At 40.3% G+C, this 72,089-nt stretch overlaps 1 protein-coding gene across 2 annotated transcripts; it reads left to right on the top strand.

Annotated features, from left to right (window-relative positions):
• The first annotated feature begins 14,157 nt into the window (after window positions 1–14,157).
• BTC (betacellulin) lies at window positions 14,158–62,199 on the top strand. 2 transcript variants are annotated; one of them, XM_069593138.1, is made up of 6 exons: window positions 14,158–14,601; window positions 37,837–37,935; window positions 48,299–48,416; window positions 55,572–55,718; window positions 57,744–57,854; window positions 60,150–62,199. In XM_069593138.1, exons 1-5 carry the CDS (start codon window positions 14,538–14,540, stop codon window positions 57,850–57,852), a joined length of 537 nt encoding a protein of 178 aa, XP_069449239.1. In that variant the 5' UTR covers window positions 14,158–14,537; the 3' UTR covers window positions 57,853–57,854; window positions 60,150–62,199. The 2 variants fall into 2 exon arrangements, with proteins under 2 accessions (XP_069449239.1, XP_069449240.1); XM_069593139.1 differs by lacking the exons at window positions 14,158–14,601; window positions 37,837–37,935 and adding an exon at window positions 44,584–44,710.
• The last annotated feature ends 9,890 nt before the right edge of the window (window positions 62,200–72,089 follow it).

The following is a 72,089-nucleotide window of genomic DNA, read 5'->3' as shown; positions in this document are numbered from 1 at the left end:
CTTGGGAGGAGGAGGAAGAGATACAATTTGAAAGAGGGTGCTCAGAGCTATTTCTGCTTTATTGACTATGCCAAAGCCTTTGACTGTGTGGATCACAATAAACTGTGGAAAATTCTGAGAGAGATGGGAATACCAGACCACCTGACCTGCCTCTTGAGAAATCTGTATGCAGGTCAGGAAGCAACAGTTAGAACTGGACATGGAATGACAGACTGGTTCCAAATAGGAAAAGGAGTACGTCAAGGCTGTAAATTGTCACCCTGATTATTTAACTTCTATGCAGAGTACATCATGAGAAACGCTGGACTGGAAGAAACACAAGCTGGAATCAAGATTGCCAGGAGAAATATCAATCACCTCAGATATGCAGATGACACCACCCTTATGGCAGAAAGTGAAGAGGAACTAAAAAGCCTCTTGATGAAAGTGAAAGAGGAGAGTGAAAAAGTTGGCTTAAAGGTCAACATTCAGAAAACTAAGATCATGGCATCCAGTCCCATCACTTCATGGGAAATAGATGGGGAAACAGTAGAAACAGTGTCAGACTTTAGTTTTGGGGGCTCCAAAATCACTGCAGATGGTGACTGCAGCCATGAAATTAAAAGATGCTTACTCCTTGGAAGAAAAGTTATGATCAACCTAGATAGCACATTCAAAAGCAGAGACATTACTTTGCCGACTAAGGTCCGTCTAGTCAAGGCTATGGTTTTTCCTGTGGTCATGTATAGATGTGAGAGTTAGACTGTGAAGAAGGCTGAGTGCCGAAGAATTGATGCTTTTGAACTGTGGTGTTGAAGACTCTTGAGAGTCCCTTGGACTGCAAGGAGATCCAACCAGTCCATTCTGAAAGAGATCAGCCCTGGGATTTCTTTGGAAGGAATGATGGTAAAGCTGAAACTCCAGTACTTTGGCCACCTCATGCGAAGAATTGACTCATTGGAAAAGACTCTGCTGCTGGGAGGGATTGGGGGCAGGAGGAGAAGGGGACGACAGAGGATGAGATGGCTGGATGGCATCACTGACTCGATGGACGTGAGCCTGAGTGAATTCTGGGAGTTGGTGATGGACAGGGAGGTCTGGCGTGCTGCGATTCATGGCGTCACAAAGAGTCAGACACAACTGAGCGACTGAACTGAACTGTACTGATCAGAGATCTGAAGGAGCCAAGGAGTGAATAACGCATTGTGTGGGGAGAAGGAAGATGCCTCAGGCAGAAGGAAGCTCTGGTCTGAAGACCAGAAGGTGGGAGCAGACAAGGTCAGTATGCAGAATCTGGAAGAGGCCTGAGGGCTGGAGTTAAATCAAGTAGGAGGACTGGATGAGGTCAAGAAAGTAATGGAAAGGGGACTTGGGGCTGAGCAGGACTCTACAGACCTTTTAAGGACTTTGGTTTATATTGTAGAGAGATGAACGGCCATTAGGGAGAGAGAGATAAAGAGAGAGAAACAGAGGAGTAATAAATCTGACACATCACTTTAAAAACAGTCATTCAGCTACTGGGCTCAGCACAGCCTCTCCAGAGCAGAAGCAGAAAAGCCAGTGAGGAGGCTCTTGCAATAATCTAAGCAAGAAATGATGGTGGTTTGAACCAGAGTGGTAGCAATCGAATAAATGAGAAACATAGATTCTGGATATATTCAGATTTTCATTGTGGAATTACCAGTCTTGCCGCATAGAGGGTAAATTTTTACTTAACATTTACTGAGTGCTTAACTGTGTGCCAGGTAGTAGTCCAAACACTTTCTATGTATCTGCTCATTTATTCGGAGAAGGCAATGGCACCCCACTCCAGTACTCTTGCCTGGAAATTCCCATGGATGGAGGAGCCTGGCTGCAGTCCATGGGGTCACGAAGAGTCGGACATGACTGAGCGACTTCACTTTCACTTTCATGCATTGGAGAAGGAAATGGCAACCCACTCCAGTGTTCTTGCCTGAAGAATCCCATGGACAGGGGAGCCTGGTGGGCTGCCATCTATGGGGTCACACAGAGTCAGACATGACTGAAGTGACGCAGCAGCAGCAGCAGCAGTACTCATTTATTTCCCACAACAATCCAATTGAAAGAGGAATCATTATTATTCTCCACTTTACACATGAGGGAACTGAAGCAGAGAAATAATATTGGAGTTGGGAAAATCAGAAGCTTATTCCAGGCATGAGACGATAAGGGTCCGAGTTAATGCAATAGTATTGGAAATGAAGCAGAAAATCAGGCGGTGAAGTGGCGGGGCAGAGAAGATAATATTTTCCATCTTTAGTTATTTTATTTCCTTCCTTCTGAGCTGGGCACTGCATAAGTGGCCATTAAGATGGTGCAGGGAGCTTGAGTCTCTTCTCTAGGCAGAAGTGTTTTTGATAACGTTTTCTTTATAAAGCTCCAAGAGACACTGTTTTTTTTTTTTTTTTTCAGAGCTATCATTTTGATTCATGGAGGAAAGTCTTTCAGACGATAATAAAGGATATAGTTGAAAATAACTGCCATGAAAATATATCCTTAAACCAAGAGAGATGGTGAAAACATAAAACTTGAGAGGGTTGAGGGAGGGTTTGTATAATAAATGTTTTAGCTTCTTTGCCTCACCATCTTCTGCTAGGTAAATTTCTAAAGTAGGGGCATAATTTCGATCTTACCTGTGGGATGACAGGCAATGACATTTGCAAGTTTGAAATTACTTGAAATAGGTTTTATTAATGAAGTTGTCAGCATTAGGGTGGCAGAAGGATCCAGTGTACTAAGTTATCTATTGGATTCAGTTGTAAAAGACCTTGATTCTAGTTCTAATGCTGAAGCTTGCTTTATAAAACTTCTTTATATCTTATTTATAAACAAAGGCTATAAGAGACAGCTTAGAATGGATGCTTCCAAGGCGTTTTGAGGATGAAGGAGGTACATGATGAAAGACACTTCATAAAAATCTAAAATCTTAAATTAGGAACATTTGAAGGGAGAAAGTTAAGGTTATTTACTCACTCTAGGGAATTTTTCTTTTGAATTTGCCATTTTGACACTTTGCCCAAAGAAAGGGATACAGCAGTTATAAGTTATTATGATTTACAAATGTCATTTGTCATCACAGCTGGAAGTCTCCATAACAGCTTTTCAGTCTAGACTATATTGCAAGTCTTAGATTTCATCTTCTTGGGCATCAACTGTAGTTAAAAAGAATCTTTCCTTTAGATTTCTTTGTTCATGGGAATATTTACTCTATTTAAATGCAATTTTATGTTATACCCCTAAATTAAATCTCCATTTTGTGCCTCTGGGAGTACAATAAAAAAATATAATCTAGATAGCTTAAAGATGGTGATCTGAACTGTGTCAAAATGTAACCTTCTGCAACTTACATTTAAATTATTTGATAATTGACATCGTCCTGTACTTGTTGATAGGCTAAGAAAGCAGAAATTGTTAAACTGTATCATCTGTGAGACCAATCAACCATGATTTGTAATAAGTACATTTTACTACTTATTTTTTATTTTTTTGGCAGCTGGTGATCACATAAATATTATGGGCCATAAACTAAAAGTACTAGTTTTACATTAAACTTTAAATTAAGTTGCAATTTAAATTTAGAAGATAGTCTAGCATAAGTAGAATTCATAGCCATTTGTATGTTAATTAGTTTTCAAAATTAGTTTTTAAGTGTCTAGTTTCATGGCAGATTTGAGCAGAAATGGTTTCTTAGTGTCCATCTGGTCACTTTTAAAAGAGTATTGATGGAAGAAAACTTACAATGTTGTATTAGCACTTTATGGTTGAAAAGGCCCATTTAAAATCATCTAGCCTTAGCATCTGAGCATCTCCAGGTTAGGAATCAGATGAAATTATTTGAATTGCCTCTACGGTTCATAGTATGTGTATTTCCAGTGCCAAGGAACTTATTACTTCCTGAGGAAATCTATTCTCTCTTTAGGATTTTAGACAGATATTCTTTATATTGAATCCAAATTCATCTCCCTCTAACCCTTAGGTCCTTGTTGCAACCCCTGGGACTAAGCCGTATGAATAGAATTCATTTTCCATGTGACAACTCTTCAAATATTTGAAAAAATCTATCATGCAAGCCACCTTCCCACCCTCCCTTCTTGCCTCTGTCCTCTCTGCTTAAAGCTAAACAACCCAGAAAGAACTGTTATTTGTGAAAGAGAGGCAAGAACCCTCACCAGTATCATTGAGGAGATACACATTCTTCCCTTTGAGGAACACTAAAAATATATTTCCTTATCTTCATTCTTTTCGAATTGATTTCACTTGGAATTCTAATAGCTCCTCTTCCTCTCCAGTGTCTTGGAATATAACTCATATGAATCAAAACACTTGAATTCATCAAAGGATTTGCAAACTCTCTCAAAATGTCTACATTCATCTTGGGCTTCTTATTTTTATATTATTATGTCCATTGTCTGGTTTTCCAAGACTGAGAGAATAAGATGCTCACAGCAATGCATAAGCACAAAGGGGTTTTATTTCTAGCACGACCTAGGGCTCAAGTCTCATCCAGCGCAGTGGAGTCTTGAAGAGAGCCCAGAGCTCTGAATCACATCTACTTTTATACAGACGGTTCTTTGTAACAGCATAGCGGATTGGTTAAACCGTACGTGCACGTGGGACTTTTAAACCTCACATCCCTATCCTGATTGGCTCAGGTCTGGCACGGGCTGGGGGTGGGGCTACGGGGATTTTTTCTGATTGGTCAAGCTACACTGCCTGCGGGAGTTCCCAGTGCCTCAGCTTTCCTGGAGACTAAACCTCAGGCCTAGCCTGCCCCTTAGAGCCTGTCCTGGCTTCAGTTTGGTCCTAACAATATTTTGTTTTATTGTAGTAAGAACGCAACTTAAAATCCAGCCTCATCTTAACACAATTGTTAGTGTCCATGATGTTATTGTTGATTATGGGTTCAATGGACAGCAGGTCTGTAGCATTTATTCATCTCGTTTAACTGACACTTCATGCCAGTTGATTAGTAACTCTTCTTTTCTCTGTCTGCCCAGCTCCTGGAAACCACTGCTCCACACTTTGACTCTATGAATCTGACTACTTTAGGCACCTTATGTAAATGAAATCATGCAATATTTTTCCTCCTGGGACTGGCTTATTTCACTTAGTATAATGTCTTCCAGATTCATCCCTGGTGAGGCATGTTGCAGGATTCACCTGCTAAATGGCTGTTATAACAAAAAAGATAACAGTTTTTGTGGGGATGAGGAGAGATTAGAACTTCTTGCTCATTGCTAATGGGAATGTAAAATAGGGCAGTTACTATGGAAGGCAATGCAAAGTTTCTTCAAAAAGTTAAGAATAGAACTACCATATGAATTAGCAATCCTGCTTTAGGTATTTATCTCCCAAAACTGAAATCAGGATCTTGAAGAGACATTGGCACTCCTATCATGTTCATTGCTTAACTATTCACAGTAGCCGAGATGTGGAAGCAACCTAAATGTCCATACACAAATGGATGGATAAAGAAAATGTGGTGTGTACATACAACAAAATACTGCTGCTGCTGCTGCTAAGTTGCTTCAGTCATGCCCGACTCTGTGCGACCCCATAGACAGCAGTCCACCAGTCTCCCCCATCCCTGGGATTCTCCAGGCAAGAATACTGGAGTGGGTTGCCATTTCCTTCTCCAATGCATGAAAGTAAAAAGCGAAAGTGAAGTCACTCAGTCATGCCCGACTCTTAGTGATCCCATGGACTGCCACTCACCAGGCTCCTCTGTCCATGGGATTTTCCAGGCAAGAGTACTGGAGTAAGGTGCCATTGCCTTCTCCAACAACAAAATACTAGTCAGCCTCAAAAAAGAAAAAGAAAATTGTGAATGCTGATATCTCTTCAGATGCTCTTTAAAAAAAAATCTGCTTGGCAGAAGAAAATTAAATCCCAAAAGAAGTGGAAAAAAAAAAACACAAAACCCATGTGTATGTGTATGCATACACACATGTGTGAGAGATTCATGTATGTTGCACCATATTGTACAATTGGCCATGCCCTTCTTTGAAATTTTCATTATGAACATAATGAGAGCTCTGTGGTCCCAAGTCACTTTCACACATCTCAGCCTCTTCAGAGGCTATTTTCATAGCTCTATGACAATCACTTTTGTCTGCACATGAATATGTGCTTTCCCCTCCAGGTTTTAGATTAATTTTAACTGAAATTGTTAATAATTACATAAGGAATCGCTTTTTTGAGAGCTTTTAACTCTGTTGAAACATTCGTCCTTTTTAGCTTCTCAAGCCCTCTTCCCATGACTGTTTTCCTCTGGGTTACATTTGGAAGTCTGCCTTCTTTCAATGGATGTCATGTAGCTGACACTAGTCTTCCCTTAAGTGGCCATAACTAATTCTAGGGTTGCATAGTCATTTTTCTCCTATGTTTTATTTTGCTCTTAATTTTACAGCCAATCTTACCTTGTGAGTTAGAATTATATCCAATTCAGCAAATTCCCCATCTTTTTGTCTATATTTTGAAAAGATGCAGTTTTTCAGGAAGTCAAGTGAAGAACTCATCAGACACACTGGTTTTCCCAAATGAGGCTTCCAGCAGGTAGCTAGAGGATTGACCTCACTCTCCACGAGTATTTGAGCTACTCAAAGTCAGAGGCAATGATTTACTACTACTAGGTCACTGGGTGTGAAGAGTGTATTCAGGATTCAGATTGTGAGCTTATACAGCATAGCTCTGCCTTATATCAGCTTCGTGACTTTGGGCAACTTATTTAACTTTGGTGTTTTAATGTTCTTACTGTGAAATTAGAATAATAAAAGTACATAATTCACAGTATATTTGATGAGCATTTGAAAAGCTGTTGTTCAGTCACTCAGTCATGTCGAGCTCTTTGCAACCCCCTGGACTGCAACACTCCAGGCTTCCCTGTCCTCTATCTCTTGGAGTTTGATCAAACTCTTGTCCATTGAGTCGATAATGCCATCTAACTCCCTCATCCTCTGTAGCCCTCTTTTCCTCCTGCCTTCAATCTTTCCCAGCATCAGGGTCTTTTTCAATGAGTTGACTCTTCCCATCAGGTGGCCAAAGTATTGGAGCTTCAGCATCAGCCCTTCCAAGGTATATTCAGGGTTGATTTCCTTTAGAATTGATTGGTTTGATCTCCTTGCTGTCCAAGAGACTCTCAGGAATCTTTTCTAGTACCGCAATTTAAAAGCGTCAGCTCTTCGGCACCCTTCCTTCTTTATCATTCAACTCTCACATCGGTACATGACTACTGGAAAAACCATAGCTTTGACTATATGGACATTTGTCGACAAAGTGATGTTTCTGCTTTTTAATACCCTGTCTAACTTTGTCGTAACTTTTCTTCCAAGGAGCAAGTGTCTTTGGATTTCATGGCTGCAGTCACTATCCACAATCACTTTGGAGCCCAAGAAAAGAAAATACTGCTTCTACTTTTCCCCCTTCTATTTGCCATGAAGTGATGGGATAGGATGTAATGATTTTAGTTTTTTGAATGTTGAATTTTAAGCCAGCTTTTTCACTTCCCTCTTTCAACCTCATCAAAGAAGTTCTTTAGTTCCTCTCTGCTTTCTTCTATTAGAGTTGTGTGTTAGTCTCTCAGTCATGTCTGACTCATGACCCATGGACTGTAGCCAGGCTCCTCTGTCCATGGAATTCTCCAGGCAAGAATATTGGGGTTGCCATTCCCTTCTCCAAATTAGAGTGGCATCATCTGCATACCAGAGAAGGCAATGGCACCACACTCCAGTACACTTGCCTGGAAAATCCCATGGATGGAGGAGCCTGGAAGGCTGTATTCCATGGGGTTGCTGAGGGTTGGACATGACTGAGTGACTTCACTTTCACTTTTCACTTTCATGCATTGGAGAAGGAAATGGCAACCCACTCCAGTGTTCTTGCCTGGAAAATCCCAGGGAAGGGGGAGCCTGCTGGGCTGCTGTCTATGGGGTCGCACAGAGTCGGACATGACTGAAGTGACTTAGCAGCAGCAGCAGCAGCATCTGCATAGCTGACGTTTTTGATATTTCTCCCGGCAATCTTGATTCCAGTTTGTGATTCATCTAGTCTAGCATTTTGCATGATGTACTCTGAATATAAGTTAAATAAACAGGGTGACAATATACAGTCTTGACACACTCCTTCACCTATTTTGGTACCCTATGGATTGTAGCCCACCAGGCTCCTCTGTCCATGGGATTATCTAGGCAAGAATACTGGAATGGGTTGCCATGCCCTCCTCTAAGACATATTCCTGACCCAGGGATCAAACCCATGTTTATTATGCCTCTTGCATTGGCAGGTACTTTCTTTACCACTAGACAACCTCACCTGTCATTTAAAAAGTTGGTGCATGTAAAGTGCTGAAAATAGTACCTGCCACACAATAAGCATCAATAAGTGTTTTTTGTTATTATTAATTACTCTGGCAGTGGGTTGATAAACTCATGCAAACTTAGCTGAAAAAATTCCTCCCCTCCCTGTGAGGGGGACTTATAGCAGGGAGGATTTAGGAATATTCACTTTGTCCACAATGAGTGTGTCCACAATAGGGTGAAATGTGCTACAAGAAAAATGTCCTCACATTAGTTGTGTTCATTTGGGTAATATCAGCACCTTCTAATACAATGCATGGTGCAAGGTAAGGTATTCAATGTTTGATGAACTAGAAGATAGGAACAAGAGTGGAAAAAAATTGTGTGTGTGTAGGGGGACAGTTCTGCCACTGTATGGGTCAGGAGAATGTTCTCTATCTGGCCAGGTGTTTGCAAGCTTTCCCACAATAATGTAACTTCTATTTCTTTATCCCACTTCTTTTTTACCCCTAATACTTTCCACTATGCCCCGTGATGTCTGCCTTTAGGACTTGAGATTCCCACAGATGTGTTTCCACATTCTCTCCTAATAACTCTGCTTCTAACATTCTGTTCCAATGATTGCTACGATGGCACCAAATCCTGGGGTAAGTTTGAAGCTACCAAATGAAAGAAGGTCAGAGGGGACTAAGGGAGTTCCAGAGGCACAAATAATCTCCCAATTCATGGAATTTTAGGCTCACTGTTACTTTCCTAGTGAGTAATTTTAGGCTCAGTGCTCTTTCCTCCCCTCTGCTAGGACTATGTAAGAGAGGGTTAGTGAAGGAAGCCAGTTCTTACTTTTCTCCCCTTTGTAACCAATACATAGATTGCAAAATAACATAACTCTAATAACTGAATAATTTCTAATATGCCAGATTTTTGCCTTAGGGATATATATCATTGTGACCTCATAAAAAATATGTCAATCATTACCATCACATTTTATATAGATTGCAAAACTTCAAATGAGTAATCTGTGATCCAGGCATTCAATGACAGACTCCCATATGAACAGACTAAACAAACTCCAAAACCAATTGTACAGAGTATTCCACTCTTTTGTCCCACATAGAGGAGTGTCGACCCTAACGGGAAAATGTAACTGTGTAGGAAGGGATGAAGCCACTGTGCCAGGTGTACTAGGGAGGGTTGTTTAAGACCTGGCCATATTACAGCATTAAAATTATGCCTCTTAGGTGCTTGCCTACTTAGTCTACAACTAGGGCCTGTACAAAAGCATAGATTTTTTTTTTAAGCAGAAGTATATTTTTCAAGTGTTTATGAATATGGTCAGAGGAAAAGGTCGTAACAGAGAGCTGAAACTGATATCACAGAGACGATTATATTTGAGATTTATGTGATGTTGGAGAAGGCTCTTGAGAGTCCCTTGGACTGCAAGGAGTTCCAACCAGTCCATCCTAAAGGAGATCAGTCCTGGGTGTTCATTGGAAGGACTGATGTTGAAGCTGAAACTCCAGTACTTTGGCCACCTGATGAGAAGAACTGACTCTTTGGAAAAGACCCTGATGTTGGGAAAGATTAAAGGCAGGAGGAGAAGGGGAAGATAGAAGATGAGATGGCTGGATGGCATGCTGCAGTCTATGGGGTCGCAAAGAGTCGGACTGAACTGAACTGAAACTTCCATTAAGTTGCCATTTTAAAAAGAGAGCAAGTCAGACTGAGACATACATGTAAAAACTGAATGCCTGAAGGACTGAAGAAGAAGGTATGAGAAAATAGAAAAAAAAAAAAGAATCATAGAAAATCGAAAATAATAGAAAAAAAGTAATAATCTCCTTTCCCCAGAAAAAAACTAGATTGTAAAACAAGATCACCTGAAGAGAGCTTTTAGGCATGATTTTTCACTGGTTTTCCTTAGAGACTTATTCAATAGTTTCAAGAATATTTGAAAACAAGTTAATGGTAAAGAACCTGCCTGCCATTGCAGGAGTCTAAGAGACACAGATTTGTTCCCTGGGTCAGGAAGATCCCCTGGAGAAATGGTAACCCACTCCAGTATTCTTACCTGGAGAATCCCATGGACAGAGGAGCCTGGCAGGCTATGGCCCATAGGATCACAAACTGTCAGACACGACTGAAGCGACTTAGCACTAGCGCACTGATAGTGGTAGTGGTAAAGAATCCACCTGCTAATGCAGGAGATGTAGCTTCTATTTCTGGGTCAGGAAGATCCCCTGAAAGAGGAAATGGTAACCCACTCCAGTATTTCTTGCCAGGGAAGCCGTGGACAGAGGAGCCTGGTGGAATACAGTCCATAGGTTTACAAAGAGTTGAACACAACTGAGCACATAGATTATACTACTAATTTTTAATAATCTACAATGCATAATATTTATCATTACTATAAAAACATTATATTCACCATTAATATATTTTTTATTTACCTACTCTTATTGAGTTAAACAATGTTAATGACCACTAGGAAATCTTCCTATACCTTGGATACCTTAAAGTTATAATTTGGAGGATATATGCTGATCTTGAATGGATATGTTCCAGAATTTTCCTGTCAACCACCACTGCTGTGTCTGTTTAGGTGTTGTGTCCCATAATAACCACAATAACCACAAATGCCCAAAATAACTACAAGCTTAGTTTGTACTGTCCAGAGGAGAGAGAGGAGTGTCCCCGCTGGAGGCCACTCTGTGTGGGAAGAGAAAAATTGATGCTTAAAGAAATTCAAACGCACCCAGCTAAGATTCCAGAGGGCTGGTTAGACCAGCTTAAAGCTGGCAGAGGAAAGACACCTTTCAAGAAATCCCTGGCTTGAGGATTCTGAGGACACAAGTTCTACCTTATAACTCTGTTGTTCTTCTGAAAGGTTGTTGGTGAACTACAAAAAGACACTGAGATTCTTGGCCTCCGAAGAAGAAGAATTCAATCCGGGGCCAGACGAGAGGCTTGATCACTGAGCTTTTGTGTAATAAAGTTTTATTAAAGTATAAAGGAGCTAGAGAAAGCTTCTGACATAGGCATCAGAAGGGGGCAGAAAGAATACTCCCCTACTAATTTTTAGCTGGATGTTATATAGTCACTATATGGGATTCCCTTGTAGCTCAATTGGTAAAGAATCTGCCTGCAGTGCAGGAAACCCGGGATCGATCCCTGGGTTGGGAAGACCCCCTGGAGAAGGAAATGGCAACCCATTCCAGTATCATTGCCTGGAAAATCTCATGGACAGAGGAGCCTGGTGGGCTGCAGTCCATGGAGCTGCAAAGAGTCGGGTACGACTGAGCAACTAACAGACTTACTTACACTATATAGTCACTAGCAGTTTGTTAATGAAAGAAAGGAATGTCTTAAAACTCAGAATGGCACCAGACCCCCATCCAAAAGATGCATTTTGGGGTAATCTTGGCACCAGAGGATTTATCTTGGGCCATAAAACGATTGGCTTGAATCTTGTAGAAAGGCAGATTACCATACAAATAGTTTCGTTTACACAGATTAGGGGAACAATGTCTGAATATAACATACTGGTTTGCCAAGTCGGTTCTGAGCCATACCGACTTGAAGACAGAGTCTGGGGTAAATGCATAGTACATTAACATAGCTTAAGACAAATATTTCCATAAGAAGAATGCATTGGTTAACTCAAGGTTTGAGAATAGTTACCTTCAGGCGGAATCAGGTGTCATTATGGCAATACAGTATTTTAAGAGAAACCTCCTTTTAAATTGGTATAGAGAAGGGAAAGAAAAAAAAAAAAATGTACCACTAGTTTGTTTCCTCCTGCCGCTTAGACAAAAAATGTTTGACACGTTTGACACTTGCAGGCTATTTCCTCCGTTTGGAGTCCCCTGGCCTTCCTGCCTGTTAGCCTCTCACTTCTCTTAGTCACAGCTCAGTTTATAGTCTAAAGCATTGAGACACACCTCAGTTACACAAATGAGGCCTCATGAAGGTCAATTCCTATCTCCTCCTCTTCCAAAGTTAGTGGTTGGAACCCAGATTTACCTTCCCCCATGGCGGGTGAATTGAGAGAGAGAAAAAGAAGGAGGAAGAGGAAAGGAAAGAGAAGGGGAAAGAGGAAGGGAAGAAGGGAGAGAAAGGAGGAAAAGTCCTAAAGGAAGGCAGGCAAGAGGAATGAAAAGAAAGAGAAAGTTCCTTGATCTTGGAGAGACTGAATCTTTGGTGCCAGGAAATTTGGAAGGCCTACTCTCCGGAGTACTTATTTTACTTCTGGCAGTAAATAAAGCCCTTAGGAAAGGTTGTTAGTTTATCTGGTCTAGTTAATATACTAAAGTACGCTATTTCATACTCCACTGGCCTGAAAAGTTAATTTCATACCATCTGAATGGCATGAATGGTGACCATCTATGCAAAATCTTGGCACTTTACAACAGTCGACAAACATTTCGTATTTTTTGCTTAGGTTTGTTTTATTTTTTATTAGTATCTATGGAGAAGGAAAATAAAACAGTAAGGTTCGGTTGAGGACACCATGACAATTGTTGGCTAAGGTGCCATCTCGGACTGAAAGGTCCCTTAATCTAGGGTCTTGACCAGAGGGAAGGAGAGAATATTAGATAGGAAAAGGGAAGGATGGAGACGAAAAGAAGGGAGATGATGTGAACCCTGAGCTTCCCGTGCTCTTGCCTTTTTGATCTGGGGTGCAGTAACCGTCTGTCTCACAACCTTGAATTTTCTGAACCTCATGCCTGTCCTCCCAAAGATGCTTTATGAGCTGTTGTGTGGGGGCTAGAATGGGATTCTGGAAATGAACAACTGATTTTTATTCCTCTGGATATATTGGTAGCCTGCTGCACTAAAACAACGTGAATTGGTTTTGAAATGAGCTGTCACTTATGGAAGAAAAGCACATAATAATTTATTAAATTTAAACAGTGGGGAAGAAGGGGAAGATATCTGAACTGCATATTTTATGTAAATGAATGTTTATTGGACTTTTGGATGCTATAGAAATAAACTTCTGTATTGAAGGGGCATGATGACACATATTGATTTTACAGGAGGAGCATAGATCAGTATGAAAACTGCTGTACCCTTTAGTGATTTTGGAGATGAACGTATTTATCATGTAAGGTAAAACTGAACGCTGCCTTTGTCTTTGAAAGCTGTGAGGGTGCCTTTGTGTTCCAGAAGATGCTTGATGCTGAGTCATCAAATCCCACCTCTCCTTCAAGAATAGGGGTGTTGAGATAGAGATAGTGCTTGGCAAGCCGGAGGCTTTCTCCTTATTCTAACAGATCCATTTTGTTGTTGTTTGTTGATCAGCCACTAAGTAGTGTTGGACTCTTTTGCAACTCCCATGAACTCCAGTTCATGGAGCTTGCCAGGTTCCTCTGTCCATGGGATTTCCCAGGCAAGAATACCTGAGTGGGTAGCCATTTCCTTCTCCAGGGGATCGTCCAGATCCAGGGATCCAGGAGGGTTCATGAATTAAATAAATAAATGAAAATGCAATGAATAGACGAGTAAATGGAGATATTAAAAATATATATGTAGTATTCTTAAAGTAGCTCCTGGTGAGGCCAAACTCCCAGATATTCAACTAATTATATACGGAAAAGAGAAGCTTGTAAATTGGGAAATGCCTGAGGTTAACCACAGTGAGCTTTGGCTCTGGTCTGTCCAAGACTCCAACAATCGGCTGAAATAAGAGAACCTGGAATTCCAGAGCGGTCCGGAGCTCTGATTCTCGCCCCGTGGGCTCCAAGAGTTTAGAGCCGGCCTCCCCCTGGGCCGCCCGCAGGCCCCATATCTCGGACCTCTCCAGGTGCCCTCCCAACCTCCTCGACTTCCCCGGGGGAGGGAAATGAACCGCCAGGTGCGACCCAGTAGGGGGAGTGGGTGAGCCGGCCCCAGGCAGCCCGAAAGTGTCCCGGAGTGTGGGTGTGGGTGTGGGGTAACTTGGGTGGGAACGGCGTGGAGGTCACCGCAGCGGAGTCCTGCGCCCGGTCGGTGGGGTGTGTGCCACGGGAGTGAGGATAAATAGGAGGCTCCCTCCTCCCGGCGACACTCGCCGAACCTCCCGGCCGCCTGCCCTGGGTGTTTGCCCGCGCGGTAGCCCGGGTGCCAGCCTGGGGAGTAGTTTCGCTTCCTGCTGGCTCCGGGCATTCGTTTCCAGGCACCCGGTCGGGCGCTCGCGGCTCGGGAAGGGGGCGCAGGAGGAGGCGGGAGGCTCGCTTAGGGGCTGCGCGGCCCCGCAGCACGTTGATGGCCCGGGCCGCCCCGGGTAGCGGCGCCAGCCCCCTGCCCCTGCTCCCGGCCCTCGCCTTGGGTAAGTGGCCGCACTGGGCACTGGAGACCCGGGAGGAGAGTCTCGGGTGGAGTCGCAAGGAGGGCAAATCTTCCGCGCTGGCGTTTGGACTCCGAGAGCGCCCTGCGGCTGGCAGGGGCGGGTCGAAGAACTTGCAGGATTTTGGGTAGCTGGAGGATCCAGCAATTGGACACCTGGGGCTGCACCTGCTGCAGCGGCCCTGGGCCCAGGGGGCGGCCCGAGGGCGGCAAGGATCCTGCTGGCAGGGGCCAAGCGGAGGGCAGGGGCGCATATGCCCGCGAGCGAGGAGTGGTGGCAGGGAAATCCACTAAAGTGGGAGCCTGGGAGACTAGACCTAGAAGACATCCCGGGGAGGAGGAGGAAAAGGAACTCCTTGGCTGGCGATGCAGGCCTTGGGGAGTGTGGAGCCTGGTGGAGAGCTATTTGCCTGTGTGTGCGCCCTGGGCGGGTACTAGAGGTAGGAGGGGGAGGACCTGGGAGGCAGAGGGAGCTGAAGAGGGCCGGGGAAGAATTATTACACTCCCTTGTTGCTGGCCAAGTTAGGGGGAACAGGAGAAGGGGAGGAAAAAAGACTCAACTTTTGAGATCCTCTGAGTCTTCTGCTGCTGATAGGAAAGTAAAGAAAAAGGAGATGAGGTATTTCACTGAGGGCTAGTACTACTGATGAAACACATAGATGCTCCACTTAGAATATATGATTTCCTATTTTAAGGAGAAATTGCAGAGAGAAGACTTTTCTTCACCTCGAAGGTGAAACCTGAGTGGGTAGGTTAGGGACTACTGGGTGTGGTCACCTGTTAGGGAAGAGTGGTTAATGGAAGCAGTGGCAGGGTGCCTGGGATTCCCTGGAGGCTCTCCTCACCTCCTTGGGAGTCAGGGCTGGCAGAGAGAGAGCTGCAGCTTCGGATGCTGGCGACTTTATAGAGCTGGAAGCAAGGCTCCCCTCGCCCTCCAATATGGGAAAGTAGCAGGAAGATACTCAGGTGGGAAGATCCTACTACTTCAAGGTGTCCCCTCTGCGTCCTGATCATTGGAGGTAGGGGGTGCGGGCAGAGGGATGGGCAACTGGCAGTATTCTGTAGTCCTGGCTGGGACGAGCGGGAGGGACGTCTGGACTTGGAGCACCAGTGTGACAGCTGAAGTGTCTGTGTGAAGGGGACACTATCTTCCAGTCTGGAAAGGACTGGGCTTTCTCTTATGGAGGAAAAGAGGTGAGGTCTAAATGAAAACTTCCATTTGGCTGTGTTCTTGGAGTCAGATTGATGCCTAAAAGGTGTCATGGCCTTGGTTGGAAGTAGATCAGACTTAGACCATGGTTAGAGAGAAAGAACTGATTTACAGAGCCTGCAGAGGGAGAAGTCAGAAATAATTTAGAGATGGAGTGATGTGGAGCCTGAAGAAGGGCAGTGAGCCTGAGAGGTAGGGCTAGAGACAGTACTATGCTTTTACCAGCATCACTTGGGTGAAACTAGCATTTTCTTCCTCTGTTTTATCTGCTTTGTCCTACTGTCAAAGTGTTTACTGAGAATCTGCTACAGTGAGCAAGAGGCTAGAGCATATTAGGATGGGGGTGGGAAGAGGGCTCAAGAGAGTCTTAAAACATGATTCTTGACCTAAAAGATAGGTGTTAAATTTAGAAACGCAGGACTAACAGATATGAAACAATAGGAGAAAATGTCATGAAACCAGAGAAAGGAGAACTCAATAGAGAGGAATGGAACAGTGGGGACGCTGCATGGAGGACTTGAGTGGGTTGGATTGGAGCTTGGCTGGGTTTGAAATAGTTAAGAGAGAGGGAGGGCCTCCTGATGGCTCAGCTGGTGAAGGATCCACCTGCCAGTGCAGGAGACCCAAGAGACACAGGTTTGGTCCTTGGGTCGGGAGGATCCCCTGAAGAAGGAAATGGCAACCTGCCCCAGTATTCTTGCCTGGAAAATCCCATGGACAGAGGAGCCTGGTGGGTTACAGTTCATGGGGTTGCAAAGAGTTGGACACAACTGAGCGTGTGTGCACACATACACAGACAGATTCACACATACACACACACATACAATTTGAAATAGTGGAGAGAGGGGCAGGAGAAGGGGGAAAAGTATTTACCAAAGTGTTGGTGATGGGAATGAGATCAATTTCCTGGAGTCTGCTTGCCAGAAAGTAGAATTGATGAGAGGCAGACAGATTATGAAGAGCCAAAAGAAGCCAGATTAAAATATTTTGATGAATCAGTAAACAATTAAACATACACCATCATAAGTCTTGAATGCAGAGTGATATAATGCAAACAATGATTTAAGGAGACAAGCCTGGCAGTGAAGTGCAGTGTGAAAGGAGAGGGGGCCAGAGTACATGATTGTCTCATAGATATAATCCAGGCAAGAGCTGATTTGGGACAAAGATTAGGGTGATGTGCCTGCAGAAATGGCTATAGTAGAAATAACTATTCCAGGTTGATGGGCATTCTTTCCTATTAACTATCACATGGTGCTTTTTAATTTTTTCTCAAAACTTGTCAAAAGGCAGAAATGAAAAAGCAAAACCAAACAGAGCTCTGATCCAGTGCTCTTGTAACTGAGGGTAAGCTAAGTGTGCAACTGCCTTGTTGAATGTTTGGCTTAGTGAATTGAATTCAGTCTTGAGATTCCCTAAGAGGCTCCACTCCTTGCAAAATGCCAAAGGATGTAATTTGTTGACCTCAGTGTTTCCATTAAGTGGTTCTATTTCTCTCACACATACTTAATTTTTAAGTCTCATTCCTAATTTAAGTCACATGTTATTTTATTTACTTCTTGAAAAGAATGTGAGCAATGGCTTGTGTGATGTTCTAGTGTGTGTGTGTGTGTGTGTGTGTGTGTGTGTGTGTGTGTCATAGCAAAAGTGCCTTGAGAGCTGGCAGTGAACAGACATGAGACCTGGTTCCAGCTCTGCCATTCCATGACTCTGAGATGTCTGTAAATTGCAGTTTTCTGGGCATTGTTTTTCTCATTCTGTAAAGTAAAGAGGTTACTTTAGATGAGACTAAGGTCCTTATCAACTTGACACTTTGCTGATCTTTTAAAAAAATATTTATTTATTTGGCTGCCCTGGGTCTTAGCTGCAGCATTTGGGATCTTTGATCTTTGTTAGACTTGTAGGCTCTTTAGCCGTGGCATGTGGACTCTTCTTAGTTGAGGCATGTGGGATCTAGTTCCCTGACTAGGGTTCAAACCTGGGCCTCCTGCAATGGGAGTGTGAAATCTTAGCCACTGGACCACCAGGGATGTTCCAACACTCTCCTGATCTTTAACCAACATTTCTCCTGGGAATTTAAGAGCAAAATCTTTCTACAATAACATTTAATTTCCAGTTACTTGTAATGGATTCTGTTTCCTATAAACTTTATCTTTACAAAAAAGAATCATACATGCTCCTTTCTTTAATAAATATAGTAAAAGGGCAATAACTTTGTTTAAAGTTTTTTTTTAATTTTGAAGAAGCTGGATTCCTTATAAATTTCTCCTTCTCATCCATTGCTATAACAGGCTAAAGCTAAAATCCTAACCAGTGAAAAAGGGAAAAAATGCTTTATAAAAAACAATGAATGAGTTTTAAGATCAAAAATATGTTCTGCTCCTTATAAACATCTGCACCATTAATATATGTAAGTTGTTTTTTTCTTCTTGAAGATATGAATGTATTCATGATGTAATATCTGACTCAAGTTGTAAAGCAGGTAGGTGGCAGCAAGTAAAATTCTCATTATAGAAAGGAAGTAGCTGAAGGCCCACACAGTGAGGATTTTAGGGTTTGCCTCTTCAGTTATGCTTTTTTGGCTTAGAAAAGCCTTGGAGTTTTTTCTTTCCTTTTCAAAAATTCCAGGTTTCATAGGCCACACTTGCATATTAACAAGTGTTACAAATCGAATTTTGCTATTGCTCCAGTCTCAGTTGTTGTGTGGAAATTCCCAAATAATTCTGCAAGAAAGACCCCAGTACTGCAGACAGGCTTTGTTGTGCCCACTGAAAATGGCTCCGCCAACTTGGCCTGCAAATATCTGTGCTAAAGTCAAAGGTGCCCAGGAAAGAGAGTACCTGTGTCTGTCCACACCCTGGGCATTGTTCCATCTCTGCTGAGACTGCTCGCCCCAGTTCCGTGTGCTCTTGAAATCTGTGGAGAGCCCAGTGGGAAAGCCTCCTCTTGTTTTCTGTCACTCTTCCTGTAGCTCAGATGGTAAAGAATCTGCCTGCAATGCAGGAGATGGGGTTTCAATCCCTGGGTCAGGAAGATCCCCTGAAAAAGGAAATGGCAACCCACTCCAGTACTCTTGCCTGAAGAATTCCCATGGACAGAGGAGCCTGGTGGGTTACAGTCCATGGGATTGCAAAGAGTTGGGCATAACTAAGCGACTAACACACATACTAATAGAAGTCAGCTCATGTCAGGACACAGGCATGAATACTACTAGGAGCCTAGGTTAGAGGTGAGTCAGTGAAACAGGTACCAAACTGAAGCCTGAGGCACCCATCTAAACCATGATTATCAGCTTTGGCACAGTGGTAAGGAATCTGCCTGCTAGTGCAGGAGACTCAAGAGACACAGTTCAACTCCTGGGCTGGGAAGATCCCCTGGAATAGGAAATGGCAACCCACTCCAGTATTCTTGCCTGGAAAATTCCATGGACAGAGGAGCCTGGCTGGGCTACAGTCCATGGGATCCCAGAGAGTCAGACTTGATTGAGCAAAGGGTATAGCACGCTGTTACAATTAGTGTCTTCCTAGGGTAGTCCAAATAGATTATCCAGAATCTGAGCTGCAGGCAGTTTAGGCTTAATCCATAATCCTGATACACTTCCAAATTTGTAGACAACCCTTGGATCCACAAAGAATCCATATTCTAGTTGGTCAAGAGTCTCCCAAAATAAAATTTAAGAGGAAAGCAATCTGATTAAAATGGCTATACTTTTTGCTGCTAATGATTGCTAACTTGCTCAGGCATATTTGTATCTTAAAAAAAGGAATCTTGGTAGCTCACATGAATCTGTACTTGCTATATTTTTTTACAAAAGATTTTTTAGATGGTTGGAGAGAGATGGGGTATTCCATCTTAACTAGTATCAGTTAGGCAGTAACCTACATTGATTATCAGCAACACCAAGTCAAATAGCCAAGAAGTACTTTTATGCATTCTTTATGTTTGTTTTTAAAGGATATGTACTATAGCATTTGGGCTTCCCCAGTGGCTCAGTGGTAAAAAATCCATCTTCAATACAAGAGCTGAAGGAAATGCTGGTTCAATCCCTGGGTGCAGAAGATCCCCTCGAGGAAGGCATGGAAAGCCACTCCAATATTCTTGCCTGGAGAATCCCACGGACAGAGGAGCTGGGTGGGCGATAGTCATTAGGGCCACAAAGAGTTGTACACGATTGAAGCGACTGAGCACACACAGTATAGTATTTACCTGACCTCCAGACCAGAATCGCTGATTCCAAAACAGTGACAGAAAGTATGACAGTGTTTGTGTCCAGGCTTCTTATTTCAAAGCGCCCCAATTGGTTGTATAATAGGATGAGTTACTGATATAGCGTTTCTCTTTGCAAAGAGCTTCCCCAGTGGGTCAGTGGTGAAGAATCTGCCTACAATGCAAGAGATGCAGGTTCAATTCCTGAGCCAAAAATATCCCCCGGAGAAGGACATGGCAACTCACTCCCGTATTCTTGCCTGGGAAAGCCCATGGACAGAGGAACCTGGTGGGCTGCAGGCCATGGGGTCCCAAAGGAATCGGACATGACTTTGTGACTAAACCACAGCTCTGCAAAATCATGGATTTATTCATTAATTTAGCCTTATCTTTGAGATGTATAAGAAGTGCATGGCACATAGTAGGAGCTGAAAACATGCTAGTTATTGGTGAATGAATGAATGAGTGCAAGTGGCTGTTGGTGACAGTGCCCAGGCATGAAGGGAAGAATAGTTTCAGTAAAGAAAACAGCTGTTTCTTGTTGCCAAAACATGCTCACAACTCAGAGATGATGTAGAAGGACACATCTCTTCATCTCTTCTTACTTGGAACTCGCCTCCGGTGGTGCTAGAGATGCCTTCACAAAGGGACTTTATTTGGCAAATAGTAAGTTTACTTGTGTTTTAGGTTCAGAACTGCTACTTGTGTCTCACACGTTTGGTTGAAGGGCAGATCTCATCAGTCAAAATACAGGCTTTTAGAGCAGGTGTTTAAAGCAGGGAGGGAAATGCATTGGACTCAGGGCATTCTCCATTGGTTCATTAAAGAAAATGCCCTTTGGATTTTGTGAGGTGTGAGGTGACTTGCTCTCTTATATGATTAGAACTGTTCCTAACACATGTGTGTTTCATTAGCTGGGAGTAACAGCTTGGTTATTTATGGGTTTCTGCTTAGTATTAAATATATGAAAACCTTTGATGGTTCCCATAGAAGTTGAGACAGATTTGCTGTGGAGGCTGAATGCAGTCTGACTTGTTAGTATTGAGGGAGTCTCTGACTTATCTAATATTATGTCAAAGTATTTCATAACTATCCACTATATGGATTCCTTGATGGTTAGATGTTAGCATTGTGAGCCAATGGCTCAGGCCTGTCCAGAGTAGGAGAAGAAGGTTTATTTCTTCCTCTAATGCAAACAGCCTAGTAGAAAGGACAGGGAATTCTCATCAGAGCTTAAATGAGGCCATTTGAGGAGACCCAGACTTGACTTGGGGGTTCCCAGGTGGTGCTAGTGATAAAGAACCTGCCTGTCAATGCAGGAGATATAAGAGACACTGGTTCAATCCCTGGCTTGGGAAGATTCCCTGGAGAAGGGAATGGCAACCTACTCCTGTATTCTTGCCTGGAGAATCCCATGGACAGAGGAGACTGGTGGGCTATAGTCCATAGGGTCACAAAGAGTCAGAAATGACTGAAGTGACCTAGCAAGACTTGACTTGTTCATGACCACCTTCCTACTGGGTTTCTGGCATTTTCTGGCATTTGACTAGTCTAATCTCCTAGAGTGACTGACCCAAGACATTGCTATGTACTCAGATAACTGCTTAACCTTGGGTATGAAACCTCAGCATAATAACTCTTTACACTCTGGAGAACTTCACAATTGATAAAGTGTTTCCATATTAATACCATTACCTCACTGATCTTTACACCAAAAATAATAGCAGAGCAATTATGTAGTATGCATGTTGGGCACTATTCTAAATGTGTAATATCTGGTTTCATCCATGTAACACTATTCCCTGAACACACAAGCTAGACATAATGATGATTCCCATTTACGCTGAAGGATATGAGGCATAGAGGCTTTAAGTAACTTGTTCTGGCTTTATGAGCCTGAACAATGATGATGAAGTGGCAATGCCTGGATCACAGTAGCTAAGTATCTGTGGCTGAATGAGAAGGACAGCAGAGGATAGAACACTAAAGCGCAATATGTATCACTGTATTTAAGAGGAACATAGTTCTTCTTATTTAAAAAGCATTTAAGTTTATTTTCCTACCGTCTTTGCTTTCCCTGCTGCCTACCCGCACATCTGTGGCATCCTTGGCTTGGGCTACGCCTCAGGTTCTTGGACTCTTGGCTCTTCCTCCCAGCCAGGAAACCTGCCCACTCATGTCCCAGGCCCAGGCCATTCCAGCTGGTAGTGAACAGTTGGCATTGATCAGGCCAGGTGTTTTCCTTTGGTCTGTGCCTAAAATCACTTTGACCATCCTAGTCTGATCCTGTCCTTAAACAAATGTGAACCTGTTGGGTGACTCCTGCACTTTCCTGGAATGCTTGCAACACTGTGACACTTAGGGAACGCTCCTTAGTGCAGATGGAGAGGGGTAATCTCGCTTTAGATTCCTCCTGATTGCATCTGTAGGCCTATTACTGAGAAGGAGTAAAAAGAGCATATTCTGAGTCAATGTGATGCTGTGGGCAAAAGAATAGATTCTGAGCTGGACCATCTAGGCATGACTCCCCTGGCGCTGTGGTTTAACAACTTCATCTTGGACAAATCTCTTAAACCCTCTTGGCATCAGTTTCTTCTTCTGTAAAAGCTGACAGCAACAGAACTGAGATTGTTATGTGGACTGAGTGAGTTACTGCATAAGGCACTTAAGCTGTGCCTGCAATATAGTTAGTTCTAGATTAACACGGGCTGTTATAATGGATAATTGAAAAGCATAGATGAAAGTATTAATTTTAAAAATTGTAGATATTTTGATTCTGGGTATTTCTAAAATACAGTCAGCACCTACCAACCTGTGGGAAAACTTTCCCTTGCCTTTATTTCTCAAATTCCTCTTCCCACTAGTTATGAAACAGGCAATAGATACAAATTCTCAAAAAGAGTTCTATTTTGGCTGGTTTTGATAGGAAGGAACAAATGTAAGAAATGGTGCTGCAAAATGCTTATCTGCTTTCTAAAAATAAAAAGTCTCAGTGGATTCTTCTTCAACTGCCAATTTTGATCCTAGTTTTGTGCAATGAAAAGCTTTCCAGCACTTGCCTGACATTGACCCCCAAACCCAGCATCTTAAGGTGAATCAGATAAAAAGTCATTCTTCACTAGCAGAGAAAAATAAAATATTTACAAGATAATTTTGATACTTTTAATCTCATCAAAATTAGGTTGTCTCATTTGTTAGGAGTTATGAAAATAATTACCTTATATAAAGAGAATAAACTGTCATTTTTGAAGAATGAATGATGATGCAATGTCAAAATTCATTTCTAAATGTCAGACAAATGGAAAATAACCTGGTTGTTTTAGAAAAGTTTTCTTTTGGCAGAATAACTTCTTCAGATGTTAAAGAGCCAAGAGCCCTGCATAAATATTAAGTTGTTCCATAATAATTGTCTTATAAGGTTGAGAAAGTTACTTAGTCTCTCTGTGCTACATTTTCTTATCTATAGAATGACAATAATGATAGTAGTACTTATCATCTAGAGACATGGGAGTGTATTGAGGATAAAATAGGATAATGCAGGAAAAGATTTTAGCAGAGAATTGGCTAAAAATTGCTCAAAATTTATTAATATTCTTAACTTATGAATATGTAGATAACTTTTAAATTATTTCATAGATGTGTCTAAAAAGGAAAAATAGAATCATTGTGTTCATTAAGCCTATTGGAGTGTTGTTTGTACTTTGATCAAAGGAAATTGCTATCATATTCACCACTGGAAGCATGGAAAGGAAAAAAATGAAGCAGAAATCTGCCTCATTATAACCATGTTTTCAACAGTTCCATTAGAATGTAAATGGGACTCATGATGTCAGGGGTTTTTATTTGATTTGTCACAGCTATATTCCCAGTATAGAGGGAATATAGAATTGAGGATTCTTGTACATAGTAGATACTCTTACCTTAATTTAGGAAAATTTCTCCCAGTAGGGCTCTGAAAAAAAATAGAATCAACTGCCTTGGGATGTGGTGAGCTTCGCGAGCCTGGATATGTCTGTGGTTTGGGTGGCATTTAGGAAGATTGTATAGAGGTGATTCCCAGGTGAGGTAGGAGTTGGACCAAATGACCACCGAGGGTTCTTATGTCTCTATGAATGATGGATGTTACTATGATGCCACTTCACTTTGGGGATACTTTGGAGGTTGGTAGATAGAGTTTCAAACTAAGAAACTGACGGCTGACTTCCCTGAGAGGAAAAGAGACAGGACATTTGGAGACCTTGGGGGCCAACGGTAAAGAATTCGAACAAGAAAATCACTTGTTCCCTCCCTCTCCCTGCCACAAACTGTATTCAGTAACCATGTCTTTCCACAGCTATAATTATCAAGGTTAACACAACCAACAATGCCAATACAGCATCATGTACCCCTCATACGATGTGATGAAAGTATATCCTGGGATATAGTATCAACCCCATGCCATAGGCTCAGTTTTTGCCTTAAAGACTCTGGACTCTATATTTTACCATTTGTTGGGATAATAATTATCACCTGGGATCCTATTGCAAAGGGAAAAAACCCTGACATAACTATAATTGATCAATTCTGTTGACTAAAATTTCAAATGTTATTATTTCAGGAGACACATTTATAAAATTGCCATCCTGTGATAGGAAACTTCCATGAGAAGATTCTCTACTCACTTTTAAATAAATGAAAATTACCCTGTAAGAGAGGGCAAGAAGGACAAAAATGTGACTTAGATGCCAGATGAAATGAATACACTTTTCATTGGCCTTGACAGAAGCATAACAAAATGCACTCTGTTCTTTCTTACTGATTTCTACCCAACAGCATCCACCCCTATTAAATACTTCTTGAGTGGTTTTCTAGATCAGTCAGATGCTTTATTCAGGATGTGGTGAACAGAGGTTGCAAAGTTTCAATTAGAAATACGAGGTGTGACTGTTTCTTAATGAGTCTTATTTTCATAGGTCACACAAGAAAATCAATTGAATTATTTCACAGTCACACCACACACATCAAGAAGGCCCTTGTTTCTTTAATAGTTCTGTGTATAATTCTTCACTCTGATTGGGCATCTTTACGCATTGTCCCCCAGAGCATACTCAGCTCCTTTCTATGTCATTACCTTTGCTTCAGTTTGGTTTCCAACTTCTTTTGTGAAACTTTTCCCAGTGATTTCTTCAGTTCAACACCTTGCCTCTTTTTGGAATGCTATTAGAATTTATTTTCTTTATAGTTATTTACCGTTAGTCACGCAGTTGTGTCCAGCTCCTTGTGACAATGTGGACTGTCGTCTACCAGTCTCTTCAGTCCATGGAATTCTCCAGGCAAGTCTCCTGGAGTAGGTATCCATTCCCTTCTCCAAGGGATCTTCTTGACCCAGGGATCGAACCCAGGACTCGTGCATTGTAGGCAAATTCTTTACCATCTGAGCCAATCAGGGGAGCCCTGGCACTTATAAATATACTGTCTGATATTGACTGACTGATATTTCTTGTCTCTGCGAATGGTTTGATCAATAAAGATAATAATGGGTTAATGTTAAGTTGGGTTAACTTACCATAACTAATTTTAAGGGCCTAAACGCTGGGACTTTTTTAGGTTGGGTAAGCATTTACTCTAAAACCCTATGTTCTTTTCTTTACCATTATTAAAGTTTGATGACTGTTTCCTCATGGGTCAGAGGCTGTGTTATCGCTTGATCGAGAGACCAACTTCGCTATTCCTCCTCACTTTGCACTCAGATAATCCTCCTTGATAACACATTTTTCTTTTTCCTTGGTTCCTTTTGCTTCCTCTCGTTGAACTATTATGGAAGCTCAGTGAGCCCAGAGCTTTTCATTTAAAATGCTACAATGTCTGACTGTCTTGTCTGGCCTTAGCATAAAGGAATAGGATTCAAAAAGTCAAGTTTTGACAACTGATGATTTCTAAGAAACTAACTCGAGGTTACTATAGGGTTCTTATTCAATTTAGTCATTGTTGTCATTGATTTAATAATGGTCAATGGCCAAAATAGAAAGGTTGATTTACTGCAAAGGCATTGTGTTGACAGTTTTCAGATATATGAGTTAGTTTATATATGACAGGTTGTTACATTGCTTCCCTTTCTGAGCTTTAAAAATATTATAGTGGGGTTCTTTTATGAGTTAAATATACACAATCCATCATTCTAAGTCCTTCTTAAACGCTGAGATACTGTTTCTACCATTTTGAATAAAATTTTGTGTTGAAGGAGGAAGGAGTTCGTATTCTACTTTCCTTATTTTGAATGGATATAATTATTTGTGAAGACTCTCATGTTTTTCTCTACCCTTTTCTAGGCCTCCTCTCCTAGCCCTGAAAATCTGGAACTTGTCCTTTATTTTTTTAAGAATACATAGTCCTTCCGGTGGTGTGATTCGAGAGATATTAGAAAAATCTCTCCTTGTCCTGGAACAAGGCTCCCTCTGAGGTGTTCTGATGCCACCAAATACTCCACTATATTGGGACACAAAGTCAGGCATTTCTTAAGGGCCCTTCAACTACCTCCCTTGTCCCTTGATCTACTCTCTATTCATACCAGGTTGCCCCTCTTTCGGGACTTAGATACAAGGCCATGTCCCAGGGCAGGCATTCCAGCCTCTCATTCACCAAGGAGTCAAAGAGAGGGGCAGGCAGCACCCAGTGGGGTAAATTTCATCCAGTGGGAAATGGGTGATGGAAGTGACTGGGGAAGAGAAATTCCTCCCTCCTTCTTTCTCCCGTTGTGCTACTTCAAGATGCAGTTCCTTTACAGACTTTTTACATAGACCATGGATGAGCGAACGTGTCACTCGTTTCTGTCTTTGTGACTCGCTCTGGAGCTGCACCCAGACTGATGGGTACACTCACAACATTGCATTGTCTCTTTCCTTTCCTCTTTTCTCATTCTCATGACCCAGAGTTTGTACATCCCCAACAAAGTGATAATCCCTTAATCTGTACCTCAGGCTCTCAGAAGACCCAGTTGAGGCACTTTGGTTCTAGAATATTTCTGTTGAGTTAAACAATTTATTTCTTTGCAGGTATGCTTTGAAAGCAAAGGCATCTAGAAAGGGAAATCTAGGAAGAAATTATGTTCTATTAGGGGAAGTGTTAAAGCAATAGGAGGATACTCGTTTATAGGAGAGGAAAAGACAACAAGGAAAAAGGATAGGAAAGGAGTCACCAAAAGATGGAAGAGAACATCAATGTCAAAGTTAATCTATTTCAAAGTGGTTTACTCAGCCACCCACAAGCTCAATGTTAAAAAGGATTTCTACCCCTGAATATTTTTTTCAAATCCATTTTAGATATGTTCTCTTTTTGGATGTAGAAAATACTTTTTGTGTATAGTATGCATACTTAGGATTCTGTTTTTCTTTTTAACAATAGAGATACATTGGGGAAATTTCCCAGCTGCCTAAATTCTAACATTGATTTAAATTTTAAAACTTTGTTAATTTTATTTTTCAGAAATTAAAAATTAGATATAGAATACATTTGATTGCTAAATAGTATCATCTAAGATATGAATTTATCTGTTATATTTGTATCAATGACTTATTTAACAAACCAACTGAATCAGTAGCACCCATCTGACATAAACAGCATGCTGAGTCGCTGACAGACTGTACTGAAAATATAAAGAAACAGAAATGCATAAGATGATGTATTTCTATTAATTGGTTGAAGTGTGTTCACGTTAATTATTTTTAAAAAAACACCGGAGAAAAACAGCATGTGAAAAGACCAACATACAGGTTTTTCTCACTGAACATATTTCATCTTGCACTTTAGAAGTGTAATAGGTATATGTACATTTATTTATCTTTTGTAGTTTGTTTCATAGGAATACTTTATACACGAGGCAAATCACATCATAAATGTAGAAATGTCAGTATCCATTAATGAGAATGAGAATCTATATTTTACTAGAGTAGTAAGAATTTTTTTGCTTTTGGTCCCATAGCTGCTATTCTGTTGAGTCCTATATTGTGACAGGTATTGTCAAGGTTAATGATAATTTACTTTTTCCAGTTTCTTTAAGCAGCTAGCTAAATTGTTACCTTGTAAGTCATGTATTATGGGCCTCCATTTGTAGATGGACACCCTGTAGTTCCATGTTGAGTAACTTAATCATATCACAAAGCTGGTAAATTAAAAGGTACATTCAGGATTCAAATACAGCTCCATTTGACTCCAAACATATCCTTTTCTTATTAATTCCTCTAATATAAATGAACTTTTGGGAATTTGACTATGAAATATTGTTCTGATTTCTGCTTGTATTTGTAAATTGATATATTCTCTGTTGATTTACATACAGTTGGATTGCCTAGTGGGACATGGTGTGTGATTTGAATCCTAAAATAAGGTTGATATGATATCACAGGAAATCACTGGATTTAGTAGACACAAGTAGATGTCCTAAATTATCCAAATATAGACATACGGACATTTTGTGATACTGTTATATTTATTTTAAAAAATATAAAATGCACTTGGGTCTAAAAATGGAAAGTTCAGCTCCAAGATGAGGCAAATACAACATATGTGACTGTTTGGCTTGGTCACATTTGATCTTTTTAAATAGTTGACCCAGCTGGTATTTGACTTACCTCAGCATTAGCAGTAGCTTTGAGATGACGGGTCATGCTCCTTGTCAAACTGTGTCTCTTTGAATGCTTGTATTGTTCCCAATGACTTCATTCTCTATGCTGGCTGACGGGGATAATACTTCTAATAAATTCCATAATTTTTAATTTGAGAATCTCAAAGTGCAGAAAAGTAAATGGAGCTTTGACTCACTAAAGTAGAATTAAGTTTCTTTTCCTTTTTGTCTTTATGAGTAGATTCGCCATTTAAAAACCAACCCCAGAAATACAGACTCAATGTCTAGTCGCTTAGTAAGTGCAGCTAATTTAACTTTTTTGTGTGTTATTTTGTTTTTATTGCTTGAATGCATCTGAGAATTCTGCAGGTTATGTGCAGCAGGGAGACATGGATAATAGATTGAATGAAAGAATAAGAAAACAAAGAGATTGTGAAATATTTGGATGACAGCTAAAATTTAATGCAATATAAAGGGACAAGTGCAAATTCGTGTTTAGGTGAAAATTGAAACAAAACAAAACAAAGGAACAAAAAATCCATCAGTACACTGCCTTCTAGCATATAAGAAATTTAGGAGTTTCTTTTTATTCTAAGCAGCATAAAACCCCTGAAATTAATGGAATAATTTAAAAGGGCTGATATGCTATGGGGCTGCTTATGGTGCCTTTAGTGTGGTGGCTGAGAGCCCCACTCTGTCTTTGCTGAAGCATATAAAATAGTGCTTTATTTTAACCCTGTGTTTAAGGAGGATGTAAGGTTTATGAGAGGTCTTGGTGACTTCAGGTAAAATATGATTGAAATCACTAGGATGTTTAACCTGAGGAAGAGAAATTCTTTCAGGAAGGCTTGATTTCTGGCTTCAAATATGCGAGGATCTGTCATGAGAGAGATGAGACTTATTCTATGTGATTCCAATTAGCAGAGTAAAATTATGGGAAGGAGAAAACTAGTTCAACATAAGGAAGCATTTATAGAGGTTTAGAAATAGATGCTTAATATTTATTTTGAATGAATGACTGTGATCAAAAGAATGGATGAATGGTCTCATTGAAATGGGATGCCTTAGAAGTCTCTGTGCCAAAATTTTAAAGGTGAGCTTAATGAACTCTCTCAGGGGATGTTTTATAGCGAAGCTGAGAGTTGGTTGGGGGCTTTCCAGGAGCTAGTGGGAACCTACCTGCTAATTCAGGAGACATAAGAGACATGGGTTCAATCCCTGGATTGGAAAGATCCCAGAGAGGAGGCCATGGTAACCCACTCCAGTATTCCTGCCTGGAGTATTGCCTGTCTGTCTCATGGACAGGGAAGCCTGGCAGGCTACAGTCCATAGGTTGCAAGAGTCACACATGACTGAGACAATTTAGCCATGAGAGTTTGTTGGCAGGATATTTGAATACCTCTGAGGTTCTTATTAATTCTGAAATTTAATATAGTTTGTGACTCTTGAATGAAAATCTTATGTTTTCCACATCTAGGATCATACTTTCTTTCATTTTTCTCTAAAATAAAATCCATAAGTTCTCTGATAATTTTAATAATGTGTCTTCTTTTAAAAATTCTTTTGTTAAATTATTTCACTTGATTTTTGTGAGCTAGATCATGGGATAGGCAGAGAGCCTTTGATTGTACTTTTTCTTTGGGAAAAAGGTCAAGATAGTGTGTTAATTAACTCAAGGTCAAGTGGTGAATTAATGACTGAATCTGGTGATCTTTCCATAAGATAATGGCATTTTCCCTAAGAAATTTTTTAAGTCAAAATTTGAGCCTTTGAAGCTATGCAGTTGAATTAGATTAAAGGAATGTATTTAAAAAAAGAGAGCTATGTTTTGGATACAAAAAAACATTAAAATGGTTTGAAGAGAATTTCAGTGGTTCTCAACCAATGTAATTTCTCACCCAAGGAAACATTTGGCAAGGTCTGGAGATAGTTTTGATTGTGACATTTAGAGTTGGATGGAGGAAGAAAGGGGGGAGACACTGGCATTTTGTGGGCAAAGGCCAGGTATACTGCTAGTCATAGTACAGTGCATAGCATCCCAAAACAGAGTTATCCAGCCCCAAAATGCTAGTAGTGTGAAAGTGGAGAAACGCATTAGATATTTCCCACTCATTTTAACCAGAACGTGTGTTTCTTTGATCAGTGAGGTAAGATATATTGAATATAAGATACCTTTAAGCTTTTATTCACCAAGGACTTTTCATTTACTTGAGATAAAGTTATACCTGCCAGAACTGCTAACTTTGATGGCAAAGGACTACCTTGCAATTGCAGTGGCCCTGCCTTTTGGGCTACACTTTCCAAACTCTCTGCCTCTGTTATTAACTCATCCTTTGCCTCTCCCCAGTACCTTTGGCATCTTCCTGTCAATTTTCTTTCATAATAAAGATGAAAGCAAAGTAATTCTCTCTTCTGTACATATTGACTAAAGGTACCCTTCCCTTTCTAATCTTTGAAGAGTAATCTACAGTTATTTGCACACATTTCATGTCATTTCCATCTAGCAAGATATTATTAGTGCTTTTTGTTTTTCAAATCTAATGCATATACTTCAGTTTTTATTTTTAATTCTCCATCAGCCTTTATCCCTGCTTTTGCTCAGTCATGTCCAACTCTTTGCAACCCTAGGGACTATAGTCTGCCAGGCTCCTCTGTCCATGGGATTTTTAAGGCAAGAATACTGGAGTAGGTCACCATTTCCTCCTCTAGGGAATCTTCCCGACCCAGGGATCCAACCAAAGTCTCCTGTACTGCAGGTGGTTCTTTACTGCTGAGTCACCATGTACAGTTGATCAAATTCTTCTAGGAAACTTCTCTTCTTAGTTCTGTGGCTGTTCCTTCTTGATCCCTTGAGAGCTCGTCTCTTTCTGCTCCTCTGTGATACTGGTTTTTTTTTTTTTGCAGGATTGTATGCTTAGTCAGCTTTTTTTCTTTTCATACAGTTCTAACAGATCCATATCAATGCCATTAAATACCAGTTTATTTTTCATGACTCCAAAATTCAGAACCTGTAGATTTGACTGCACTCCAGGGTTCCAGATCTAATATATATCTACTATTTGTAAATGAGACACAGTCATGTCAGATTCAGAATGTCTAAAAATGAAATTTTCTCCATGCCTAGTTTATTCAGTTTGGGCTGCTATAATAAAATAACATAGACTTGGTGGCTTCTAAACAACAAACATTTGTTTTTCACTGTTCTGGAGGCTGTTAAGCCCCAGATGAAGATCTCTAGCAGATTCAGTGTCTGGAGAGAGCCTGCTTCCTGGTTGATAGCCAGCCATCTTTCTACTGTGTCCTCACATGGCAGAAGGAGCAAGGGAGCTCTGTGAGGTGTCTCTCATAAGGTCCGATCCCAAACATGAGGGCTCCACCCTCACGACCTAGTCATATCACATTCGAGATTAGGTTTCAACAAAACAGTCTATAGCAATCCTCAACCTGTTTGTTTTCTTGTATACCTTATACCTGTGGTTGGTACCACAATCCAACCAGTAACTCTAGTCACAAACTCTGGAGTCATCCTAGACTCCTTTTACCCCACCTCCTACTCTAGCTTATTAGTCACCAAGTCTTTTTTTGTTTATACTTCACTTTGTGAATATCTCTCATGTTCATTTCTTCTTCTCCATATGATTATGTTGCCACCACCTTCATTTAGGTGTGTCTGAATCACCTGTACTGGTATTAAAGGAACTTTTTCAAAGTGGAAAAACAGATGATCACAATGGTTCTCACTTAAAACTTTTCGATGACCCCATTTTAACTACATGAAAGTGAAAGTGTTAGTTGCTCAGCCATGTCCAACCCTTTGTGACTTCTTGGACTGTAGCCCTCCAGGCTCTTCAGTCCATGGGATTTTCCAGGCAAGAACACTGGAATGGGTTGCCATTTTCTTCTCCATGGGATCTTCCTGACCCAGGGATGGAATCTGGGTCTCCCACATTGCAGGCAGATTTTTTTACTGTCTGAGCCACCAGGGAAGCAGATCCAAAGTAATTAACATGGCTGTTAGCCATTTGTGACCTACAGGCCCTCCAATCTTTTCTTCCATCACAATCCCCACCCACCCTCCAAAGAACTGGACAAGTTGTATTATTCATGCCATGCCTTTGTATAAATTGTCTCTTTCATTTAGAATGCCCTGGTTACAATTTTAGTTGTCTTTTTCTTAAAAATTAATTTTGTTTTTAATAAAGTAATACACATACACAGATTTTAAAAAATCAAATAGTGCTAAAAAGATCATAATATTGACTAGCAGATCTTTGTTCCTGCCTTCCTGGCTCTTCACCTTGCTAGAATCAACCGCTTTTGACTCTTTAAGGTGCTGCTTCTGTATTTACCTCTGTATTGCTAAACCATTTGCTTGTAATACTATTTCTTGAGTTGTCAAGTTTAGACTTGTTGAGTTTCTCTTCTCATTCCAGTATAGTGACTATAAGGGTAATACTCTAAACACTTAATGATGAGCACTGCATAGATAACAGTTAATCATAACTAGTTACTCTACATGGTCTATGTTGGCTAATCACTGGTCTTGATTTTATGACACATGTGATAGCCCAGTTGGTAAGGAATCTACCTGCAATGCAGGAGACCATGGTTTGATTCCTGGGTCAGGAGGATCCTCTGGAGAAGGGATAGGCTACTTACTCCAGTATTCTTGGGCTTCCCTTGTGGTTCAGCTGGTAAGGAATCTGTCTGCAATGCAGGAGACCTGGGTTCAATCTCTGGGTCCCCTGGAGAAGGGAAAGACTACCCAGTCTAGTATTCTGGACTGGAGAATTCCATGGACTATATAGTCCATGGGGTTGCAAAGAGTCGGATATGACTGAGTGACTTTCACTTTCATCAGTATTTACATTATCATTACCACATAAATATTGTCAACTGCTGAAGCAATATAATAAAATCATGTTATCTTGATAAGTCAGTATTTGTTTTCTAGAAGTTATTGATGTTTTAAAAAAAGCATTTATTACCTATTAAAAAGTCACTGTAATTCTCACCTTCTCTGTGAAGGTTTTGCTGGTATGCAAATTGATTCTCCACCCTGTGTTATTCCCATGTTACCTCTGTTCTGCTTATCACATTATATCTTATAGATTTGCGTGTTGATCTTCCTTATGAGAATATGAGTTCCTTGAAGGTAGTGATAATATTTGTTATCTTTGAACACTCAGTGTCTTGCATCAGTGCCAAACCCAAAATGTTTAATAAATATCTGTTGAATTATGGATGAAACAGGAGCATCCTTTCTCTTTGAAGTAGCCTTCAATATTGAGTAGATGCTTTTGTGAGCACTTCTCTGATTTCTGAGACTCTCCATATGGATCACACACTCAGATTCCTGTCAGGGTCTAGGAAGTTAAAATAAATGAACTCAGCAAGCCTGGTGGAGTCTGTGGCATTTAAAGAGGTCACATGCTACTAGGTTCCAGCTAGTTGTTGCTATGAAGGTGTTTCAGACTTCCACTTTTAAAATAGAAGCAGAAAAATCCAGGCTTGATATGAACCATCATGATTCAGTTTTAAAAAACTATGCAGACCAAGTAAATTGTTCTTCAAAATCAAGCTTGATTTGGTTCATGACCACTAGCTGATGAAGTTTATTGCATGGGAGTAGGAGGAACTGTGTACCTCGTCCCAGAGCCTTGAACTTGGTGTCTGATTAGCCCGAGAATGCCTAACCCAAGGGATCCTTCCAGGGGCTCTCCTTAGTGGAATTTCTTTGCCAACTGATGCCAGCATGTGGAGTGAGCCTTAACAGAAGACAGCCTGGGCACAGCCTGCCAGAGTGTTCGGAGGCCCCGGCAGGATTTCCATGGAATCAGGACTCCCTCTGTCATGTGGGAATAAAGAATGTTATGTTAAATTATAAAGTGATAAGGGAAGGAGCTCAAGAAGACTAAAAGTTGTACACTATCTGCCGAGCCATGTGTGTATCTTTTCTTATGTTAATTTACATTTTACAATACTCCTAAGAGGAAGATATTGCCATCCTTAGTTTGCAGATGTTAAATCTCTATCAGATTTAGTTTTTTTTTTTCAATTTCCATCATCAGAACAGATTAACTGAAGAATTAATGCCTCTGATTCTACCCATGAAGAAAGCCCATATATGGGGTTTTAAAAATGATTTAAACCTGTTTTATAATAAAAAAGGATAAAATTTTCCACTGGACATTGACATTGGGATCTTTGAACTTAATGTTTGTTTTGTATGTTCATAGATTAATCTAAGATTGCTCATCTGTCAACATTTGTTGAAGATCCCTTGTGCTCTGTGTTAAATAACAGGATTTCAGAGCTGGGAAATATACAATTCCTGTACTTGAGAAGTCTTAAATGACTGTTTCTGATTTGTTTTAAGTGTGAAAGGAGAAGCTAGGTAATAGGGTTAAAGGCAGAAAAATATATAGAAATTTGGTATCCAAGTTGTGCCAAATTGTGTTTTGTTTTTTAATTCGAGCTGCTCCTTTTTTCTTGTTTCAACAAACAGAATAGTCAAGTAGAAAAATTAGAAAGTGCAAATTAGGATAATTAAGGAAAAATTCTTCTAACCATGTGGGCAACTCTATTTATTTACTTACCCATCTTTTTTTAAACTATTTATCTATGTGGATATTTTTATATTTATCACAAGCACATGCAGGAAAAAACACTCAGATCTCACTAATTACTATTCTATAAACTGCTTCTCTTACTGAGGGATATTTTTAAATGTTTGAAACAGATTTTTATGACTGAAGAGCATTTTATTACATGGAAGTATTTCCTATATATTTAATCAGTTCTCTATTGTTAGATATTTAGGCCAATTTCTAATTTTTTTTATAAGCCATCACATGTAGAAATTTTGTAGTGAAATCTTTTTATGTATTTTAATTTATTTCCTTGGGAAAAATTGCTAGGAATGAGACTACTGGATTTAAACACTTGTACAATTTTTAAGCTTTTAGCTAAAAGCTAAGAGTCCTGATAAATTGTCCTGTGGAAGAGTAGTAATAATTTGTCTATTATCAATGGATATGAGTTTCTTTTTCTCTTCACTGTTTCCAATGCTAAGTACCATCTCTTTTTTTAAAAAAAAAAATTTTCCCCCCCAATTCAATAGAGATAGAAAAAACTCTCTGTTTTGAAAAAACTGTTTTTGAAACTCTTCCAGCCTTTGAACTTTCTAGATTCTATTGTTATCTGGTATAATACTATCGCTTTGTGTTTTGATTACTTGGTTGGCTGATTACCTGCCTTAGCAGCGTTGGAAGAGTTTGAGAATAGGGCATTTCCTGTCCACAGGTGTGTTTTGGGGGTGCTTGTGGATGTTTGTTGAGCTTAATTGTACTTGAAGGGCATGTGGAGTTTAGAACCTTGTCAACACAACCAGTGGGCAAGTTACTCTGTTCTTGCAAGTTACTCTGTTCCTACTAGTTGCATAACAATGAGTACTGAGTACTGATTTAATAATTTAACTGAGTACTGATTAAGTGTTAGCACTGCATTAAGTGCTTTGCATACTTAGCTGGTTTGAGCCTCACGACAGCACTCTGAAGAAGGGATAATAATTATCTCCATCTTGCCGATGAGGAAACCGAGAGGTTATGAAACTTGCCCATGGTACAGGGCTGTAAAGTGGCAAAAACAGATTATGAACTCAGGATCATCCAGCTCCCAAGCAGTTTTATCATTCCTCCTCTGCCCTCTCCTCTCCAGCTTCTTATTATAGATATTTTAAAGTATATGTAAAAGTAGAGACAACAGCAGAGTGAACCTTGACATACATACCACCCAGCTTCAACAATGATCAATATGTGGGCAATCTTGTTTCATCTATGTCTTTCCCTCACTGCCACACACCTGTCTTCCCTTGTTGGATTATTTTAAAGCAAATCAGAGATACATTAATTTCTTTAATAAGTATTTAAATACATATCTCTAAGAGATATAGATTCTGTTTTTAAAATCTAAACCACAATATCATTATCACACTTGCTGCTGCTGCTGCTGCTGCTGCTAAGTCGCTTCAGTCATGTCTGACTCTGTGCGATCCCATAGATGGCAGCCCACCAGGCTCTTCAATCCCTGGGATTCTCCAGGCAAGAATACTGGAGTGGGTTGCCATTTCCTTCTCTAATGCATGCATGCATGCTAAGTCGCTTCTGTCGTGTCCGAGTCTATGCGACCCTATGGATAGGAGCCCACCAGGCTCCTCTGTACACAGGATTCTCTAGGCAAGAATACTGGAGTGGTTTGCCATTTCCTTCTCCTATCATGCTTGACACTCTAATAATTTCTTAAGATTGTCAGATTCCCCTGATTATCTTTACTGTGATTTTTACTGTTGGTTTGTTTGAATCAGAATCCCTGCAAGGACTACCCTTGGTATTCTAAACTTTCCTAATCTCAGCACAGTGTTCCTTTCCTCCCCCTGCTTTTCCATGAGGCCTGTCCTTCTCAGAGACAGAGTTACTAAGCTGGAGGGACTTCAAATTTTAAAATAGTTCCTATGAATTGAATATCTAGTTTGCATCTCCCCAGAAGGAAGCACACTGAGTAGTTAAAACTTGAGAAGCACTGGGTGTGTGAAGACCAGTGGAGAAAATACATTGCCACATGGGTTCATTATCCCTCCTCCCTGAAGCTCACCAGTGCATATTCATCAGGTGGCTGAGAACTCCCTTTGTTCTTCTGCTTATAGGATAAGGCTCGATCACAGCTATGGCTAAGTCTTCTCACTTATAGGGCCAAGTCTCATCAGATATAAGTGATGTGTGTGTTGTTTATTTAGTCGTGTCTGACTCTTTGCAACCCCATGGACTATAGCCCTCCAGGCTCCTCTGTCTATGGGATTTCCCAGGCAAGAATACTGGAGTGGGTTGCCATTCCCTTTTCCAGGAAATCTTCCCAAACCCAGGGATTGAACCCAGGTCTCCCACGTTGTGGGCAGATTCTTTAATGTCTGAGCCACTAGGGAAACCCAGAAAGTGATACTGGCTTGAAAATTCTGTCTTGAGCCTTTAGCTTAAAAAATGAGACATGCTGGCCTGGGTGCCCCTTCCATGATGCAAGAGAATAACTTGGAAATGGGAGCCACAGGCTTGTTATTTTCGTAAATGGTCGAGACTTTGATAGAATCTTTTGTCTTGAGCACATTTTCAAGGTTTCATGTTTGTTTTGGTTCTGTTTTGAACTTGAAGGTCTAGTGATCCTCCACTGTGTTCTGGCAGATGGGAATTCAACCAGAAGTCCTGAAAACGATGGCCTTCTCTGTGGAGATCATGCAGAAAACTGCCCAGGTAATGCATGACTAGTGATGTCTTTGTATTTCATCAGCTTTGTATTCAATCTCAGAAAGCTGACTTCCCTAAATTTTAAGTTGTTGATAATACAGTAATCATAAAACCATATAGTTTTTTGAGCACTTGCTAATGTACCAGGCACTGGGCTTTACATACAGTAATGCATTCACTCCTTGCAAGAACTCTATGAGCTAGTAACACTTTTTACTTTTTTCAAGGTGAAGCTAGAAAGAATATGTAATTGCCAAAGGTCACACCGCTGGTATACTACAGTTTTGGGATTGACACTCAGGTCTTTCTCATTCCATCATAGACGTGACTTCCAGCCTCTAGCATCATGTGATATCTTAGACTAGATTCATAGAAAGTTGGCACATTCTATTCAAATTTTATTTTCTATTTTATAACTTAAAACAAGGGAAGAAGTCATCAATTTTTAGAACATATTTTACCTTACAGATGCTTGAATTAGTATTCTCAAAGTTATTAGTCTGAGGCAGAGTTCAGCTTTAGTAGAGTCAGATAGTAAAAACTGAAGTTTTGTGGGGCTTATGGTCTTTTTTGTAACTACTCTGCTCTACCACTGAAAGCAGCCATCAGTTCAGTTCAGTTCAGTTCAGTCACTCAGTCATGTCCGACTCTTTGCGACCCCATGAATCATAGCACGCCAGGCCTCCCTGTCCATCACCATCTCCTGGAGTTCACTCAAACTCATGTCCATCGAGTCAGTGATGCCATCCAGCCATCTCATCCTCTGTCATCCTCTCTTCCTCCTGCCCCCAATCCCTCCCAGCATCAGAGTCTTTTCCAATGAGTCAACTCTTCGCATGAGGTGGCCAAAGTACTGGAGTTTCAGCTTCAGCATCGTTCCTTCCAAAGAACATCCAGGACTGATCTCCTTTAGAATGGACTGGTTGAATCTCCTTGCAGTCCAAGGGACTCTCAAGAGTCTTCTTCAACACCACAGTTCAAAAGCATCCATTCTTCGGTGCTCAGCTTTCTTCACAGTCCAACTCTCAGCCATAGACAGTATGCAAATGAATGGCTTTGGATGTCTTCCAATAAAACTTTTTTTTAGAGGAACAAGCTGTGAACCAGATTTGGTTTTTGGGTCACAGTTGACTGACTTCTGGTCTAAGGTCTGTCTGTCATTTACACATTGTATGGGCTGATCTTCTACAGGGGCCATTTCTTATTTCAAAAGAAACCACAACACAACATAGGCCAATTCTGAAAGTAGGGCAGAGTGGAGAAGAATCTCTGGAAACTTCTCTGAGCTGCAGTATGGTGACCTGGTGCAAGTACTCCTTTCCTAGTGTCCTGGGGATGTTGTAACTGAGCCAGGAACACGCTGAGCAAGTCGTCCTGATGTGAGTCATCCGTTCCAGCCCAACTTTCCTCTTTCCTCCCTCCCATTAGTGGGTGGTCTGGAGAGTGCCCATGGGCTGTGGAGTCCATGGCTGTCTTAGATCATGACGGTGTGGGTCTTGTCACCTGTGTAGTGAGGAGGACAAAGCCTACTTTATGTGTGTGCTTTCCTTCAGTCTGGTTTCATATGTCTTAAATGACACTTTCATATTTCCTTTGGGAGATTATTCTGTAATCTGATGATTGACAGGGTTAAAAAATATTACTTATCCTCCTAAATGTATTTTTAAATTTTGTTATTATCATGAGAACTTTTAACAACATTTTTAGTGCACAATACAATATTACTGGGGCTTCCTGGAACCACCCTGCCAATGTGGGAGACTAAGAGGCCTGGGTTTGATTCCTGAGTCGGGGAGATCCCCTGGAGGCGGGCATGGCAACCCACTCCAGTATTCTTGCCTGGGAAATCCTATGGACAGAGGAACCTAGCAGGCTACAGTCCATAGGGCTGTAGAGTCAAAGACGACTGAAGTGACTTAGCATATATTATTAACTATAGCCTCTGATGTTGGATAGTAGATCTCTAGAAATTATTTATCTTACAGAACTGAAGTTTATAGCCCTTGAACAACAAACAAGGCCTCTCTCCATGACCCCTGGCAACCACCATTCTACTCGGTTTCTGTGGATTTGGCTATTTAGATGCTCATATAAGTTGAATCATGTATTACTTGCCCTTTGGTGACTGGTTTATTTCTCTTAGCAAAATGCCCTCCAGGTTCATCCATGTTGCTGCATATTGCAAAATTTTCTTCTTGTTTAAGACTGATTAATATTCCATTGTCTGTATATACTGTATTTCCTTTATCAGTTCATCTCTTGATAAATATTTTCACTGTTTCCACATCTTGGCTATTGTGAAAATGCTACAATTAACATGGGAGTGCAGCTTCTTTTTTGAGATCCTGATTTTTGGATAAATATCCAGGAGTGGTATTGTTGGATCATACGGCTGTTCCACTTAAAATTTTTGAACAAATTCCTTGCTGTTTTCTATAGAGGCTGTAGATTGCCCTTTCAGTCTATAAATTGTTGGTTTCCTAGTTTGTTTAAGATCACAGGTAAGCAGAGTAGCCTGACATGAACTTGGAAAGACTGGCTCTAGAATGTGTATTGTTAATTCCCATGGTAATATTCTAGAATCACTTTAGAAGACCAGAATGCTCAATACAGGAGAAAAATTATGAAAAAAAAAACAATTGCTTAAAAGTGCAAATGGCAGTAGTTTCTTGAGAGAGAAATTAACGTAAAACAGGAGCAGATTGTCTCTGTTGAGTAACTATGTGACCTTGAGCACATTGCTTAAGCTTTCAAAGACTTAGTTTGGAACCTATAAAATAAAGAAGTGACTTTCAGTGGTCCCCAACCTTTTTGGCACTAGGGATGGATTTCATAGAAGACAATTTTTCCACAGACTGGGATGGGGGTGTTGTTTGGGGATGATTCAATTGCATTACTTGTATTGTGCACTTTGAAAGTGAAAAAGTGAAAGTATTAGGAAGTCAGTCCTGTCTGACTCTTGTGACCCTATGGACTGTAGCCTGCCAGAGTCCTCTGTCTTTGAAATTCTCCAGGCAAGAATACTGGAGTGGGTTGCCATTCCCTTTTCCAAGGGATCTTCCCAGGGAGAGAACTCAAGTCTCCAGCACTGTAGGCAGATTCTTTACTCTGAGCCACCAGGGAAGCCCATTGTGCACTTTATTTCTATTCAAATGCTGCTGTTCTGACAGGAAGTACCGGTCTACACCCTGGAGGTTGGGGACCCCTGAATTAAATGATTTTTAAGAGTCCTTCTTGTTTCTAAATGATTTCAGGATTTTACTTGCCAACAGCCCCAGTCTTTAAGCATTCCATTTTTAGTCCGTCATTTAAGACCTTGAATGAAACATTTATTCAGTTTGTCAGTACTTATGAGCTACCTACTATACAGGAGGCCCCGTTCCAAGTGCCCAGGATGCAGCAGTGAACAAAATGGTCAAAGATGAGGTCACAAAGATACTAGGAAAAAAGAGGTAGAGGCCATTTACTAAGATGAGGAAGGACAAGATTTGAGGGGGTGGAAATTCTAGGTTCCATTTTGGAAGTGTTAAGTTGAAATGCCAGTTAGACATGTTAATGAGGCAGTTAGCTTGGGAGGAAGAGATCTGGGATGGAAACAAATTTGGGCATTGTTATCATTAAGCTGTTTGAGGTCAGGAAACCCCCAGAGAGGAAGAGGAGCAAGGAGAAAAGCTGAAAAAGTGTTGCACCTCCATGCATTGCAAAATTTAGGAGCTGAGGGAGTTGAAGTCAAACCAGCCAGGGAGAATGAGCAAAGGAGGCATCACATGCACTCTTGAAAAACAAAAAGAAATACAGTTTTTTTCCTGTCCATTCTTATTTACCTCCTAGCCAAGAATAATTTTACATATATGAAATACACTCAAATCTCAACACTGAATTCTTTCTTCTTCCTTTAGAAGGGCTAGAATGAAAAGTGCAGCTATAAGTGAATGTCCACTCCTGTAAGCTCACAAATGGTTGACACAGTCCTTCTGGGTAAAAGACTTGCTGATGAGGCCTGATGGCCCTCTGTATAAGCATATCCTAGAAGCTCAGGAGGGTAACAAGTACATCTGTGAGATTTATTTTTCTTTTCCTGGAGAAATAGACCAATTCACATTTTGACAAAAAACAGCATTGAACGTAAGACAAATGGGAATCCTCAATTACAATACATTTTCTGATGTTGCACTTTTTCAAGAACATCCTGAATTTACACTCCCCTGTCCCATGGAGATAGTTATCAAGATAAGAAGAAAAATTAACTTAAAAAAAATAAAACCTTCTTCCTCCCCTCTTGGTTTAAGAAGGTTGTAAAATGAAGAAGTCCCTACTGGGAAGGTGTCTAAAATATTAAAGTCTCAGGGTGTACTTCATAGTCTAAGAGGAAACTTTTCTCCAGATTCTGCTGTGACCATTTGAACTGTTCAGTGCACTGATTGTTTCCCCCTCTTTTTAGGTCAGATATCTGTGTAGGAAGGTCAATTTATAACGATTTTTTTTCCTTCCTCTCTCGCTTTGTTAATACTTGTGGGACTTCTATCTCAAAATATAAAAAGTTGAGAAGTTTAAAATGTTAGTTGCTCAATTGTGTTTGACTCTTTGCAACTCCATGGACTTTGGCTTGCTAGGGTTCTTGGTCCGTGGATTTCTTCAGGCAAGAATACTGGAGTAGGTAGCCATTCTCTTCTCCAGGATATCTTCCTGACCCAGTGATCGAATCTGGGTCCCCTGCATTGCAGGCAGATTCTTTACCATCTGAGCCACCAGGGAAGCCTGAATTTAGTTCCCCTCTTTTAAATCTCTTACATAGAGATTTAACTATGTATTTAACTAAAGGTTTAGAGATACAAAAGGTTATAAATACTGTAATGAGATTTACCAAAAAAGCATTATCCCAGTAATTGATTTCAGAAGAGTTGCTGATATTGATATCATTTGCAAAATCATTAAATCGATTTTTCATGAGCCTTATCAGAATAGGTAAGGGATGATTTTATGAAAATAAGCCTAATGTATTAATTGTGAAGAGTTTTAATCACAAAGGCATGACAAAGCCTGCTTGGCTGGAGAATAAGAATCAAGTACAGAAAGACTAGGGCTTCCCAGGAGGGGTTAGTAGAAAAGAACCTGCCTGCCAGTGCAGGAGACGTAAGAGACATGGGTTTGATCCCTGGGTTTGGAAGATCCCCTGGAGAAGGGCATGGCAACCCATTCTGGTATTCTTGACTGAAGAATTCCATGGACAGAGGATTCTGGGGGGCTACAGTCCATAGTGTTACAAGGAGTTAGACACGACTGAAGCAACTTAGCACATACACACAGAAAGACTAAAGAACCATACTGTTTGATCAAAGCATCCATCAAAATGAGGAAAATTCTATATTTAAACTAGGTTATCTGGGTGTCTGCTGTATTCCTCCACTTTAGTTTGGCCCAAGAAAATCCATCACATCTCTTCTAATGATTCTTATGACCCCCAGAATATGACCACTTCCTATCTACCTGCCCATACTATCAAAGAAAGATATTCTTACTTCTGATCCCTCTACTAACTCTTGGAATCACATTTTAACGTCATTGACCTCCAGTATCCCTGGTGGTTTCTTATTTAATTGGCTGTAGAATCTTTGGAATACTGTTTCTCATGAAGAGTTTGTGATATGTTACCTGCCGTGCCCATTCACTTAAAAGATTGTGCTGTGATCTGGTTCATGCAAGTTTCCCATGTAATTGTGTGGAACAAACTCATTCCCAGAGAAATGATTTGGTTTGGGGAGTGTGAGTTGGAAAAGAGCAAGTAGGAGGGAAAAAGAGCAATTAAGTTCCACCACCCCTAGTATTTGGAATAGGAAATGGCACCCCACTCCAGTATTCTTGCCTGGGAAATCCCATGGACAGAGGAACCTGGCAGGCTACAGTCCATGGAGTTAAAAAAGAATCAGACACAACTTAGTGACTAAATAACAGCAAACAAACCTCAGTATCAGAGAAATCTTCATGGCTGTTACATTTTTAAGACCATGCCATTCACTTGTCAATAGAGAAACACAATACGTAGGACTAGTCATTCTTTTGTCGTAAGATTAACTTTTCCTTTTTCTTGATAAATATCTCTGGAATGGAAGGACAGACTTTACTGTCCTTCCCTATGTCATCAGGTCTCATGATAGACAGAAAATGGTGGATTTCACAGCTGTTCAATTTTCAGAAAATGTGACCTTGACGAATATTAGATGAAAGCAACTGGAATTTTAGGTGCATTTCAAAGGAGGAAATGCTGATAAAGCCTTCTCATTTCCATGCAAGAGAGAGAGAGAGAGGCTCCCATTTAGCTTTTTCGCAGGGGAGTGGGGAGTGGGGAGGGCAATATGTATGATTAATTTTTCTTCCAGGTTTTAAAGTTCCATAGAGAAATCATAGCACGTTTTCTGCTTGGTGACATGGAAGGGTTTTTAAATCCAAATAATGCTGGGAATATTTAAGGGCATGCTTATTTGGCAAAGGAGAGAACTCTGTGAGCAATCAAAACAGGACTTGGCAACCCTTTCCCTGGCATGGATTTGTGTTGCTTGGATGAACCGAGGCTGATCAAATCACTGCATCCAGCAGCTGCTGGTTAAGGCGCTCTCTGGTATCTTGCTCTGTATGGTGTTTATTAAAAAGGCTGGCTATGTTTAGCAGGGCATGGCAGCCAGAGGAATTAGTGGAGTTCAGGATACAGAGCCATACAGCTTATATAAGTCAGGTGTGCTTTACAAAGTAGAAAAGACCTTTCTGGAGCCCAGCAGATCCGTCAGTAAGTCTCACTGCTTCTTTATTGGCGGGTAGTTGATTTACAGTGCTGTGTTAGTTTTAGTTGTACAGCAAAGGGATGAAGTTATACATATACATATTCTTTTTCAGATTCATTTCTCATATAGGTTATTATGCAGTACTGAGTAGAGTTCCCTGAGCTATACAGTAGGTCCTTGTTCTTAACCTGTTCTTTTATTTTATTGTATTAATCATGTTTTAAATTTTCTGTATTTTATGATGGAAATGGTACTGATGATTCTCTATTCTTTTATTCATCTCCTTGCCCTCCATTCCCCTGCCCCAAGCCTGTATCATGTATGTCTGTGTGGCTCAGATATGCCTTAGTTTCCTCCTTTCCCCCTTGGCATCTTCTTACTTTAATCCATTCTGTGCTTTATTGTCTAATACATTGGCAAAATGCTTCACAGTTTAGTTTTCACACATACCATTTAATTTAACCTGTAAGAACCTTCTTCAACTCTCTCCCACCTCATTCAAGGGTAAAACTTCAGCCTGCTGACGTTTGAGGTCTCTGACTTCCATTCACAGCCATCCTTGTCTGCTCTCCTTCAGGTCTCTTCCATGTCTATTAAATCTGCCTCCCTCCTCCTGCATAAGGCTGGCATATTCCTGAAGGCTAAATTTTCACTCTTGAAATTCTCCACAACTCTGTTGCGTGCTCACCATCTCCTAAAAGTGTTTCCCAGGTGGCTCAATGGTAAAGAATCTGCCTGCCAATGCAGGAGATGCAGGAGACGCTGGCTCAGTCCCTGGGTCAGGAAGATGCCCTTGAGGAGGAAATGGCAACCCACTCCAGTAGTCTTGCCTGGAGAATCCCATGGGCAGAGGAGCCTGGCTGTAGCCCATGGGTCACAAAAAGTCCGACATGACTGAGCACGCATGCTTGCATCTCTTAAAAAAATCTGCATTGTCCAGAATTTATTTTTTAATTAGATAAGCCCTCTTTGTACTGCTGCAAGACTTCTCTTAGAATTGTCAAGATTTTAAAGATTCTAGAATCAACTCATTTACCAAGGACTTTATTGTCCCATGCACTTTGCTAGGAATTTGCACATGAAGCGAAGTGAAAGTTGCTCAGTCCTGTCTGACTCTTTGCAACCCCATGAACTGGAGCCCACAAGCCTCCTCTGTCCATGGAATTCTCCAAGCAAGAATACTGGAGTGGGTTGTCATTTCCTTCTCCAGGGGATCTTCCCAAGCCAGGGATCAAACCTGGGTCTCCTGCATTGCAGGCAGCTTCTTTACCAATAGCGCCACCTGGGAAGTTAAAAATTTCCACATGTATTTTTTTACTTTAGCCTCTCAACAGCCCTTTAAGGTAGATGTTATCATCTTCAATTTCCAGATGATGGAACTGAGGCTCAGACAGCTTAATTAGCTTGCCTGGACCCATATGGCTCTTGTAAAGCAGAGCTGAAAATGAAACACTGATTTCCTTCCTTTTAAGCCAGTGTTTTTTCCACTGATTCCAGTGTATCACACTGTTTATGTGGTTACTATGGTTGTTTTTACTGGTTTGTTGCTTATTATTGAATTAAATTAGTTCTATCATGCCAATGTAGCTAGTTAGATAGGGTATCTCTTATTTCTTTGAAGTTTTCTAATGCTTACTATAGGCCTCTGGAAAGAGGAAATACTCAGTGAATGGAAGTTGATTTTCAGTCAATCAATTTATTTGCCAAAATATACAGATCTTGCCTTTGAGACATTTTTCAGTTATTTATGGGAGAGTCCCATTGACTGGCAGGCATGGGAGCAAATGTCTGGCACGTACAAGCAGTCAGCACGACTGGTAATCAAGTCACCAACCAAAACCAGGTCAGCCAGTTCCTCTGCAACGTTCTTCCACCCTCTGAAACTCTGTGACCTGGCATCCCAGGAATTTCCTCTGTATCGATCATCCAGAGTTCTTTGCGAGTGTCCTTTGTGGTGACCCTGGGCAGCTATATATTTACTCATTTCATAGTATTAATTAAAAGTTTAGTGGTCATTGCTATCTCTAAGCTATATATTTACTCATTTCATAATATTAATTAAAAGTTTAGTGGTCATTGCTATCTCTAAAAGGATCGTTTAACGTCATTGGGGTGCCAGTGCCATACCAAACCTAGTGTGAAGTGGTCTTCCGCGGTGACTACTGTGGGCTTTCTGATTTCACAGGTGTCTGAGTCCTGCAAGCTGTTGGTCATACCATGACAATGGAAAGTGTGACTCTGGGTCAGCTGGCTAGTTAGCTGTTTTCTCTGGGTGTGGGTAGGTGTTTATTATGAATCAACCCATGAAACAGCTAGTTAGCATTTTTTTTTTTTTAGTGTTTCTCTTGACAGCCCTTGTTTATTGAAACTTTTTACAGGTAAATGATGGAGAAATTGCTCCATATTATCCCCCCATTCCGCTAATTGAAAAATTAGGCAATTAAGATTCTAAAAGGTAAGAAAAAAGTCAGTATAGGGAACGAAATCCTGGATATGAAGTTCCAGTCTTTCCGTTCAGAGTAGGAAAAGCCCTCCAGGGATCCAATGGGTAGGGTAATCTCAATTCAGAGGAGCAGGACTTGTGGGTGCCTCAGGCAGGGAGCAGCTACCTGCCTAACAGAGTGGAGCAGTCAAATGCACGGACTGCCTGGGTCTGCGTCCCAGCTCTGCCACATGCGAGCTGCGGGATGTGGGAAAGTAACTTATCCTCGATGTGTTGTGCTTTGTTCTTGTTCAGTCACTGCAGCACTCCAGGCCTCGCTGTCCTTCACCATCTCCTGGAGCTTGCTCAAACTCATGTCCATTGAGTCGGTGATGCCATCCAACCGTCTTGTCCTGTTGTCCCCTCTCCTCCTGCCTTCAGTCTTTCCCAGTGTTGTGCTGTGCTCATTCATAAGTAGGAGTTAGAATGGTGCTTCACTCACAAGGCTGTTATGAGTATTAAATGAGCTAATACAGCCCTCTCTCCCAATCTGTGGGTTCCAGTTAGCAACCTCAGATTCAAGCAACCAAAGATCCAACCAAGCAATACCAAAGGCTGACTGTAAACGCCATTTATATAAGGGTCCTCAGCATCTGTGGATTTTGGTATCAGCTGGGGTCCTGGAATCAGTCTCCTCAGATATTGAGGGGTGACTCTCTAAATAAAGCATAGTGACCAGCATCTGGCATTTAATAAGTACTGTGTTTAAGTTTTAAAAAAGGAGAAGAAAGCAAAAACAAATGAACAAACAAACAAAAACCCTCTTCTCTTTTCAATGCCATCAGCCCCACACCTCTGACAATCTTTCCAATCTTCTCTTTTATTACAATTATATTTACCCTTTAAACAGCGTTGATGTTTCTGAGAGGTCATTTAAACAGAAATCTTAGTTAAAATCTGAAACGTTCCTATCACATTCCCCAATAGCCAATCTCTAGGGCCAGTTTCTGGTCCCTAAAGTCTGACGTATCAGTGTGGAGAGAAGAAGCAATGAGAAATTGGAGTATATTCTATAGAAACACTGGCAACACCGGTAGGAATATAATTCTATTATATTTACAAATGTGCATTTAAAGTGAGTTGATTTACTGAGTCATTTCTCCTTCTTCAGTTAGCACCACACAACCAAAGCGAAGAGGCCACTTCTCTCGGTGCCCCAAGCAGTACAAGCATTACTGCATTAAAGGGAGATGTCGCTTCGTGGTGGCCGAGCAGACGCCCTCCTGCGTGTAAGTGGAGCACGGAGCCTACAAGCCAAGGGGTACAGACTGGTGCTGGCTTGGGGTGGGGGGGTGGGTGACAGGAGTGGAAAGTCTGAGCTCACCCAGCCATCTGTCGGGTGCAGTTTTTCCTGGTCCTACCCACCCCAACCCCCCCAACTTGTTTAGGGGCAGTGACTTATGGAGAAACTGACGCACACTTTCTTGCTGAAATCTGAGCGTGCGAGAGTCCAGATCGCCTTGGGGGCGGGGAGGGGGCATGTTCCTCTGCTGTCTTGAGCAAGCAAAACTGTTTCTGTCTAGTGTTAAGGATGCTTTTCAGCTCAAATAAACTCTGATGTGGTTCAAACTCGAACACATTCTTCTGGCATTTGTTAGGTAGTTCATTGCGAATGTAAATACGAAGGAAATTTCTGCCAAATTCAAAGCTACTTTTGCAGGTGTCAATTAAGTGCACGGAAATCAGTCCTATTTTTAGAGATTCATAAAGCCTGTTTAGTGCAGCAGGGAACTGGGAGGAGAGTTCTCGTTCCAACTCTTGGTAGATTGAGTCCAAGTTTAATTTTACTCAGGCACAAACAAATTTTTTGCATATCTTAAATATTTATTTTCTGCTAAAGATGTCTTGCTAAAGTGCTGAGACCTTACCTCATAGTCATTTTTTAAAAACATAATTTTAATCTAAAGTTCATAGAATATTTATGTTCTTCTGTGTAGTCACCCCAGTATTCTTCTCCCCACCCCCACCTCCCCCACAAGTATCTCAGGACAGTGATTGCAAGCCCTGATATAGTGGAAAATTGAAGCGTTGAGGACTTCTTCAAAGTTAGATTATAATTTAATTTAATTAAAAAAACAATATAAATAGGTAATACTTAGAGGGGAATAAGAAAAAAGCCTAATGTAAGGAAATAAGGAAAATGTGGTTACATTTGTTGGGAAAGAGCTGATTTTTAAAAATTTCATTTAATTGCTTACTGGCTTGGGAGAATATAATGAATCTTTAAAAGATTAATGCCTCTTAACCCAGTACATTTCTCTTACTGGTCCCTATGTCTGTGCATGTATTGTTCTTTAATATCGATGCCCTCGAGAATGAAAACCACAGCTGTAATCTACCTGCCTGGTCTTCCCAGGTGGCTCAGTGGTATAGAATTTACCTGCAGTGCAGGAGACAAGGGTTCAATCCCTGGGTTGGGAAGATCCCCTAGAGGAGGAAACGGCAACCCATTCCAGTATTCTTGCCTGGAAAATTCCATGGACAGCGGAGCCTGGCAGCCTATGGGTTACAAAGAGTTGGACATGGCTTAGCAACTAAACGACAACAAAATTACCCAGCCTGTCTCCCTCAGTCAGAGGTTAAAACCCATTTCCTCCAGAGCTCCTCTGATGCTGCCTTGACTTTCTTTTTCAGTTGTTTTATTTTGTTTTTCTTTTATTAGGATTATATTGCATTTACAAACTAATTCAGGGAGAGCTGACATCTCTATATGTAAAGGAAGTCACGGTCATATTTTGAACCATAAATGTCTCTTCTTACTTGTTTCCAGAATAATCATAGCTTCTCAGCAGATCTGATTTCCAGTCTCCTCTCTAATATCAGCCTGAGTCACTCCTCTCACTGACCTTTTTGGTTTTATATATATATATGTTTTCACTGAAGTATAGTTGAATGGCTTGACTTTCCAGCCATTTCTCTCACCACATTCTCAAATGTCCTTATGAAATCCTACATTCTTTTGCAAGGTTTATTAGACAAGCTATTCTCATAGTCTGGGAAGTTTATTCTTATTGAAGCTTTAAGATACAGCTCAAACATCATCTCGCCCTGGATCCCTGCACTGACTTGAGTTGGATGTCTTTCCTCAGTGATCTAATCACATTTCAATGAAAAGCTCTTTCCTCCTGGAATATCACTGTTGGTTTCTCTGAACCTCCTTTCTGTGACTGTGAGCTCCTAGAAGGCAGGGATGATGGCTTATTCATTCTCATATTCCAGTGCCAAGCACAGTGCCTAGAATTTACTAGGTGCTCAAGAAATGTCTGAAGAATAAATGAACAAGTCCCTCTGTCACAGTTCATCTAGTGCTGTGCCTGCATGCATGCTAAGTTACTTCAGTTGTGTCCCACTCTGTGAGACCCTATAGACTGCAGTCTGCCAGGCTCTTCTGTCCATGGGATTCTCCCAGCAAGAATACTGAGTGGGGTTGCCATTTCCTCTTCCAGGGGATCTTCCAGACCCAGGGATCAAAATGGTGTCTCTTACATCTCCTGCAATGCAAAAGGCAATGCTCAAACTACTGCACAATTGCACTCATCTCACATGCTAGTAATGCTCAAAATTCTCCAAGCCAGGCTTCAGCAATACGTGAACTGCGAACTCCTTGATGTTCAAGCTGGTTTTAGAAAAGGCAGAGGAACCAGAGATTAAATTGCCAACATCTGCTGGATCATGGAAAAAGCAAGAGGGTTCCAGAAAAACATCTATTTCTGCTTTATTGACTATGCCAAAGCCTTTGACTGTGTAGATCACAATAAACTGTGGAAAATTCTCAAAGAGATGGGAATACCAGACCACCTGACCTGCCTCTTGAGAAATCTGTATGCAGGTCAGGAAGCAACAGTTAGAACTGGACATGGAACAACAGACAGGTTCCAAATAGGAAAAGGAGTACGTCAAGGCTGTATATTGTCACCCTGCTTATTTAACTTCTATGCAGAGTACATCATGAGAAACGCTGGACTGGGAGAAACACAAGTTGGAATCAAGATTGCCGGGAGAAATATCAATAACCTCAGATATGCAGATGACACCACCCTTATGGCAGAAAGTGAGGAGGAACTAAAAAGCCTCTTGATGGAAGTGAAAGTGGAGAGTGAAAAAGTTGGCCTAAAGCTCAACATTCAGAAAACGAAGATCATGGCTTCCGGTCCCATCACTTCATGGGAAATAGATGGAGAAACAGTGGAAACAGTGTCAGACTTTATTTTTTTGGGCTCCAAAATCACTGCAGATGGTGACTGCAGCCATGATATTAAAAGACGCTTACTCCTTGAAAGAAAAGTTATGACCAACCTAGATAGTATATTCAAAAGCAGAGACATTACTTTGCCGACTAAGGTCCATCTAGTCAAGGCTATGGTTTTTCCTGTGGTCATGTATGGATGTGAGAGTTGGACTGTGAATAAGGCTGAGGCCGAAGAATTGATGCTTTTGAAGTGTGGTGTTGGAGAAGACTCTTGAGAGTTCCTTGGTCTGCAAGGAGATCCAACCAGTCCATTCTGAAGGAGATAAAACCCTGGGATTTCTTTGGAAGGAATGATGCTAAAGCTGAAGCTCCAGTACTTTGGCCACCTCATGTGAAGAATTGACTCATTGGAAAAGACTCTGCTGCTGGGAGGGATTGGGGGCAGGAGGAGAAGGGAACGACAGGGGATGAGATGGCTGGATGGCATCACGGACTCGATGGACGTGAGCCTGAGTAAACTCTGGGAGATGGTGATGGACAGGGAGGCCTGGCATGCTGCGATTCATGGGGTCGCAAAGATTCGGACACGACTGAGCGACTGAACTGAACTGAAATGAACATCTCCTGCATTGGCAGACGGATTCTTTACCACTGGGGGCTTCCCTGGTGGCTCAGACAATAAAGAAGTAAAGAATTTGCCTGCAAAGCAAGAGATCCGGGTTTGATCTAGTGCTGTGCTAAATGTCAAATCCAAGGCTTTAATCTGAACCAGGAACACCTTCTTAGTGGTGATATGGTACAAGACCAAGGAGGGCAGTGGGGTGATGGGGAGGAAGAACACTGGAGTATTTGGAGTAAAATATACCTAAGATTTTGGTTCAACCAACTATGAGCAGCGTTAACAATGAGTTGGTTACCTTTCCTGGGTGTTTAATTATCTCTAAAAGAAGATAATAATATCCTTCTGTCAAGTGTTGAAAATTAAGCAAAATAATACATCAAGCAAAAATATTTATTGTGGTACCCAGCACAGAGTAAATATTCCATAAATGTACTATTGAATTGAATGGGAGCTATTCAACTAGGCTTCACCTTTTAGGTGATTTGGTGTAGCACAGATTCAGGCAAAACTGTCTTGCCACGGGCGATTATGCCATTTTGGGAAACCAGAAATTTCTCCTTTTGCTTGGAATCATAGGAGTTTGTGGACTCCTGACTTTATATAAAAAACCAAAATGTGTGTTTCAAATAACTCAATCCCTTCTTAATCTTCTCAGTATTTTTTTTTTTTTTTTTGGAGGGGGTTGCCGGGAACGGGGATGATTTGTTTCCAGATACATAACATTTATTTTAGATGGCACAGCTCACTTGTTATTGTTTAGTCATTAAGTCATGTCCGATTCTTTGCCACCCCATGGACTGTAGCCAGCCAGGCTCCTCTGTCCATGGGATTTCCTAGATAAGAACACTGGAGTGGATTGCCATTTCCTTCTCTAGGGGATCTTCCCAACCCTGGGACTGAACCCTCGAACCCAAGTCTCTTGCAGGAGACAGGTGAATCCTGTATCCCTGAGCTACCTTGGAAGCCCAATAGCTCATCCGGTAAAGAATCTGCCTGCCAGGCAGGAGCCTCAGGAAATGAGGGTTTGATCCCTGGGCAGTGTTACATGTGGTTGGACAACTTGGGAGCCAGACTTCCTGCATTTGAGTCCTAGCCCCCACTCACCTACTTTCTCTATATCTCAGTTTCTCCATCTTCCAAAAGGGGTCAATAATACTACTTCAAAGGTTGTTATAAGGATCAATTAGTTAATACTTATAAAGTTCTTACAATAGTGCCTGGTGATTATTTCAGAACAAAGATCCCAAAGTCCTCAAGGGTCATAGCATCTTTAAATGTTATTTTTAACTTATGAGATGTTTATTAAATAAAAACTCATTCATTTGCTCAGCATTTATTAAACATTTGCTAGCATCTTTCACCCTTTCCTCTTCCTTTCCCACTGAAATGACCATTAGCTGATACGTTATTAATTAGATGAGCAATGAAATAACATGAGTCATTGTAACTAGCTGTGTAAGGGTTTGACCTTCTACATAGCTTCACTGGGTTATAACTAATAGGAAGGACTGCTTACTGAGAAATTCATTTAAAGCATGGGTGAGTAACTGAAACCAGAGTTTATAATTAGGAAAAACATTCTAAAAGAGTAGCAAGTAATTACCATGTACTTTATGGGCAAAGTTATTGTTTAAAAATGAAGTATTTAGTAAATTTGTTAGAGAAACATTCCAGCTAATTAGAAGAGACTATATTTGTAGATTTTAATTATAACCTTAAAAAAAACCCATTTAAGCCTCCCTCCCACACTTGCAATTAAAAGTAATTCTCCCCCCATTTCCAGTTCTATGTGCAAGAGATTTTTTGATATTTCAGATATTTCTAAGCTCTCTTCCTGTTATTTTGACCTTGCAATGAAGAGTCTAGCTATCTTGCAGGAAGCAATTTTCCCTCATACATCCTGGGGTCATTTTGCAATAGATGGCCTTAGGTGGTTTTTTTCTCCTTTGCTTGCATAGAGCCTCATCTTTCAACTGATGGCTGTGACTGAGCTAGTTTTTCTTTTTTTAAAATCATTGTAGCAGCTACAATATCATCAGTCAGGCACCTCCTTACTTGAGAAATAAGGCTTTGTGGGAACTAACTGCCTTGGCTTTTTGTCAGACATAGACTCTAGAATGGCCTGGCAATAGACATCTTCTTAAACAAACAATAGCAACAAAACATGAAATTACACAGTCTTCTTTCTAAGAAGCAGAGCTTCATCTTTCTGAGATTTAAATAATTATGTATATGACCAGTATCTCTTTGTGTTTGGCATGAGTCTGAGGAGAAAAAAAAAAAGATATTTTTTTTAGCCAAAAGTAGTGATGTTACAACATATCATTTTGGTTTTCAAATATCTTCAGACAAACTTTTTATGTATCCTTTAGGCATCTGACACAAGTCAGGGACTGCAATGGACAGTCCCCAGATTACTGAATTTTAGGTGGTTGAGTGCTGCTTGGTCAAATGGCTCTGTAACTTCAGACAGGGGGCATCTGCTAAGTTGAGGTCAACTCAGGACTGTATTGATGAAGTGGATGAGGGGATGAGAGGGGAACTGGGGCATTTGGGGAGCTTGCTGATTTCTGATTACTTCACTTTGCCATGGCCATGCAGCAAAGGGGCCTTCAGAGAGCAGAGGGATAAGTGGGGCTTCCCAATGACTCAGAGGGTAAAGAATCTCCCTGCAATGCAGTAGGCACAGGTTTGATCCTTGGGTGGGGAAGATCCCCTGGAGGAGGAAATGGCAACCCATACCAGTATTCTTGCCTGAAAAATCCTGTGGACAGAGGAGCCTGATGGGCTACAGTCCATGGTGTCCCCAAAGAGTCAAACACGACCAAGCTAATAAACACACAGGGGATGGTGCACAGATCTGAAACTGTAGCTTTAGAGGATCAGATAAAGGAACTGGACAGGACATCTTTTGTGTTTTGAGGGGATGCAGTTGGGGAGGTGGTGAATGGAAGAGGCTTACCTAATCTCTGACTCCTGCAAGCATTAGAACCAGAACTGATGTGTGGAAGATCAAAAGAGAGGCCAGGGGGTGGGGGAAGGTGTGTGGAGAGGAATCCCATAAAATAACATTTACAAAGCTTTGTGTACGTTCCATGTTTGATCATATAAAACCATATACTTTAAATCTAATTTCTAGTAGAAGAACTCAGGCACACTGAAACTCTTTGTATCGCCCTCTGATGAAATGGGAAATCCTGGGGATTTTTGAATTCCCTGTCCGGGGATATTTAAACACTTGAGAGTGCTGTATAGGGGATTTTATCACCCTCTCCCTTTCAAACTCAGAATCTAAAATTTCAAGGTAGATTTTAGTGTTACCCTCCCCGTTTATTTATCTTAGACATATTGTTAATGATGTTCAAAGGATGACAGGTTTTTAAGCAAAGAATGAAATTTCTCATAAACACAGTGATTGTACAGCTTAAACACATTTTGTTTAAAGGAATTGTATCCTTTGTTAATTCCAAGTAATGAAAAAAGTGTTAATTTCTTCAACAAAGAAATAGTAGAGATTCTTAAAAGTCTTTTACTTTTTGAACTTGTTTCCTTGTTTTTGTTCTATTTTTATAGCTGTGATGAAGGCTATGCTGGGGCCAGATGTGAGAGAGTTGACTTGTTTTACCTAAGAGGAGACAGAGGGCAGATTTTGGTGATTTGTTTGATAGCAGTTATGGTAATTTTTATCATTTTGGTGGTCAGTATCTGCACATGCTGTCAGTAAGTATTTTTAAATTTAATTTTAAGGAAGTCTAAAAACTTTTATCTTTCCTTTCCTATCTTCTTTCCTTCCTTCCCTCCTTCCTGCCTTTTCTCTTCCCCCCTTTTTCAATTTAAATTACTTTTTACAGTTCACCATCATTTTTTCTGAAGCACACACGACATGATTTTTGTCATTTTTCTAAGCATAATTATTATAATTAAAATAAAATTTATATAAATACTCTGAGAAAGAGGAAGTGGGCAAAATGGATGAAGGCGACCCAAATATATAAACTTCTAGTTATAAGATAAACAGGTCATGGGATGTAATGTACACATAGTGATTATAGTTAATAATACAGTCTGGAATATTTGAAAGTTTCTTAGAGAGGAGATCTGGAAAGTTCTCATCACAAGAATGAAAAATTTTGCCAGTGTAGAGATAGATATTAAATACTAAACTTAGTGTGGTGATCATTTTCAATATAAACAAATATCAAATCATACCTGAAATGAATAAAATGTTATACATCAATTATATATCAATTTAAAAAGTCAGTTTTGTTGTTCAGTTGTTAAGTCGTGTCCAACTCTCTGCAACCCCATGAACTGCAGCACACCAGGCCTCCTGGACCTTCACTGTCTCCTTGAGTTTGAGCTGTCGTCCCCTTCTCCTCCTTCCTTCAATCTTTTCCAGCATCAGGGTCTTTTCCAGTGAATCAGCTTTTCACATCAGGTGGCCAAAGGATTGAAGCTTCAGCTTCAGCATCCGTCCTTCCAATGAATATTCAGGATTGATTTCCTTTAGGATTGACAGGTTTAATCCCCTTGTAGTCCAAGGAAATAAAAAAAAGTCAATTATTTAGCCCCAGAGTCCATCACATTTTATTTAAGTTTGTTAATAGTTTAAACAATACTTTTCTTAAACTATACTACACAAAAACTTTGAAAGATAGAAACAAAAGTATTTTTTATTCGTCACATTAAAATAATGAATTTTATTTACAAAAGATGCCTGCACTGTCTTTATTTATCATTATATACCTCAACTTTATTAATCAAGAAAATCCTTGTTTTTTCTCTGAGACAGAATGGCTTAGTACAATGCTTTAGTTTGGAAACTCACCAAGTTTTTTATCAGGCCAGGACTCCCACACAGCGTGCTAAAAAAGCATTTTTTTAAAATGCTACCTTCATGTCTTGAGAAGCCTCCTAAACTGTACTTTAGACTGTGTTTCTCATTACAGGAAGGTGTTACATGATTCCTTTCGTTACAGCATTCTTGGTAGAAAAGCGTTAACACAGCTACCAGCTGTTTAGAGAGATTTTTGTCCCAGCTGTGCCATCAAACACATTTGAGAACTTGGACAAACTTCTTAATCTCTTTAAACTTTAATTTTATTTTCTGTAAAATGAGAAGATTAAACTCTCATTTACAAATAATCTGTAGGATTCCTTCTAGCTATAAAATTGATAGATATTTATAACATTTTACTTCCTTTATGGCAAAAAGGAATTTTAGAATGCCAAGTTTGGAGCAGAGCTGGGAAATGCTCTATTTTACTACATTCATTTTGTATCATATTTTAAGAAAACTGGACTGCACTACAGAATATCTAATACATTTCTTAGTTAATTTATCTAGAAACTTAATTAACATATTCAGAGATTACCCTCATTCTCTTAGTTTTATGTCAGTTTCCATTTTGTGCTATCTTTTATTTACATACTAAATAATGCTTATCAGTCTATTTTGTAAAATGTCTTGACCTGAAAAGTTTTCCTGTGCTTAACAAGCTCTAAACACAATCAAGTTCTATATTCCTCCTATGTAGCTATAACTACATTCTCTCTGTGCTTTTCTATTGTAGCTGTTTGAGCCTAGAGAAAGGGATGGGTTAAGACAGACCCAAAAAATTTTTTTTAATGAACCTGTACATTTTTACCAGTCTGGAAATAAGATCATAGGCTTCCTTGATGTATAATTTTGTGACTACATTAACTAAAAAGACCACTCTAATTTCTAACACTTTGTTTTCCAAGTCCTCTTCGGAAACGTCGGAAAAGAAGAAAGAAGGAAGAAGAAATGGAAACTCTGGGTAAAGATATAACTCCTATAAATGATGATATTCAAGAGACTAGTATTGCTTAATGGTAAGTATGATAAACTTAGTAGATGGGGAGCTCTTCAGGTGACATTTGCCTGGTGAAGTGGGGTTTAATTGCATCCAGTAAATCATTGATTGGAATTTGATTATGTTTAAAAAATCTAAAAATAAATTGACAATTTTTCCATTGAATCTGAAGCCAGATAAAAGACTTTATCATATCTTTCTTTTGCATGGTACCAGCGATAGAATATAGACTTTTACACAGTTTTTCTGATGCACTTAGATCAGTCTGGTTTCTAGTTCTGTGTGGTTGTGGTGGCTATTTTATATTCTTATAAAATATTATAAGATATTTGATATATTTTTCACTTGGGGACACAAGAAAGATTTTAGTTTAGACATCTCACATTGAAAGGAAATAGCAAAAGCAGTGTTTTGATAATAACCACGTTTGTGGAGCATTTACCACATCCCAAGCACTGTTCGAGGCTCTTTTAAATGTTCCATCATTTGAGATCCGAGCAGGAATCACAAATTCTCTCAGATGATCCAACAAAGACATTTTGATGAAGGGGCTGGGAGGGCAGGGTTGAGGGGACTTATAGGAATATTGAGGCTCCCAGAGTCTAGCAACTACTGGAGGCTGTCCCCCACCTGTGCCTGAAAGAGCAGAAAAACACTTACCTTGCCACTGAGAAGCTGGCTGTGCTCTAGGGCCCACCAGGCAGAAGCTGTAGCTATGGATGGGAATAGTCAAGGTCAGCACCTGAACAAGGAAGGAGGCAGGAGCGGGAGAAGAATATCCCCAGACCTCTTCAGCAGGTACCTTTCACTAGCCAGACCCAACAGGAACTCAGGGGGCAGGGGAGCCCATGTGAAGCAGTCCATAGGTCAGGCTGCAATCTGGGCTCCCCCTGGCGTGCTGAGCAGAGGAAGGCTCCAGGGGACAGACGAAGCATAGCTGGCTGAATCAGGCAGGGCAATTTGGTCTATAATGGCATCAAACTCCATCAAGCTGGTTTAAAATAAAGGAAATGTGCCTCACAAGCACTGGCAGTCCAGAGGAAAGAGACCAGTCTGCTTGTACCAGAGTTCCTATGCAGAGAACTATTATTTCTGCCTTTCTGCTTACCATTCCAAGAGTTGACTTCATCCTTGGCTAAGTCCTCTTAGGTCATAGAAGAAGCTAGCAGCAACCATGGCCACACACTGCCTTGTTTATCCAGCAGGAGAAAGTGGTGGCTTTCCATAGCTTGCCCAACAAAATCTCCTTTTCCAGAAACGCTCAACTGAACAATAGAATACAGTAAATGGTTATCAAGAAATTATAATATTCTTCTAGCTTATTATCAGAATGACATGAATGAATTGAAAACAAAAATGCTGACTCTGGAGGTTTTTGTTTTTGGTGTGTGTGTGTGTGTTTTATGAGATTGCAAGGAGAATACGTGGCTCATGTCCTGAAAAACTTGGAGCTCCTCAAGGGTTTTGGCAAAGCCTTTTTAAAGGGCAGGTGGGAGGTGGGATGGCTGGGTACATGATCAGCTTGTGCACAGTCCTCTGAGTGGCAGATGATGAGGCAGCATGGTGGTGTCATCGGGATTAACATTATCAGTTTTTAGGCCCCAGGAGAAACTTGGGGCTACGTGTTCAGGGTCATCAGGTAGGTGACTTCTTCCACTTGGTGGGAGGTTTTCCCATTGGCAGAATAAGTCAGGAAATTTGCGTCAAATACTATTAATTAGGTACTTGAGAGAGTACATAAAGCAGAGGATATGGGTGAAGGCAGGTCTCAGGAATGCCCCCATAGGGTCTTGCTCGGTTACAATTCCCCCCTTTTCTTATATATTCCTCAATCTTGAGGAGAACGAGTTTTTTTTTGTTTTTGTTTTTGTTTGTTTTTTTTTTTAGTTTTTTATTTTTTAAATTTTAAAATCTTTAATTCTTACATGCATTCCCAAACATGACACCCCCTCCCACCTCCCTCCCCATAACATCTTTCTGGGTCATCCCCATGCACCAGCCCCAAGCATGCTGCATCCTGCGTCAGACATAGACTGGGGATTCAATTCACATGATAGTATACATGTTAGAATGTCATTCTCCCAAATCATGGAGAACGAGTTTTGAAGAAGAAAAGGAATAAAGGTTCAGATAGAGAGGTTAATAATAAACTTGACAGAGGTACCCACAGAGTACCCACAGTTTCCTGCTTGGGTTTTGTGTGTGTGTGTGTGTGTGTGTGTGTGTGGTTTTTTTTTTGGTAATTACATAATAAGTTTCTTTTTAATGGCTTGCTCTTTTCATTTTTTTTTTCTTTTTTTCCTTTTTCCTATAGTCTATGAAGATTACTCCAGGTTGATGGCAAGTTACAAAGTATCTTCTTACTCATTTGAAAATGGACAGAATGGGTCTCAGGAAACAGCTAGCAAAATGAATTTTAAATAATGTATTTACTTTTTGTCCATAATGTTAATTTGTGTTATTTACTATTGTTTTTATAATAATAATAAATAATTTTATTATTATATAGTATTTGGGAAAAGCACCCAGTTAAGCAGGGACATTTTAATAAACTTTCAGTTAAGTTTTGTCACCAAAATTACTAGTCAAACAAAAAAGAAGAGTAGAAAGGAGTTTAGATCTTAGGAATTGCATTAATAATAAAACTACCATTTATCCAACACTTACTATGTGCTAAGAGTTTGAAATACATTATTTCCTTTAATTCTTTCAAAAACCTATGATTCTCATTTCTCACGTATAGAAACAGGCCCTAAGAAACTAAAGGACATTCCCTGGTGGCTCAGATGGTAAAGAATCTGCCTGCAATGCAGGAGACCTGGATTTGATCCCTGGGTCTTGAAGATATCCTGGAGAAGGGAATGGCAACCCACTCCAGTATTATTTACCTGGAGAATCCCATGGACAGAAAAGCCTAGCAGGCTACAGTCCACGGGGTCGCAAAGAGGTGGACACAACGCAAGAAGTTAAATAATATAACCAGATTTTTAGAGTTAGGAGTAGGTGGAGCTGAAATTGGAACCAATATTTAGCCAAGTTCAAAGTTTGCTCTTAACCATCATTTTTGTTCACTGGAGTTGTTGCAACCTAATGCACAATATAACCCAAAACTTTACACTAAACTGTGTTTGTAATGACCGAGGCACTGGTACATTTTCCTGAAGAAACTCAGATTGCAGAGTCCTGGATATATGTTAACTGTTCCATCATGCTTTCTATAGGCTTGACTTTAATTATGTTTCTTTGCTCCTTTGTAAATTCTCAGTGATATACATGCATTCTTACATTTCTAAAGCAAACAGCTTTGTCCCACAGTTAGGAAAATGACAGAGATGGAAAGTAATTGCATGATCATCTTTAAGCTCCAGATAAATGTTTATGCTTGCTAAAGGATAGATAAAGCACTGGAAGAGGCTATTTATCCTGGGGTAAATGGTCAGGGACAGCACAGCAGAGCCCAGGCAGGATGAATAAGGCATATATCCTCATTTTTGTTCTTCTGGGGTTTCCCAGGTGGCGCTAGTGGTAAAGAACCCACCTGCTAATGCAGGTACTTAAGAGACACAATTTCAGTCCCTGGGTTGGGAAGATGCCCTGGAGGAGGGCATGGCAACCTATTCTAGCACTCTTGCCTAGAGAGTCCCATGGACAGAGGAGCCTTGTGGGCTATGGTCCATAGTGTCACAAAGAGTCGGACATAACTGAAGTGACTTAGGACACAAGAAAACAGTACCTGTGATTGCTCTCAGATGAATTTTAGTGCAATCAGATTATGACCATAGTCACCTGTTACTTGGGACCATCTTGCTAGTGCTCCTCCAACTCCATATTACATTTAATGAAGATTCTTTTTAAATCTGAAAAAGTAGAATGCACATTTAGCCAAAATTCCATAAAATATGGAATTTCCTACCTTGGCTAGGTGGATCATTTATAAAAACTGATGGCAGATGTCCTCAAATTACTACAGTTTGGCTGTTGTGCCTATCAGCAAAGCAGCTTTTCCAGAGTCTTTGCAAATTCTAATTTGCAGTGTAGACTCCATGCCTGAAATGAAGCAGAGAATTCAGAGAAAAGGTGAAGTTGTGTATTGCTTTTTAATCACACACCATATTTCAAGTGAGGATGAGGCTATGCTTAAGTATAACACAGAAATATCTCAAGTATTAGTAAGAACTAAGTCAAACAATGACCATCCTTGAAATAGAGTCAATTTCACCTGATTCATGTTGTATACACTCTTTGCAAAAGCTTCCTCTGAGTTTCTTCATGCTTTCTCTCAGTCTTTACTGATACTAAGAGTGCTTGAAACAAACGTTCATTAGAGCATTTAAAATTTTAAAAATGCTATAAATGTTTCTTCTTTCCTTAACCAAGGTTGGTTGACCAATGGAATCTCTCAAGGCAATTCAAGCTTGGAAATTTTGTTTTGATGCTAAAATGTGTCTCTTGAAATTTGGTAGATCTGAACTACGAAGAAAGAGCTTCAAAGATTTTCCTATATTTTTAAAATGTATTTTATAATTTTTTTGCCTATACTGAATGACCTCATTTATGTAAACTGTCAGTATTATCATGTAATAAAATAAATTTATTTTTAAAACAAAGCAAATATCTATTTGCTTAGGAATTTTCTATTGTTACCACACATTATTAATAGAAATAAATTTGAACATTATTGCCTTACAAAACCTTGTGTTTTATAGCAACTATCATGAATACCTTTGAAATAGTTCACTCTGACCATACGTTTTCCTTGGAAACTAAATAATTTGAAAATGTGGTAGACACTTATGAGACTGGCTACTCAGCAGCCTGGCCTTATTTTTTAACCTCACTCCGTGGTGCTAGTGGTAAAGAACCCTCCTGCCAATTCAGGAGACACAAGAGATGTGGGTTTGATTCCTGGTTTGGGAAATCCCCTGGAAAAGGGAATGGCAACCCATTCCAGTACCCTTGCCTGGAGAATCTCATGGACAGGGCAGCCTGGTGGGCTACAGTCCATGGGGTTGCAAAGAGTTGGCCACAGCTGAGCATGAGCACCAGCTGTAATTGGTTGGTCTAAGGTAGGCAATTAATGAAATTGGGCCAATTGGAGTCATTTCCTGGGAACTTGGGAACTTGAAATAAAGTTATCCTTCTTTGGGTTCTTGGAGTATACAGATGTGCAGTTCAAAGCTATTGACAGTCATGTTTTGTTCCATGAGGACCAGTAAAGCTAAGAAACTGGTGAATGGGGAACCAAGGTGAGAGATGAATTTCCTGACAGTCTGAATTCCTGTCCCATGCAATCTCAGAGTTTAGCTTCATTCAGTTCCTGTGTGTAGCCTCCATGAGACCTGTCAGTATCTTTATAATGAATTCCTCCTTCGGCTTAAGCTAGTTCTATTTGAATTTCTATGACTTGGAACCAAGATCTTGATTAACTCCAGTGTATTGTGAGATCGTGGATGACAGTTTCTTAAAGCAGACCTGACGTCCTTTATAAAACAGTACTATCAAATAATGCCTTCAATTAGAGGAGCATTTCTAGCAATGATATTCCATTTATCACCGTATAGTCATTCAGGATAATGATTGCAGGGGAGCGTGGAGACTGAGTAGACAGTCCAGCAAGCACTGATTGGGCATCTCCTGTAATTCTAGGCACTGTACCACCCACTGCGACAAATGCTAAGAAGGAATAGGACCTGGTCCCTTGGACAGTCTGCAATTAACTGGGAGGATATAGCTACTCAGTGATAATTTCAATACAGTTTGGCGGTCTAAGGTATTATGGGATTTGGCTCAGGTATTATGGGATCAGAGAGGAGGATGACTTAGCCAGTTGAGAAGGAATCATGGAAGATTCTGGAGGGAAATTACATCTGAACTAATGCCTGGCTCTGAGAATAAAGGTCTTTACCCCATATCCCAGGTAAGGCCAGATAGTTCTTGGATCCTTAACAAATTCTACAGAATTTCTTGGAAAGCCTTAGCAGTGGAGGGACTAGTGGGTGTTACTATGAGAGAATATGAGAAGAGAAAGAATGAAGGCTTGATGCCTTGTTTCAGGATGTCCTGTAAATGACAGGGTAAAGTATATGGGCATGTGAGCTAAGATGTTTCTGCTTCCAATACTGTTATAGCAATGAGCTGAGATAGAGAGCTTTTGATTTGCTTCCTGAAGTGGATTATTTCCACTCTATATTATTGCCCATGGTGTTACATAAAGAGTAGAGTAAAATGCTCTGGGTCAAATAACCTATTATTTGGAAAAGGCCAAGGTTTGTGCCAAATTTTATGAAGGAAGACTAGGACACATTTTAGTGCCCATGGTTTTAAGACCAAGCTATTGCCTTAATGAAACCTTCATTTTAATATAGTCTGCATACACTACATTATGAGAACCTAAATATATTGGGGCATTGCTGTCATTCATTCACTCAAAAATATTCGTTAAGTACCTACTAAGTGCCAAGTACCTTGGGTCCTGGGACCTCATCAGTGGACAAACAGTGACCTCAGGGTCACGAGCTTATGTTGTAGTGGATATAATCCTTCACAGCACTGAGTTTAAAACAGGGCTTTTCCAAGAAGTTATGTTATCCAGAGGACACTGTCAGACTTTCAACCTATACCACTGTCTTGGAGCATGAAACTCAAGATGAGCATTCCCAGAACTCAGTATATGGTGAGAGAAAGTTTTCTTTCCACCCCCAAGTAATTTACGTATTTTAATAATAACTATCGAGCAAAAGAAAAAAAAAGTTTATGTTTTTTCAGTGCAAGAATCTTGGTTTATACAATATTTTTGTTATGATTGATGAATATGGATCCTACATTCGGTCATCTGTTCTTCAAAGACTCTTCTATGCCTCAAAGTATTTTTCTGCAAAGAAACCTGTTCCCATGTGACCTGCTTTGGCATTTGAGCACCGACACTGGAACATAACTTGCGAATAGTCTATTCCTGTCTCTTTGCTAATGTGACTGGATCCTGAGAGTGTGTATCTTATAATAACATCTAGTTTGCACTTTTGCAAGTCCATTCAACCTTGCGACTGTCAGCTTTTGGTGTCTGAAGTAGTCTGAAATTCTGTATTAGCTAAATAAATGATATAACTCTAAAAACAAAATCAGCAATTATTTTTCAAGAGATAAATTATGTTTGCACTATTGGAAATTTCAAAATGTGGGTATCTAGGAACATTTATACAACAATTACAGCCAGTACTTGCATTACAAAGGAAATGTTAGTTCAATGTGTTTCTGAGGACATTTTCTTCCACTTTTTCTTATTCTTACTTGACTTTCAGTTACCAGGAAAAAAGTGCAACAGAAGTACTTCAGTAGGTGTTTTCCCTCTTCTCCTTTTTCAGCTTATTTAAGTAAAAAACAACAACAACAAAAAAAAAACAGAACTTCACAGATACAGAACTCAGTGTTACTTGCTGCAGAAAGTGTAATTATTCTTGTATGGTGTGTGCAGAATATAAAATATTTTGAAGCTCTGTGATCCAAGCTGGATGAAAACCTTTTCATATGCTGGTTTTAGAAAGAAGTGAGAGAGAACCTTTTTCTGACTTGCTCTATAAAGCCGTTTTTATATTACTGCCATGTGTAAACTAATTTTAATAAAGCTGTTTCTAGCATTTCTTTTTTTAATACCCTGGGAACATTTGTTTACTCAATGATCCAGAACTAGCAACTCTAAAAAAATAATTTGCACAGTGCTTTTTGTTTGTTGGTTGGTCTTGTTTTACTCCTGAAGATAACCTGGTCTTGCATTGTGTACAGTCCCCCTCTGTCTCATAGCTTCAACTGCACACCAAAGTATCTGAACTCTAATCAACCAGTGGTCCTGATCATTCTGTAAATGGCATAGGGTTGAGAGAAACTTGCTTCTGAACTATTATAACATAAAGGTTCTGAGCACAAGATCATAATTCAGACAGATTTGGGCTTCAATTCCAGGTAAATTACTATGAACCCCTGGGCAAGTTACTTAACCTTACTAATGTTTTCATCAGCAAAGTGAAAAAAAAAATATGGTGGGCTGAGAGAATTAGATGAGACCATGCCAGTAACATGCTTAGCCTAGCACTTGGAATATTTTTAGTATTCTCTAGGTAAAGGTTCAAGTAATATCAGTTATTATTAGAAAGATCAATAATACTAAGGATGATGGTGGTGATGATACTGATGTTCTCTGATCACCCTTATGGAAAACAAGGAATTCTTTTCTGAACTTAAATTGCTGCACTGATAAAGTAAAAGCTCTCTGTATTTTTAAGAGTTCATGATCCCCAGGAATGTCAGTCTACTCTTGTCTGAACAAGCCATGTTTAGGTAAAGATTCCAACTCAGTGACTGGCCCTATGCAACTGCTCATTTCTCTCCCTGTATTCTTCCTCTCTCCCTTCCCTGTTTCTTCCTTGAAAGTACCCAATGAGAAGAATTAAGGAAGAATTATTACAATGCTATTGAAAGTAATGAAAGGGCCAATAATTTTTAAACTATGTTGAGTTAAGCTTGTTATTTTTGGAACTGGGGTTGAACTTTAACCACTTATAAGCTCAACATTACTTGAATTGAGTAAAGTTTGAGCCCGGGCCTGGGAATAACCTCTTCTATTGATTATCCACCATGTTCTTGCACAGTAAGAATTATCATGCACATTTATACAAGTATGAACTTAAGGCTCAGGAAGCTTTAGTCCCCTGTCAGACCACATTGCTAGTAAATCATTGTCACTTGCTTCTTAGGTATATTCCTTGCTTTCCATAAGAGTGCTCAGAAAACACCAGAATCATCACCACGATAATCCTTAATATTATTGATCTTTCTAATAATAACTAATATTACTTGAAATTTTACCTGCATGTATGTGTGCTAAATTGCTTCAGTTGTGTCCAACTCTTGAGACTCTATGGACTATAGCCTGACAGGCTCCTCTGTCCATGAAATTCTCCAGGCAAGAATACTGAAGTGGGTTTCCATGCCCTCCTCCAGGGGATCTTCCCAATCCAGTTACTGAACCCATGCCTTCTATGGCTCCTGCCTTGCAGGAGGGTTCTTTATCACCGAGCCACCAGGGAAACCTGAACCTTTACCTAGAGAATGCTTAAAATATTCCAGTCTCTAGACTAAACATTTTGCTGGCACTATCTTGGTATCTCAGACTCTGCAATAAAAGTACAACTGAAATTATCTACCTTCCAAAAGGAAAGAAATAGAAATTTGTTCTAGAGTCTGCCAATTAGCTCAATAAATTCCCCCTAAGACTATGTGGCTGACAAAACTTTGAGACATTTTAAAAAGTGAAAACTGAACAGGAATAAAATAAGAGGGTTCTTCAACAACCAGCTGAATATGTTTATTTATTTTTAAAATTCAGCATCTCAGCCAGGTTGAATAGGCTTAGCTGACTTTTCTTAAACCTGTTAAAATATCTGGAAATAAGAAAGGACATTGACTAAAACACAGATAGGTTGAGCAACAGGGCATGCATACTAACTCAAGGCATGCACATAACACTCTTACTGGAGAGTACTTAATTTGATAGGATAAAATAATTCTTTGAGTCACAAAAGATATGAGGAAATAAGGAGCCTGTAAAGTATTTGCCTATTCCAGAAGCTTTTGCAAATAATGAAGTATAATACAAACAGTTTTAATTTAAAAACATTTTTCGGATACCCCAAATTGACTCCACATTGCTCGAGTGCTTTGAATCAATGGAACTTAATTAATTTAAACCTCACCCGTCTAGAATTTGTCACTGATTAGGCATGGACTAGGCAGATATTTACCTTCATGAAAATGAAGAAACAGTTATTTCAAAACAACATTCAGTAGATGTCAATGTTATAAACCCTTCCAGTACATTGAAAATGTTATTTCAGCAGCAAAACTTTTTTTCATAGTGATATCATCACCTCACGTGACATCAGTACATGTTTAAAATCAAACTTGTCATTTTTATAAACTACCTTCAGATCCTAATCCAACTGGTTAAATATTACCAGAAGCGGACAACAGGAATGTGCATAAAGTATTGTTAAGTGCAGGGAGAGTAGAAAGGAGAACAACATACAGTGTATTTCTTTCAAACAGGAGAAAAGACATATTCACAGTTATAATAAAAAGCCAAATAAGTTCTATTTATTCATCTAGTGAATATTCAGCACAGTTATATGCATAGCATGGTGCCAAGAGATCAGGATAAAAGAATGAATTAGACTTAGCCTCGTCCTACAGAATTTTACTCTCTAGCAGCCAAGAGGAAAGTTTTATACCTACAAAAAAATGCCTTGCCAGTATGGACTAGGGATTTAGGCATTAGGGAAGACTTCTCAGAAGAGGTGGTATTTATCTAGGGCTGGAAGAATGAGTGGGATGCAGAAGACAGAAATTTGAGTGCCTGGCTTAGTGCAGATGACAGCGTCAGGGAATCCATGATTGATTAAGGAGGGGAGAATATGCTTCTTTAAATGCTCTGACATAATGTTTGTATGGATGATGGTGATGAACAGGACAAGTGTACTTCCAACCAAAAGGAATATCTGCTTCCAAATGGAATGTATGCTTCCCAATGGGCCAAATGTTCTTTAGGATGTCTATGGTCAATGGGTGTGTGGTACCCATTTCATACCATATGGAGTATACCACAAATCAAAGGCACTGTGTCCATTGTCAAGAGTACAATGAGTTTTCAGCAGTGATATACTAGATTATTTGACAGTGGCATATTGAGTGAGTGAGTGAAGTCGCTCAGTCATGTCCAACTCTTTGCGACCCCGTGGACTGCAGCCCACCAGGCTCCTCCGTCCATGGGATTCTCCAGGCAAGAACACTGGAGTGGGTGACATATTGAGGCCTGGGGCAAAAGGAAAAATGTGAGTCCTTATATACACTTATCAAAACATCCTCTTACATTTTGAATCAAGAAAAAAAAGTATAATGAAAACTCTGTAATAACAAAGCATGACTATACATGTGAATATACATGACTAATCGATAAAGATCTGCATTGCACGCTCTGTTCACAGCCTCTCCTCAGTGCTCATGAACTTGTCCTGCTGGGGACCTGATGGCAGCAGGCCTGGAACTGCAGGCTGACTGAAGGCAGAGTGTTTCTGTTGCAAAATAATGCAAGGTTGTAAAATAAATAACCATTGTTTGTTGGTCTTTAATTGTAATTTAAATAGTTTATTCATTGTGGATTTTTTTGCGTGAATTTTGATTTAAAAAAATCACATTGCACATTATTTATCTTCATTGTCTGTTCATTAGCACCTCCTTTAATTTTGGTCTAGAGCAAGTGCCAGGCTCGCTCCCCTCATGCTAATGCCAGAGCTGGTTATTGACAAAAGGAAGAAGAAACTAAACGCAGCAGTTCTCCATGCAGCTTTTCATAAAAAAACGACTACAAATCTCCTCTACAACTTAGTGAATTTTACATTTCATTATTCCCAGTATCACTCTAGAGATTTAACAGATCTTTAGATTGAGTTTAAATGTGAACTCTTCCTTGCTAGTGAAAGGTCTTTGGACAGTTCAGTTGAGTTGCTCAGTCGTGTCCGGCTCTTTGCGACCCCATGAATCGCAGCACACCAGGCCTCCCTGTCCATCACCATCTCCAGGAGTTCACTCAGACTCACATCCATTGAGTCCGTGATGCCATTCAGCCATTTCATCCTGGGTCGTCCCCTTCTCCTGCCCCCAATCCCTCCCAGCATCAGAGTCTTTTCCAATGAGTCAACTCTTCGCACAAGTTGGACAAAGTACTGGAGCTTCAGCTTTAGCATCATTTCTTCCAAAGAAATCCCAGGGTTGATCTCCTTCAGAATGGACTGGCTGGATCTTCTTGCAGTCCAAGGGACTCTCAAGAGTCTTCTCCAACACCACAGTTCAAAAGCATCAATTCTTCGTCGCTCAGCCTTCACAGTCCAACTCTCACATCCATACACGACCACAGGAAAAACCATAGCCTTGACTAGACGGACCTTTGTTGGCAAAGTAATGTCTCTGTTTTTGAATATACTATCTAATTTGCAAATCATATACATTCCTTGGGCTTCCTGGGTGGCCCAGTAGTAAAGAATATACTTGCAATGCAGGAGACATAGGAAACCCAGGTTCAATCCCCAGGTTGGGGAAGATCCGCTGGAGGAGAAAATGGAAACTCACTCCAGTATTCATGTCTGGGAAATCCTATGGGCAGAGGAGCCTAGTGGGCTGCAGTCCATAGGGTTGCAAAGAGTCAGACACGGCTGAGCAACTGAGCATGCATGCTCACACAGTTCTTAATCTGTAAATTTGATACAGTGATACCCGTTACACCACATGTTGGTGGCAAGCATAATTGAAACACTGTTCATGAAAACTTCTGGCCAGAGCTGGCTTTATGGGCATTTGACCTGTGCAACACACTGGACCTTGTTCTAAGAATGGCTCCACACAAGTGCTTGGTACTTTCATTGGGCACCAGAACCCACAAATTATGTAGCTGGTCATAGTAATGGCAAAGTATCCATTCATCTACCGTGATGGATCTTGTTATATTGCAGTTGATTTGTGGACACGTGTGTGTGTGTGTGCTCAGTCGTGTCCGACCTTTTGCCACCCCACAGATTGTAGCCTGCCAGGCTCCCCTGTCTATGGGATTTCCCAGGCAAGAATACTGGAGTGAATTGCCATTTCCTCCTCCAGGGTATCTTCTCTACCCAGGTATTGAACCTCCCTACCTCCTGCATTGCATGAGGATTCTTTTCCTGCTGAGCCATCAGGGAAGCCCTGATTTGTGCACACGTGCATATTTAGTGATTCTTGCCCTGTGCTTAGCCCATGAGGATATGTCGGTTTAAAGAAAAAACTTTGTTAGTTATGGCCTATATCTCCTGTTTAGGAAAACCAGAATGGAATGGAAAGATACCAGAGACAACTGGGAGGTGACTTTAAATATAATTGTACTTTGGAGAAAACAAACTTCCTTCCCTCTTTTTGAATTGTCCCAACACTGGAGATACACCCAGTCAAGGAAGGAGGTCCCCAGTCCCTCAGAGTTATGTTACCATCCATTAGAAGCAGGGTCTTCCCTGCCCACGTTAAACTGGTCGGCTCTAAGGCAAGTATCTCCTTCAGCACCTGCATGCCTCAGTCAGGGACAACCTTCTGTAGCTCTCAGATCATGTCCTGTCCGTAAGGCATCCATTCGTCAGCATCTTCTGGAGTATCTGAATCACCAAGGGGGTCATGTTTCACAATTAGCCCCTCTTCCATGAACATTTCCCAGCAACTGGGCTGCTTTCACCATTTCAACACCTTAATATGAAAGGTCTGTTTCTTTTTAAATTTTTATTAAGCAATAAAATTGAATGGAATCAAGACGCAAAGTCTGGCTGATGATTTCATTGGTCTGATCCCTCCTTCCTCTAGCAACTTTTTTCAGTGGTCAAACAAAAGCTGATAATCTTCTGACCCAAAAAAACCCAAAGGTTTAGGATCACAAAGTCCTGCCTATTCCTGAGAGGGAAGAGAAATATATTTGAGCAATTTCTAGCAGCACACTCATTCACTCTGGGTTAACAATGTGATTTTACTTCCCAGTGGATCACCCAATGCCATCCTCAGTAAGTCATTCTTCCCCATAGATGAAGCAGAGGGCATTAAGTACAGTGTAAAGAGCTATTACGTGGAAGGTTTTTAAAATGATTTATCTGTATATTGCAAAAGGATTACCACAATAAGTTAACATCTATCATCTCACATAGTTACAAAAACATTTTTCTTGTGATTAGAACTTTTAAATTCTACTGTCTTAGCAATTTTCAAAAATATAATACAATATTATTAACTATAGTCACCTTGGTAAATATTACATTCCCAGGACTTATTCATTTTATAATTGGAAGTTTCTACCTGTGACCACCTTTAGCCATTTCTTATTTTCTAATATTTTTATATCTTTGGAGTGTGTCTTTAGCTTCCTATTGAAAGGTTCAGGCTGAGATCAAACTAACCCTTTTCCTTCTGGGTCGTTGTCTGTGTGGAGATGCTCTGGAATGACCTCAGTAGTCCACCCTGAAGAGGAGACCAGTCAGCCTGTGACCAGAAAACACAGGGTTACTCATTCTCTCCCTGTTCCAAGTGCTGCCTCACACACTTTTCCTCAAAGCAGTCTGTGTTGAACACCCTCTATGGTGCACCCATTTCATCTCTGAAGAGATTTCTGTGATTATTCGGAAACTATCCAGTTTAAGAACAGGTA

Source organism: Ovis canadensis, chromosome 6 (assembly GCF_042477335.2).
Source record: "Ovis canadensis isolate MfBH-ARS-UI-01 breed Bighorn chromosome 6, ARS-UI_OviCan_v2, whole genome shotgun sequence".
NCBI classification, from domain to species: Eukaryota; Metazoa; Chordata; class Mammalia; order Artiodactyla; family Bovidae; genus Ovis; species Ovis canadensis.
Note: the sequence above shows the minus strand (reverse complement) of the source record. Positions and strands in the feature narration are given on the sequence as shown.

What these genes read in the sequence shown, in the direction of transcription:
- BTC (XM_069593138.1), top strand. Translation starts at nt 14,538, where the DNA reads ATGGCCCGGGCCGCCCCGGGTAGCGGCGCCAGCCCCCTGCCCCTGCTC. An exon ending in TCATGCAGAAAACTGCCCAG is followed by an intron (nt 37,936 to 48,298) that starts GTAATGCATGAC and finishes CTCCTTCTTCAG; the next exon opens with TTAGCACCACACAACCAAAG. An exon ending in GAGCAGACGCCCTCCTGCGT is followed by an intron (nt 48,417 to 55,571) that starts GTAAGTGGAGCA and finishes CTATTTTTATAG; the next exon opens with CTGTGATGAAGGCTATGCTG.